The sequence below is a fragment of the Mytilus galloprovincialis genome, chromosome 13, assembly GCF_965363235.1.
Source record: "Mytilus galloprovincialis chromosome 13, xbMytGall1.hap1.1, whole genome shotgun sequence".
NCBI classification, from domain to species: Eukaryota; Metazoa; Mollusca; class Bivalvia; order Mytilida; family Mytilidae; genus Mytilus; species Mytilus galloprovincialis.
In genome coordinates, this window is record NC_134850.1 from 30,186,254 (window position 1) to 30,258,342 (window position 72,089).

At 31.7% G+C, this 72,089-nt stretch overlaps 3 protein-coding genes and 1 long non-coding RNA gene across 4 annotated transcripts in view; 2 read left to right on the forward strand and 2 right to left on the reverse strand.

Annotated features, from left to right (window-relative positions):
* LOC143056814 (uncharacterized) overlaps positions 1–1,235 on the forward strand; it is a 9,858-nt gene extending 8,623 nt beyond the window's left edge. Inside the window, exon 3 of the long non-coding RNA XR_012972525.1 lies at positions 843–1,235. This is a non-coding gene — a long non-coding RNA (uncharacterized LOC143056814). The remainder of the gene's footprint in view (positions 1–842) is intronic.
* An 8,905-nt stretch (positions 1,236–10,140) lies between these two features.
* On the reverse strand, positions 10,141–22,302 carry LOC143057817 (uncharacterized). The gene is made up of 15 exons (XM_076231238.1): positions 22,151–22,302; positions 19,309–19,510; positions 18,719–18,861; positions 18,108–18,270; positions 17,151–17,290; positions 16,528–16,714; positions 16,017–16,153; positions 15,429–15,579; positions 14,715–14,851; positions 14,097–14,244; positions 13,607–13,761; positions 12,669–12,825; positions 12,176–12,312; positions 11,633–11,768; positions 10,141–11,340 (listed from the first exon to the last, which is right to left on the reverse strand). Exons 1-15 carry the CDS (start codon positions 22,179–22,181, stop codon positions 11,025–11,027), a joined length of 2,340 nt encoding a protein of 779 aa, XP_076087353.1. The 5' UTR covers positions 22,182–22,302; the 3' UTR covers positions 10,141–11,024.
* Positions 22,303–29,200: 6,898 nt separating this feature from the next.
* On the reverse strand, positions 29,201–33,029 carry LOC143056105 (uncharacterized). The gene is made up of 3 exons (XM_076229191.1): positions 32,540–33,029; positions 31,644–31,721; positions 29,201–29,688 (listed from the first exon to the last, which is right to left on the reverse strand). Exons 1-3 carry the CDS (start codon positions 32,985–32,987, stop codon positions 29,219–29,221), a joined length of 996 nt encoding a protein of 331 aa, XP_076085306.1. The 5' UTR covers positions 32,988–33,029; the 3' UTR covers positions 29,201–29,218.
* A 27,257-nt stretch (positions 33,030–60,286) lies between these two features.
* LOC143056951 (uncharacterized) lies at positions 60,287–66,859 on the forward strand. The gene is made up of 2 exons (XM_076230163.1): positions 60,287–60,624; positions 64,762–66,859. Exons 1-2 carry the CDS (start codon positions 60,288–60,290, stop codon positions 66,735–66,737), a joined length of 2,313 nt encoding a protein of 770 aa, XP_076086278.1. The 5' UTR covers position 60,287; the 3' UTR covers positions 66,738–66,859.
* The last annotated feature ends 5,230 nt before the right edge of the window (positions 66,860–72,089 follow it).

Here is a 72,089-nt window from a genome sequence, read left to right on the forward strand (position 1 = left end):
GCATTCCTGATGAAGGTAAATCCAAATAAACGCTTCGGACGTACGAAATTTTAAAGTGTTACTTTCATTAATGGGGCATAAGCTTTCAAATTCATGTTCACCGATTTGACTCAAATTCTCATATTTGATATATAACATACTAAAATATATATCCAACTTACAATAAGTCTTAAATAAACAGTACCTGTACATGTAATCGATAATAAATATCAGAATTTTGTTTGCGTATAGTCGAGACTCCATCTAATCAACTAACAAGACGACCTCCAAAAACTGCCGACGATCACATAACCCGATATAAACATAAACATAGATATAAATAGGTAGGTAGCGACCTCGTGAAATTGGGTGTGTCTATGTCCTTTGATTTCATAATACAGGTTAATAAGATAAGTTAATTAACGTTTTTATCTGTATAAGAATGATTTTTTAATCAAATCCGTCAACGAAATGGTCTACCTTTGTTTCACTTTCATACATTGTTGACATTATTTTCTTTTAATGACCGAACACAACTTATACATGCGTTATCAATCTCTAGCTAATGATTAAATTGAAGGTCACATGAATACAGTTTCAATTTTTTTCATATCTCATAGCTATTGCCCCTTTAATATGGGTGAAGTTTACGTCACATATCAAAATTCAATATTATTATATAAAAGATAAAGATAAAATGGGGAAAAGACATATATGGGTTAAACACTAAGGAGAAAAGAAATCAAAACGAACAAATATAACGAAATACAGCGTATCTAAAGGTTGCTAAAACGTCCAGTGTCAAATATTTCATGCATTATTGACGACAATCACTTTTTAACTATTATCATACTTTGTTTCAGGTGTAATAGATGTCCAGAAAATTATGAATGCCAAAACACCAATGACAAAGAAGTTGAAGCCAGTTTTGTGACGTATGCTTACAGATGTCTGCCTTTGTAAGCATACACAATTGCTTATTCCAGCATTCAGACAACTTTTGGTATCACTAATGACCACAAAGATGTTTATTTCAATGACTTTACTAAATGAACTGAAATATTTTTGATAATATGATAAAATTATGTATGATTTACTACATATCGATATGAATTTTGTCCTGCATTCCTTTAGGCATTTCCCTATATTATTATGTATCAATTCAGGAAGGATGTTTGTCATTTTGAAAGTTTGTAAGAAAGCGATAAATTTGATTGTATGCTTTTATTGGAATAAAATTATACTAAAATAAACTTCTATTTGTAAATATAAAAGTAGTAATCAGTGATTATGAATTTTCCATTTTATCGATGTTTTCTTTGGACAATCTGACGAACATTGTAATATTTTTCTCTTCCTGCATTTTCATCTTTTTTTTCTGTCTATGTATATTTACATATGCAGACTTTCTACACCAAACCTAGAGGGCCCTCATGGGGTTTTTGATTATGTGATTACTTGGCCGTTTTTTTAATGATTATTTGATTTTTAAGCCACATATTTCATGATTATTTGATTACCTAGGACTGTATTTTTAGTTTATGATTATTTGATTACTAAAGATAAGCAAATATTTAATGATTATGTGATTATATTTGCAAAAAAATGGTGATTATGTGATTACTAGGACACCCCCCCCCATGAGGGGCCTCAACCTACAAGAAACTTAGGATATATGCAGGTAATGAAGTGTGGCATGATTGCCAATGAAACAACCATCCACCAGATTTAAAATGACTTAGATATAAGCAATTACAGGTCACCGTACGGTTTTCTAGTGTGATCGGATAATCCGCTATAAAAGGCTCCTAAACGAAAAATGTGGAAGAATTCAAAACCAGAAAACATATGAAAACAGGCAAGAACCAACGGTAAATGATTATACATAGTTAATAAATACTGTCCGAAAAGGGATGAATGGAGATTCGTTCATTTTTACTTAATTCTGCCTGAACGAAACTACGTAACAAAATACATTAAACAGAGTAGAGTAACAGATTTCACCTGAATAATTGAACTGTACAACATACACCTCCTATCACCAACATTTGACGCCCCCCCCCCCCTCCGAAAAATAAGACAAACAGGAACTACAAACACATGCTTCAGTGCCAATGAGACTACTCTCCATCCAAGTGACAAAAGCTTGTTATTTAACTAAATCAAAAGACAAATTAACAAAATTAAGTGAACATACAATGAACGACTAAATTTGATCTATGACACAATGTAAATACAAAATTAACAAAACAAGAGGGTTAGATGTAAAACAATATCAAAAAGACAAACATAATCTTGGACAAAATGCCGCCAAAGAAAATAACATGCTTTTGTCAATGTATTCTAATAATCTTTAAATGAATATTATAATGCACTGCAAATGAAGAGCACTTTCACTATACTCTCTTTTGTAGTACGAATTTAGGAATATATTCAAAGATGCAGACACACCAAGTCACAAATACATTGAATGCATATATCAAATACTCTCCGAGATAATGATTTCCTATATTAGGGACCGTTCAATATTTATCAGATGGATGGGCCGGTGCAAAATGGGGCGGGGCAAGCACTTTTTTTGTGGAAATATTTGGATGGGCGAGAACTTTTTTTAATATATATAGTGGATGGGCTAGAACTTATTTTATTTGAAAAAAATTTGCTTTCAATTTTATCGGTGTGGAAGAAATTCCTTTTGCAGGCACAAAAAACATAAGGGACATGGTCTCGACAATAATTTTCAGTTTAGGCCAAATCCAGATAGTCATCTTTAAATTTTTTTATAACTTTTTCAAATCAACATGGATTTTCATAAAACTCTACAATTATTTCATTTATATATTGATCTTACAGAATACCAGGTTGTTTGGTAGTTTGGTGAACTGATGTCATTCTATGGATTTAATAAATAGGTTAAAAAAAAAGCGAAAATTTTCAGTTTTGGCTAAATCCAGATAGTCATCTTTAAATTTTTTTATAACTTTTTCAAATCAACATGGATTTTCATAAAACTCTACAATTATTTCATTTATATATTGATCTTACAGAATACCAGGTTGTTTGGTAGTTTGGTGAATTGCTGTCATTCTATGGATTTAATAAATAGGTTAAAAAAAAGCTAAAATTTTCAGTTTTGGCTAAATCCAGATAGTCATCTTTAATTTTTTTCATAACTATTTCAGATCAACTGGCATTTTGATAAAACTCGACAATTATTTCATTTATATATTGATCTTATAGAATACCAGTTTGTTTAGTAGTTTGGTGTATTGCTGTCATTCTATGGATTTAATAAATAGGTTAAAAAAAAAAGGTAAAATTTTCAGTTTGGCTAAATCCAGATAGTCATCTTTAATTTTTTTCATAACTTTTTCAAATCAACTGGCATTTTGATAAAACTCTACAATTATTTCATTTATATATTGATCTTACAGAATACCAGGTTGTTTGGTAGTTTGGTGAACTGCTGTCATTCTATGGATTTAATAAATAGGTTAAAAAAGCTAAAATGTTTAGTCTACGCTAAATCCAGAAAGTCATCTTTAATTTTTTTTTAAACTTTTTCAAATTAACATGGATTTCCATAAAACTCTATAGTTATTTCATTTATATATTGATCTTACAGAATACCAGGTTGTTTGGTAGTTTGGTGAATTCCATTGGATTAAATAAAAAGGTTAAAAAAAGCTTAAATTTTCAGTTTAGGCCAAATCATTGGATAGTCATCTTTAAACTTTTTTATAACTTTTTCAAATCAATTTAGATCTTCATATAACTCTACAGCTATCTCATTTATATATTAATCTTACAGAATGCCAGGTTGTTTGGTGTTTTACTGTCAAATGTACGGAATTAATTAATAGGTGAAAAAGGGTGCATCAAAGCCAAAAATATGTCTGCCTAAATTGCTTAAAAAGACCATAATTTCTTTTTTGAAAGATTAGATAAAGGGACATTGGTATTTGAACTATATTTAACATGCTGTGTTATTAAGACAATAATTAGTAATTCAGCATATGATAATATTTTTACTAGTCCAAGAGTTATTGTCCCTTAGTTTAAATTATTTCCTTTATTTTAAATCAATATTGTATCTGAGGCTGCAAATATAACATCAAATATATACATGTATATTCATGCTGGTTTTAAAAACAATAAAATGTATGGTTCTGATACACACTTAAATATTTATATATAAATGGAATTAACTAGCACATCTTAAATTTTGTATTTACACCAAAGTCTATTCTTTGATTTCAGACATAAACCTGCAAACTTTCAAATAGAAAAAGAACTTTAATATTTTTTTTTATTGTTTTAAGCTTTAGAGGGGCAAGGACTTTTTTTATAGATTTTTTTAGATGGGCGAGGACTTTTTTTCAGAATTTAAAAGGATGGGCATTAACTTTTTTAATGAATCAATATTAAGAATGCACCGGCCCATCCATCTGATAAATATTGAACGGTCCCTTATTAATAAAATAGAATATTATATCATCACAATCATGTAAAATCGAGCTATTAATCCTTTTCCTATCATTTCCGCTAGCCAAGTGGCGGACATCAGTTGATAATAAAACTAAAACCTCTGTAACGAACAATTAATTATCTAATTTATATTTTTATTCATAATCTCGAAAGGTCAATTGTGAGATGGTACCGTTGCGATTTTCATCTGTTGTATCTATAATATGCGTTCATATAACAGCCAAAGGAAAGAGATCGACTCTTAAATCTGATTAATGATCTGTTGATCTTTTTTCTATTTTTGTAGTCTGTCAAATATGTTCCTGAACTATCTAAAATTTAGGTAGAAACATTCTGGAAGTTATCTTCATCCCAGGGTGCTATTCAAAAAAGGGATTATTTCCCGAATGAGGATTAAAAAAAACCCATTTACTTCTCACTCAGTCGAATTAGGGTCCTAAATGGTTAAAAAAAACCATACAGTTTTCATAATGAAATGCTGTTTTTTCAGCAATTGTAATTGAATGAACATATAAATGGGAAACACAATTATAATTATATAACCGCCATGTTGTTTTTGTAATCGAGCAGAAAACGTGCAGATACCAAATAAAGGATACAACTCCGTTCTCTTTCTTTTATTAGAGCTTTCTAACATTTTGACAGTATAAACACTGTATGAACTGACGCAAAGTGAGCATGTATTACATATCCTCGGTAACACTTAAGCGAAGAATATTTTTTTATCCAGTATAACAGCATCCTTTTTAAAAAAAAACGTATCTTTAAAAATGTAAGCATACTAGTATATTACTGCAAATAACGTTACTTATGTCAACCACGATCACATGTATACATTTGCGCGGGAATTGTATAAGCTAGCATGCTTTTAACCATTTACATTTTAATGAAATTAATGAAGCATGGTACTCTAAATTTAACACAAAAATTCACATTTTTTGTGAGCTATCATCAAAATGTCAACGTGGATCATCGTAATTTGCAAAACAAGGATGCTGCAATGTTTTGACTTTTTTTCGTTCGCAAAAATCTATCGATCATTATATTGCCTTTTTAGTTTTGTATGTGCACATTTTCATTTGACGTCTAATGGATGATATTAGTGTGAATATTTTACTGGCATACCCTACTTTCCATACATGTACATTAACATGCACATGAACTTTAATGCATATATCTAGATCTGACTTCTTTATTATTTTATGGAGATGAAATGCAGATGAAACAGGAAATTCTTTCCTATTATATCAATTAAGAGTCCGGTTTATCGTATACTAGTCTATGTAGATAATATCCTTTCAAACCCATTAACCTAGTTTAGTATAGGTCAAATGTACGCTAAGAACGATACGGCCAAAAACTCAGACTTCCTGGTTTAGTGTTGAACACTCTTTTTTTCATCACAGTATTTGGTAACTTTTTGGAATTTTTGGCTCTTGCAGCTTTTTAAAAAGTAAAATACCAGAAATATCAAAAATACAGTACCAAACTCCAAGAATAACTAAAAACAAAAATTGGTGCTTACACAATGAAAAATGCATCAAGCTTACTTTTTCATCTAAAACCAAAAAGACATTCACTTTCTCAACGATTTGTGGTATATCCTGTCAAACTTTTTTCCCTGACCACTATAAATATGAAACAAAGCAGTTTATTTCAAAAGGGCATATTGACCTGTGGAGAGATTGTGTGTTAGAGGAAATTATCAACTTAGACTCTGATTGGATAATTTTAAACACATGATACCGATTTCAGTGTGAACCGCAAATACGAACAAGTGCAACATATCAGCAAAGATACTGCAAGATATAGTATAGATAAAAAAAAATCGTTTTTACAAAATGTAAATTTATGCATCTATTAAATGAGGTTGTTTTTGGGGAAGATGTTAGACCACCAATACAAATAAAAATGAGCATTGAAAAACATACGCTGAAGCAAGAAGCATAAATGCCTATGGCCAATTAATTCGGAAGAGCTGTGTTAAGGTAGCACAATACAAAGATTTTTTCACTCCCAATCAGACAACTTTAAACTGATGTAATTCATTTCATCCTTCTTTATATTTTATAAATGAGGTACCAAAAGAAAGAAGAAAGATTAATCTTTCAAATTGTGATAATTGCATTATGACATAATTATTATGTAATTAGTCGCTATATTGTGATGTCCACACTTGAATGAATTTAGCGTTTTTGTTCTTCATAGCATCCCAAAATATTTTATAGATTCTTGTAAAACACAGCATGACCTCCAAAACCGTGTCTCAGATTTCCAAAAATATCAATAGAACAAATTTTATACCCAATTGAATTTAGTGGTCTCTAATGAATTAATGTTGCAAACCTCATTGAAGATTTATGAGAGAATGAAATACAATAGGAAAAATCTGAGACACAGTTTTGGAGGTCAAACTGTGTTGTGCAAGAATCTATAAAATTTTTCAGGATGCTATGAAGAACAAAGAAGCTAAATTCATTCAAGATGGACATCACAGAATGGCAACTAATTACATAACAATTAATTATGTAATTATAATTATGTCATAATGAAATTATCACAATTTGAACGATTAATCCTTCTTCTTTCTTTTGGTACCTCATTTATTAAATTTAAAGAAAGATGAGTGGAATTACATCTGTTTAAAGATGTCTAATTGGGGATGAAAAATCTTTGTATTGTGCTACCTTAAATCAATTTTAGTAGCAGGCCTCTACATTAACATTTTTTCTAACTTGTCCCTTCGGACAAGTGGCAAGAAAAACAGCTTGTCCGAACTCTTAACTCACTTGTCCGAATTCATAATTGAAAATCTAACATATTGATGATTTATGCAATAATAACACTTGGGCTTTGATTGTACTTAATAAAAGGAGCATTTTGTAATGTTATATGAATACCGCTTCCACTATGGACCTATTCATTCTTTAGTAGTGGTATGGGTTAAACCAAGGATGTAAATACACCTGGCCACCTTCAACATGTATATGAGTAAACCTTTTTAATTTATTGATGATGTCAAAACAAGCTTTTACAATTTATTTTGATTTGTATATACATAAAAAGTAACATTGATATATGATCATGAAGTACATACACATTTCACTAAAAAATCTGCCTTTTTAGATTTTTTTTTTTTTTTTTTTTCATCTTAAATTTTTATATCACATGTCATAGATCTTATCAAATAAAACCTCTTTTAATGTATTGTTATGCATAAAAGCAAAATCAAATGAAACATACTTTAATTTAATATTTTAAAGATTAGGTAAAACTCCATATGGAGGTGCTCCTAATTCAAGGAAGCTTATACTAAGAAGATACATTAACAGTGGTTTCTTTCCCCTTACTTATATCCCCCTGGTCAATGGCTGCCAGCATGTTCAATACTCCAAATCAGAGACATATTATACAAGTTTTATATGTCTCTGGTTCAATCAATGAATAATTATTACATTAAGTATGATGAATAAAACAAGCATTCATATTTTTGGGAATGTATAAGTCTTGAATTTGATCTATTTTTATCTGACCTTGATTTTTCACTTGTCCCATCGGACAAGTAGTATGGTGAATCTACTTGCCCGACACCTGTGTGCACTTGTCCCGGACAATCGGACAAGCGTTAATGTCGAGCCCTGAGTAGTAATTGTTTTCAATCCTAATATTCATTTGTTTGTGTGTAAAATTTCAATGAAGACATTTTCAATCTAAACTCGTGAAGTATTAGGATTTTTGATTTCCTAAATAGAAGTGAACAGGGGAATTCTAATTTTGGAAATATCACAAATTATAGAAAATTAAACACGATTGTAAGGTGTTGTCTGATAGAAATCGATTAACCAACAGAAAATATTACCGGAATATAAAATAAAAGAACACAGAGATAGGTAGTCAACGGAAGCCCTAGTAATTGATTGTTGTAGGCTTGTCACAGAGACATGGTATTCTGGTTTCATACTCTGATAACTATTTTAAGTATGAGAGTCGTGTAGCTCATTCTTTAGTTTTCTCTGTTTTGTTTCTCTGAACAATAGTTTAATTGCCTCTGTGTTTTTGCAGTCTTATATCTTTAGAAACAAGTATGACCGTCCCATAATAGTGTGGCAGTTAGGATTATTATGTTATTATTATTTCCCTTGTTTAAAACTATAAATTTCATATTTCTTATATTTTATGATTTAGATGAAGCTTATTAGGTATATATTTGTTAAATTGCTTAGCTTTTGCTATTTGAATTCATTGGTTAAAGATATTTATTCATATTGTAAAGTTTAAAATTTGCATCGTCGCAAAATCTTTGGTTACCTTCTATGAGCAACTTATATATTTTAGAGAAGTAATTTGAAATTTTACGATGATGAGAAAATATTAGAGTAGAGCATCTGCTTAAGGTGGTACCTACACTACAGGGAGGTAACTCTGTAAAATCAGCAGAATGTTTTAATGACTTTGTGTTTATAAGGGAGTATCAAGCTTCTCAATGATCAAAATAAGTGTTTGTCAAACTGCTATATATCCAGTGTAATTTTTCTTACTAAGCGGTTGGTTCAAATTTTTTGAAATTTTTATATTTTTGTCAAAGGGTCAAAGTAAATGATTTGTCAAAATATTAAGAAAATTAAACGAGTCAAATTAAATTTAGGTAAAGTGTTAGGTACCACCTTAATGCTTTCTTAATACGCCTGAATTGAAGTCATTGAATGCTTCATTTCTACTAATATTTGGCATATCATGATAAAAGCTGTATTTTGTTCATTAAATCATTTATTGTTTTCAGTTTTTGGTTTTCATTTAAATAGATATATTATATTGCTTTCACATTTGGCATCCATCGTCTCCATATAAATCAGTTCACAAACCAGAACAAGCTGTGATCCGCATCCCCGAATCTCCAGCAGAATTGTTCCTGCTACAATAGTATATAATTTTACTGATTGTCACATTTGTCACAACATGGTTGGTGGACACGTGGTGTAGGGCCTGCTTGTCTTTTCTGGAGCACCTTAGATCACCACCAATTTTGGGGTGACAGTCGTTTTGCTCATTCCTTAGTCTTCTCTGTTTTGTTGGGTGAACAATTGTTAAATTGTCTGGGTGTTTTGTATACAATTGGTCTTTTTTTTTTTAGCAATGGCGTTGTAAGTTTATTTCGACTTATAAGTTTGAATGTTTCTTTGGTATCTTTCGCCTATTTTTTAAAATGATTGTGCTTTCGCATTGCATATATGATGTATTGCATTAATTGCAGGACGAGACATTTCCAGTTTATAGTTTCAATTGGAGTTTATTCGATTCCCTCTGTGTGTTTCCTGAATTGTTTCATATTTTGTCATCTCTGGGACTTTGAAAGCTTACCCATTGTTGAAGGCCGTACGGTGGCGTGTATATGGACTTGTTCGTGTGAATAGTTGTCTCAATGGCTTACATACCACATCAGTTTCGTTTAATTTAATGACGACAAAAAGCAAATATTTCTATATATACATAACACCGAAAACAAAGTAAATTAATGATACATGTAGTTCTAGTACCACGCACTTTTACTTAGCCGATAGGTTTGGAACTATTTTATTTCAGGAATATTGCATAATATTCGTCAATATCAAAATGCAACTTATAAATAATGACTAAAATTAAAAAAAGTAAACACGTCAAAGAAAAAAAACCAAATGTATTCTATTTTTGTTTTATTGAGCTCAACAAGACATATTTTGTGTAAAACAAGTGCGATATCAAACAATAATAAATAAATAAATAAAGTTCAGTTAAATTAAATAAATTATACATTTTCAAAATCGATCTACGAGTATGTCATTCAGACTATATTTCAATCATATAAGTCTTCATTCGACCACTGCAAATGAGATCTTTGTTCAGTAAGAAATAGGCAGGGTGTGGCTTTCAAAAATCTTTTATCTACCGGATTTTTCTTATGCATTTCCCAAAGCAAAAACATAATACACACACAGTTACATACACACACATACACTCACACTCTCGTTCAATTCTCGTTTACTTAGTTTTTTCATAGATTTCACGCACTCTAACAAACAAATCACACACATACTCTTTGTAGAAATCCATAACAATATCAGCAGAAACAGAGGGAATATTAGCACTGCCCTGTTTTACTTTTGTAGACAAGTTAGTGTTTCAAAAAGACAAAGATCACATGGGTTCTTCGAATTTCTAGCGCAGAGTTCATATCCATGCTCTGCAATACTCCATATGCAGTATGGAGCCTCGTCATGGGTTTTGATTAAGTGATTACTTGGCAGTTTCCATAGCGACTATTTGACTACCAGACCAAATATTTCGTGATTATTTGATAATCTATAAATGTATTTTTTATTATTTGATTATCTTGTATAAAAAAGTAATGATTATGTGATTAAAAATATTGGCAATAATTTTGTGACTATGTGAATATATATTGGCAAAATATTTGTGATTATGTGATTACGTGGATACCCAAATGAGGGGCCTCAGTATTACGTAGTATGGAGTGAGCGGATATGAACTCTGTATTATTTGAGGCTTTTTGCTCTTTCTTTTTACAATAATAAAAATACTGTTGCAAATAAAGATGTTCCTACTGCACTTATTGTGGATGTGATGGACATTGATGCTGCACCGTTATCTGCAACATTTCCGCCTGCTTGTCCGATATTATTAGTTGATGCAGATTGTCTGCTGGCTCGGTTGTAGCTATTTTCATTACATATATTATTGATTGCTTTTCTCTTTAAACCAATACATCTATCTTGAATCAGTTTGCATTCAAATTCTGTTTTCAAACCAATTGTTGCATCACTGCACTTTTGTTTTCGCATGGCGTCGATATCGCACTGCATATGGTCAAGTTTTACTCTGCAAATAGAAATAATGATTTTAGAAATGTGTCTATTGAAGGCAAAACAATATACGAAACAAGCCTTTCCCAATGTTTGCTCATATTTTACGAGTTATAAAGATAATATTTTGGTTAATTTAATCAACATCTAAGTATCTAAATCTTCATAATAGACTGATTGAAGCTCAATATTTGTCACAGATATTTCTTTTACTTTGAAAAAAAACCCACTTATTATAATCTATGCTCAAAAAGTTCTTTGAAATGCATTGACCTCCATTTTAAACGTCGTTGAATTAAGCTACTTACTCGCAAAAGTTTCTGAAATATTCTCCATTTGACATTTTGTCGGCTTGATTGAAGAATGTTCCTAATCGGTTTTCGGACTGTTTTACGCATGTCTGAATGGCACTGTCAGGCATACAAGTAACTCCCTGGGCATACACTGAAAACCAATAAGATATTCCACGTGACATTTAGTACAAATAACAAGCACAAAACAACCAAACTGTATTGAAGATTTCCAATTCGTTATTGTCTCTTCGTTAGGAAGCCGAAAATAAATTTATAAAATCTGAAAAAGTGCATGTTTTCTCTTTTGTATGACGAAAGTTAACTCTGTATCAAATACTTAATAGCCATATCGTGTTTTCAAAAATATCTTATACAAATGTCGTTTCCTAAAGGAAAACTTGACCTCACTTTCCAAGGAACATGATCTGCCAATTATATCAATTTTTCATTAAAAAAGTGCCAAAATAATTTTAAAAAAAATCTTGAAAATTCATGAGACTCATAAAAAGTATCAAAATCGCCACTGCTGTATATTTTTTTAACGTTTAATGTATTTACCATTAAGATCAGAACACACGATGTTTAGAGCATCTTCGAGAAGATTCTGTTGATGGCCCCATCTGCTAAGTTTCTCTTTTGCACCGGGACAGTTGGTGATAGTGTCTCTGATACATTTGTACACCTGCTTTCTGTTTCTAATAAAAGCAATTCAAGAGAATGGTAAATGTTTATCTATCTTATTGAAAAAGAAACTCATCATAGATGAGAATACAATTTTGTCCCCCAAATGCGCGTTTCGTTTACAAAAGACTCCCCAGTGACGCTCAAATAAAAAACAGATATAAATATGATGGAGCCTTTAAAGTATTTCGAAAGATATATTGTTTTGAAAGCATTTCAAAAGATATGTTTTAAACGCATTTCGCAAGGTATACAGTTTTGGAAGCAATAACATTTTTTCACAAATATATAAACATCCTAAACTTAATTATTACGTAAACTAATAAATATATAAATAATTGGATAATAAACGAAAAGATGGAACACTTACTGGCAGAATTTCTGAGCTATGTTTCTGGTTCCAAGGATTTTAGTTCTGTCATGAGTTATATTAACAAGGAAGATATCAGGATCAATGTTATAGTCGTCCAAACACATCTTAATGTTCTGTTTAACGTCGGCTACACACTTGTCGGCTTGCAAAATGGCTGCAATAAATATAAAGGTGTAAATATATTTGGAAATACAATGTATGTAATAGGATTTTTTTTTAATGGCATCTTTAGGAAAAAATAAATATATTACCATGAGAAAACTAAAACTATCTGCATACCAATAAAACTGAAGTATCAACCAATGAAATGCTTGGAAAAGTTAGAATGTATGGTTGATCTATTGTTCTATTTTTAGAAATATACTTCAAATACTTGAAAGAAGCAAAAATAAGATGATGTGTTATGCTTGCCAATGAGTTAACTCTCCACAAAAGACCATGTGACTCATAAATTAACAACTATAGGTCACAATACGGCCTTCAATAATAAGTAAAACCGATTCCCATGTGTGTTTGCTAGTTTAGTTGCATTAAATCGTAAAGTGACTGTCAATAAATGTTTTAATATTTTCTCCCATTATTTTCATATTTCTAAAACAAGAATGTGTCCCCAGTACACGGATGCCCCATCCACACTATCATTTTCTATGTTCAGTGGACCGTGAAAATGGGGTTAAATCTCTAATTTGGAATTAAAATTAGAAAGATCATATCATACAGAACATATGTACTAAGTTTCAAGTTGATTAGACTTCAACTTCATCAAAAACTACCTCGACCAAAAACTTTAACCTGAAGCGGGACAGACGGACGAACGAACGAACGGACGGACGAACGAACGAACGGACGGACGAACGGACGGACGGACGGACGGACGCACAGACCAGAAAACATAATGCCCATAAATGGGGCATAAAAAAGTGATTGAAATTTACCTTCCTCTGGGCAGATTTGGCGGATTTCGTTTTCATTGACCTCGTGACATCTGGTTGGAAGCATGTGACACTCGAATTTTCTTTTTAATAAAACAGCTTTAGGATCACATGTTGGCCATGCACTAGCATCACACTGTACTTGCTTAACACGGACACTGGAATAATGATAATGATAATGATAATGATAATGATAATGATAATGATAATGATAACGATAATGATATTGATATTGATACTAATAATGTTAATGATAATAAAAATGATAATGATAATAATGATATTGCAATTATAATATTCAAAAATTAACAGTTTGAAATATAATTTTTAAAAAGTGAACAGTAAATCTTTAGATTGTTAAAAAAACCAACATTAATGATATAAAATGTAAACTTCATCTTAAAGAAACTAAATCTTTACATTACTATTATTCACACCTGCAAAATGGAGAATTTGTATCAATTCTAATAAAACAAACATATGGAAAACTTACTCGCAAAAATCATTAAAGAATCCTTCCATGGATAGACCGTTCTTCATTTGTTTGGCTGATATGCTGGTAATACCTTTAGCCATGTCGGATGTACATGTACTGGCCTTGGCTGTTGGTTTTTCGAAACACTTCAGACCTAACAGGTATTCTAATGAAGAAAACAAAATGGTAAATTATTCATAACTATTTTTATACATAAAATTAATTGTATGCACAAATAATATAAGGCCATATTCTAAATTAATTAGAGTAAAAGATTATCGATTGCTGAAAATCAAGTCTCTGAAAATTGGAAAAAAAAAGCACCAAACTAGAACTGAAATATTTGAACATACCAATTGACCTTCACCACCTCTGACGATACGAATGTCTAATAAAATGTCACTTTATACAATGAAGTAAGTTGTATCTATTAAATTGTTCCACTTACATTCAGTTTGTGGAATGCGCGTATAAAGTAAAAAACATGTAACAACAATAAAAGGGTATACAGCATAATGCTCAATTGAATCGTTTCATATTTGAACTTCATTTACAGTGCAATTTAACGATTAAAACACTAGTCAACCAGTTTATCAATTCACACGTTGCCTACAGTGATTTTTCTGTAATAACTACCTGGTATATCTGCACACAACATTCCTACAGAACGTTCCATGGCGGCTAGATCAAATCCTGTCATAGACATAGTCTGTTCAGCTCCTGGGCATTGGTGTATAACTTTTGTCATGCAAATGTACAGTGCGTGGCGTTTGCTGTTAAAATATAAATGCGTAAATTAGGTAAATTAAGAAAACTACGACATTTCAGTAGCAAAGAACATTTTGAGGATAAAATTAGCAAATTTATAAAAATTAAAATACTTCTTTTCAACTTTGATATCAATAATATATTGGATGGATGACTTAAAGAAGATTTCGGTTAAAACATACTAGTAATCATATCTAGCTTGAAGTATATGAAAATATATTACTAGTAAAAACTTTCAAACGTTATTACATTTTCACCATATGAAAGAGGGTTTGGATGGGGTTAAATGATTAAAGAATAATGCCCTTAAAAATGAAGATTAGAGAATAACGGGCAAAAAAATGAAGATAAGAGAAAAAAAAGGGTTAATTTTTTGAAGATTAGAGAAAAAAGGGTGGAAAATTAAATGTTTACAGAATAACAGATCCCCCATGCAGACCCTCATGAAAAGCTCATTGATACTTGAAGTTTTCTTGATGATAACGAACCGTTTTTAATTTATCAAATATTGCAGGTGATTGGAAATTATAATGAGATATATCGACTGATAAAAAACCAATGTAGAACTGATTTAAATGTTACCTGCAGTATTCCTCTGCTTCAGCCTTTGATGTTCCAAGAAGAGCACCTTTGTGTTGGGATACGCTCTGGAAGTACTTCTTGGCATCGACACCATTCTCTGCAAAACACTTCTTGAATTGCTGCTGAAGTGTGAGCATACATGCTCCTGGTACTGTAAACAAAACAGAAACATTTGTGTCAAAGAGTGAGGTGTCTATAATGGTTCCTTAAAAAAAATGACTGAACTACAATTCAAATATATTGGTTTAATTTTCTGCTTAATAGGATAAGGACGTTATTCTTTTTTAAATTCATTTTACACACATTATCATAATACTTGCTGTCGATTGTTAAAGCACACATGTGATGGCCATAGATTTAGCATACGTTGAAGATCGCCGTTTTATAACATAGTTATTAATTCATTTATTTGTCTTCTGATTATTTCGAGAATTATCTTGTAAAACATTTTTTTCTTATTCTAACACATTTGTAAAATTGCCTTTCAAATGATTTTATTTGTCTCTTGCTGTTGTTTTACTTCTTGATTTGTCACGTGCAACTTTCTCGTCTTGGTTCGAGACTTACCAGAGGTATTACGAGACTTACCACTAGTGTCATGACAGTATGAGCCGACAGTTATGACCATGTTAGCAAAAGTTCCTTCAGTTATAAGTAAATCTCTTTGTGTACACCCACTGTTGGCTACAGCACTTTTACCGCATAATTCAAACTTTTGGAAATTTCTGAAATAGATAAAATTCAAGAGTTTAGTTTTTATAGAATTTAATTTACAATTTTATGTGGTATGCCTCAGATTTTTATATGTTCTTTCTTTTTCTTCATCTATTGACGACAATGAAGGCCTTTAGCAAAAGAATTTATAAAATTTGCGTAAATTTACAAATATATAACCAATTAATTTAAATGGTATTGTTCTATTTGGTAACAGAAATACTTCAAGCAAAGATTGTACTCTAACGAGATACATTGATAAATATGAAAATTGATATTGAATATTAAAACTTTTCCTTACGGCGTGACAGATCTAAAAATCAGCCTAATTATGTACCTTTGTTGAGAGAGAAATAAACAGGCTATTCACAGCAATTACACTTACTTGCAAATGGTTTGATTAAGTTGTGACATATCTTGTCCTTGTGGAACCTGTCCTTTTGTCAACAGCATCATTAAATCTGGAACTGGAATCTTCATTTCATCCATAGAACATTGGTTTAAATCTGTTTCAAATTTAATGATACATTCGGATGGTGCCCCTCCTGGCCCAATAATAGGTTTTCCTGTGCCTACATATAAGAGGGAAATAGTGAGTGATGCACACAATAACAAACCCTATTCGTTTTAATTGCAGGTTAAACTTGAAGAATTCATCCATGAACAGATCAATGGTTCAGAAATATATATTTATAAAGATATAAAAATAAAGAGATGTGGTATGATATCTATGATTTCAATTAGACAACTTTACATCCGAGTTCAAATGACGCTAATGTAAGCAATTATAGGTCAACGCCTGGCTTTCAGCAAAAAGCAAAACCCATGCGTATTGATAGTACTGATAAAAACATATACAAGTTTTCACTATGGTGTTAAATTGATAACATTTAAGAGCTTTATTCAACAATGTATATCTCAGATTAAACACTTCCTTAAAAAGCTTTACAAGTTATGATATTTTAGGAAAATAGATTTCTGGTAACCATGGTAACTACTCAAACTTACAAATGCTCTGATAAGTTGCCATCATGTTTTGAAGCGTCTGGCCGACCATAAAGGATTCTTGTTGTGTACACTCTTTGTTTGAGGTAAGTGACTGGAGAGTTCCAGAGGCACACTGTACGATCACCTGTTGCATACCTGAACTATAAGAGTAAGCAAAAGGAAAGTAAGAACAAATGTTAGATATGAAAATATATGTATGTAAGTATGTAATGAAAACTTCTAAAGAATGGGAATGGACGACGGAGTAAATACTTCCATTTGATTTATAATAAAACATCATATATCATTATGTATTTTTGAAATGAAATACGTTTTCCACCAAGCATGCTACAAATAGGGGAGATAATTCATAAGACAGTGCAATATAGTGCATGCACAATTACATAATTTTAAAAATAAATTGAACTGATAATAAACCAGTGAAAAATTTGATATGAGAAAATTATTGAAAGTAAATCCTGATGAAAATAAAAAATTTCAACAGGAAATAATTGAAAATATTTCAGAAATAAATTCAAGACTAACTGACTTTTCAAGTAATCACATTTAACTGTTACTGTTAGCGGAAGCAGTTTACATTTAATCAAGGGATGTCTATATAATTGATGTAAGTTGATTTCAAGGAAGTAAATACATTCAATCTGAAGTACTAAAAAGTTAAATCAAATTAAACAGTATATGGATGTTCAGTACACAGATCGCATAAGGGAGACCATTTAACTTTTAAAAAAAAGGGGGTGGGTGTATGATTTTTTTTTCTTCCAAATATTGTCGACCAGCAGATGACCAACATGATATTGGGAATCCAGATTTTCTCCATATACCATTTAAAAAAAAATAATTTGATTGATAGCGTCGAAAAACTAAAAAAAAATAAATTTTTAAATGTTCTCGCGGCCACTAGGAAATCCTCGCGAGATCTCTAAACATACAATGCCTATATTTTGTTTTGCTAACCTGCATGTGGTGTTATTAAGTTGTTGCATTGTCATTCCAGTGCCGTCTGATGTATTGGACAACAACTTGAAAAAGTTTTCAGCAATTATTTTCTTCTCTGTCATACAGGCCCGGAACTTCTTATCAAATTTAGCTAAACATGGAGGCATTTGACCTTCAACAGCTGTAAAATAGATATACATGGTAAATACATTTAAATTTAAGCTGAGTTCAAGTTTATCTGGCTAGATAAATAATACATCAAAATATTAAGAGCTTGTCATACGTTGTTATGGCCTTTCCGTTGATGAATGTTTAATGGTACTTTTAGTTTTCTTATTTTCGTTAAATCAACACTTTGGGGTTGCCGCCTCATTCCAACATGTTATTCATTATAACATCGGGTTTAAGAAAGTTTTTGAAAACAATGATACAGTTTTGATAGGAATTTCGTAGTTTGCGAGATAATGAGAAACTGTACATGCCAAGGGAGCTACCATTTGATTTTTAGGGGGGGGGGGGCAAAATAAAAAAAAAGGCAGGTGGACAATTTATGTAAAAAGTTAGGATAAACTAATTAAAAAAAGGAAGACCGAATAGAGTGAAAGATAAAACAGTAGTACAATTCTTACCATCGCCATCGCATAGTCCACCTAGAGCTCGACCAGTACTCTGTAGTGTATTCTGCATCATCTGATTCTCTTGGTCAGTACATTTCAGACTGGTCAAGGATCCTGGAATCGGTCCAACACATTTCCCGATAGATTCACGAGAACTGTAAAAGGAAGAAGATGAAATAAGATATTTGTCCATTTGAAAAAAACTAAATTATAAACTAAATTTTATCGAGTGGCGGATCCAGAATCCAGGTGGGGTTCCGGAGGTTTGAATCCCCAAATATTTGGAACATCAATGCGTTTGAATGGGGACATATGGTCGTCCCCCCTTTTTGAAAGGCTGGATCCGCCCCTTTTATCAATATTTACCATATCTTAAATTAAAATGATATTAACTTAACTAAAAAGTTGCGAAACCCCTCAAGTCGGTCTTAGATATATAAATCCCAAAAACTATAGGTTTAATTGAAGCATATAATCACTTTAATCATTTTCAAAATTACTTGCGTCTTTTCGATGGAGAATTCATATTATCAATTGGAAAATCAAATGTTTTTTTCCTTTACTTGTCCCTCTTCACCTTATTTATATAACTTTATTCGTACCTGCAAACTTTTGTTATGAGTTGATCCTTATTGGTATTCTGTGGTAAAGGGCCACTTGTTCCATTCGTGATTATAGAGAAAACAAGATCCAAGGTGAAGCCTCCATTTGTTTCGAAGCACTTCCGAAATGCTTTGTCGAAACCAGCTAAGCATGCGGAATTAAATTGTTGCTGTTGTGCGGAGGCAAAAACGAAAAAAAATCCTGCAAAATACAAATATATATCATGCTTTGTTATATTTTTTTTAAACCGAATCATTTGTTAAAAAGAATTAAAAGCGTTATTTTATTAGCTGGAGTACACGCAGAGAGTGATTAAAAAAACATTGTTAATAAGCAATACATCGTATTCGGAAATTCATTATATTTCTTAATGTATTTTGAAAAATACTAAAAAATATACAGTTTTGCTCAGTGAATATAATACACATATCATTGTTTTAGAATTTCACTGAAAGTTATAATAGGAAAATGTATTGTTTTTCATTTATTCAAGGCCAAATGAGAAAGAGAGAATTGATTTAGAATCATATCTGTCGCCTTGGTACTTAATTTGACAATTTTATTGAATTATAAGTGAATATCATGAACAATAATGATGTATCGATTTTCAGGTAAAATTATACAAGTATAGTGACAACTTGATGTCTCTATTCTATGACAACCCGGAAGTCACTGGTTTAGGAAGTGGCGAGCACGCGCCTCGTGATGTCGCGACTGGTTTTACGTAAACTTGTACCTATTGTAAAACTTTACCTGGCGTTTTAATTCAGATTGATCAAGCTTGTACAAAATTTGAAAAAAGATTTATATCGAAAATGTGAACATTAATATAATTTTCCATTATTTTTTATTTCAAATATAATTTTGCCGGCCGGCAAAACATTCTTTTTACTAGATTAAAAACAAAATATGTAGGGGAGTGGTATTTCTGACTTTTCTCTTTTGTGATACTGGAACATTAAATACACTGATTCTTTAAGAGATAGATATATGTGTATTTGTTCTTCAGCTATATGCTGCTTTTAAATTGGCATTGTCAATAAATGCTTCACAACAAACACTCATTTTACCAATGTACACTTATTACATATTGTTGCTTCTTTATTAAAAAATGAAAATGTTAACAGAAATACAAGTATATTAAGTCTTCCTATAAAAAGCAACTGGAACGTTATGATCAGTATAATCAGAAATGGTACATAATGAAAGAAATTCTAGAAAATCTGAAAATGTTCGTCTCCTTTTTGCTATGGAGTGAAAGCTAAATAAAATGACTTGTCAACACGGCAACACAAAGCCTACATGTTTAGTTAGAATCAATATGTTGTGTTATACAATTATCCGGATATTTTTATGGCAGATTCGAAAAAAATGTTATATTATATATTTTAACAAAAACAATTCATTGAATTATGATGTTTCTAAAAAAAAACGAGGTCAAGCAATTGTTTTCCCTCATAGTGAAACATCTTATATTTAAATAGTTCACATAAAAGTAAGTTACAGAAATTTGTTAATATCAGCAGTGGCATTTTTTCCAGAAACTGTTAGTTATATATAGTATAGATAATTGAAGACACGATTTGGTCAAAATGGCCCAACATTAGATGAAATTCCTAACGTTGTAAGACAGCAGAATAGAAAGATGTGTTGTTAAATATTTATCAACTCCAGACATTAAAGGAAAGGTGTTATTGCATGTTTGATAGGAAATCAACATATACTATATCGGAAACTCTTTTGTGTTTGCTAACAATTCCGTCTTAATTTCAAATTTAAAAAATCCTCTTAATTTTATTTGTACAACACAGTTTTAAAGCATGTATCTTTTGATTAGGAACATACATGTATTTGTCAGTCTTTTATAATGTATGTAGAATTTCAGACGTCTAAAGCAATGTCGAATTTAACTACATACACATGTCTGCATTCCTCGTATCTTTTATTACGTTAAGAATTTGAATGATATACTTAATAAACAAAATCTGTATTTCTCATATCTTTCATTTTGTTTATAATTTTAATTACTTTCTTAGTGAACAAAGTCACATAAAAGACGCAAAGTATACTTTATGGCCGGTAAATGTTGAATACTAAATGGACAGTACTTTATATGCAGCATAGAAAAACAAGGATGCTTTGAAGAAACTATTGTTAGAACATATACTGAGTGGAACAAGTTAACCAACATTCAAATAAAAAATATCCAAAGTTATATATTAATTATTTTTTTTCAAATTGCCGAGTAAAAATTATACCTTTTGCTGTTATGGTTTATTTTGTGTTACAATAAATATATATATTGCTATGATTAGCAGTATTTACTTTTGATATACATGTATATACAAAATATTTGCTTAACTCTCCTTATTCAGTATAGTTTTATGTTGACTTTTGGCCTCAGCCTACCCGGATGCAGTCAGTTTATCTCAGAACCACGTGACAAACAACATCAATATTATACTTTTAATTGAGCTATAAGAAGAGAAAAAACTGTAGCAAATAAACGACTTCGCTAAAAATCCCCTAAAATATCTAAAATTTATTTTGAGCCAAAATTACATTTTAGTATTCTCGATATGTGGAAATAAGAGAACACATTTTTTTTCATAACGTATGAACAATATAAACAAATAAAATTACTGGCTAACTTTTAAGAAAAAAATACAAAAGGTATTTGATTGAGCTGGAATCTCTAAGAATAACTTTACTTGTTTCTTTTTATTAAAATTCATTACGAGTCTAAACACAGTTTAAGTTATCTAGAAACGTGAAAGAACACACCGGTACAGTATAATACTATTAACTATATAGATAAAATAAAACTACTATATAACTTACCAAGAACGGTTACTATAGACGCTTTCCACATTTTTTATGTTATTTCATGCACTTGTATATATAAATAGTCCTATCTGATTGTTCTTTTAAAAAGTTCTTGTTCGAAAATTGTGTGTTGTTACTTGTTGCGATGTTCTTCAGAGTGACTGAGACTTGAATTTGTACTAGTCTTATTAGGGGAATTTACGGAAGTGACAATTTTTGCCCACGGAACTTACTAATAGTTAGTGCCCTTGGCAAGTTCTCGTCAACAAACCGAAATTGGTCGTCAGAACAATCCATCAAACATATACGTATGTATATCTATGTATATACACCGTTTGTTGTGTAATCTTGTACAACTTAGTTTTCTACTCTATAATATAGAGCGGTCCGTTATAAAACATATATACAAAAGTACCGTTGGTATTCTGTTACGAAATTTGTTTAAAAAAAAATTCTTTCAAGATACCGTTTACTGTATAATCTTATAACTTAGTTTTCTACTAAGAATATAGCGGTTCGTTATAAAACATATATATATTAAAGTACCGTTGGAATTATGTTACGAAATTTGTTTAAAAAAAATTCTTTCAAGATATCGTTTACTGTATAATCTTATAACTAAATAAATAATAATACACAGTTTTGAATGGGTGCTTTACTCACATAATTCTTTTTTTTTTTTAAATATGCATTTTATGAGAAAAAAGATACAAGAAATGTTTCTTATATTAAAACCGGGAATAGTATCAATATATTATGTCCCACATTAAAATTCACTGTGGTAAATGAACTCGCGTATGCTTCTTTATTGGGACAGTTTGTCTTTTATTCTTGGTTGCAAAGCATCAACTTGGTCTCTTCTAAGGTAGCAAAAAACTAACTTCAAAGGAAAGAAGGAGGGAATGTTTTATTTTGTCTGAGTTAGAAGTTTTTTTAACAACGCAATCAATCATTTTCTTTTTAAATATTTTTGAAACACTATAAGGTATGGATGAATTCTGGATTCAGATTTTTTTGTCATCTGCTTAACCATCAAACTGGGATTCAGATATTTTTTTTCTAGAAAAAAAAACCATAACCCCCACCCCCTTCGCAGTTAAATGGTCGTTCCCCTACTTGAAGAAAACGAGTTCACAATTTAAAATCTTTTAGTACAGTTTTCATAAGATTGTCATATAACATTTCACATCTGCTTGAAGGCATAAATAAAGAAGTGTGAATGTTGTAGATTTTCAGATTATTATAAGTGATAAATTATGATAGTGTCATGTTTAACATTGTTTTAATGTTTTCAGATTATAGTTATTTGATTGACACTTTTTACTTCCCTTCATCTTGATGGAATATCAACATAAACAATATGGATAACCATTCGAGGACTTATAGGTACTATCTTTAATAAAACACGTTAAAAGACCGTGCGCTTTTCGGATAGAAATCATTGTCAATAAACTTTTTATTATCTTAACATCACTGAAGAGACTGATGTAGAGTATAGTAAGTTTCAGGTTAGGGTGAAGGTTGGCGCCTATTGAACCATCTAAACCCGCTGCATTTGTACGCACTCGTTCTAAGTGAAGAGCCTGTTGTTCAGCGTTTGCAGTTTGTTTGTGTGTTTCATATATATATGGGTTTCTCGTTTCTCGGTTTTTTTTATATTGATTTTCCTGTTTGAATTGCTTTACACTCGTTGTTGTTTGGCCCTTTGTAGCTTGCTTTTTAGTTGCTCAATGTCTGGTGGCAAATATTTCATGTAGGTTCAGGACGACCTTAAAGATTCAATACCATAAGAGTTTTTACCGAAAAGTTACTCTCATTATGTTAAGAAGCTCATTCAAAGTGTTGTGGTTTATCGTTTTAACATAAACAAATTTTCTTTAAAATTATTTTCTTTATAAGTTTATTTCGGTTTCAATTTTGTACCCACCAATCAGGGAAAACAAAGAAATAAAAAAGTTCCCGAATTAACAAAACGAATACAGACAAAGCTTTCTAATTTTGTTTCCGAATATTATGCGCCATATATTAGATATATCTGATAATTACACATTTTATTTAATTTTTTCTTTCTTCCATTTTGTTTCTTTGCTCGTTTATTGATTTAGATTTTATGCGTTCCTAGCGATCTGTACCCTGGTGGTATTGTGGAAGCGACGCTTGTAAGCAATATTTCTATTCTCGATACTTCTTAAACTTTATGCATGGAATGTGGACTGTTTATCAAAACAGTCTTCGGACTAGGACATTTTCTAAGACCATCTTTTTGTGTATGTATGAGCATCTCCCACGCTATCCCAAGTCAGGATCCTGTAATTCAGTGGTTGTCGTTTGTTTCTGTGTTGCATATTTGTGTTTTGTTCATTTTTTTGTATTTAGATAGTTGACATAACTTTTGTCGTTTGAATTGCTTTATATTTGTGATTTCGGAGCCTTTTAGGGCTGACTACGCGGTATTGGCTTTGCTCATTGTTGAAAACCGTACGGCGACCTATAGCTCTAAATTTCTGCGTCAGTCATATGGGATATAATTCATTGGCAATCATACCACATCTTCTTTTTTATTTCTAGTATGTATACATTTTTGTTTTAAGTGGGTTTATCAAACAAGTTTCAATTTATGATATATCCTTAGATTTTGTTCTCAGTTTAGTACACACTTTCATGTGTCTTATAATTTTTCTTAAGACGATCCTTACTTTATGATATATTTTTATTCTTAATTTGTATCACGAGTCCCCTTTTAATTACTGTTTGTTGCAACATTGGAAATGAAACTGAAGAAAAATTGCTTTATCCAGGAGAATTTTTGCATGTTTTGGGACTTGCAGCAAGTGCTTAGGAGGAGAGTCAGACATATCTTCTGATCTTAGTGAGGTCATAATAAGTTGGATCGTTCATAGACCATTTTGTGCTACTTAATGAATGTAAAGGCCACCCATTGGTCCTCAATATAGCGAGAGACTCCCGCACACGGTATACGTGTTAAGTGTTCATTGTTATTTTTTATTCATGACAAATAGATAAGAAAGATGTAGTATGAGTGCCAATGAGACAACTCTCTATTCAAGTCACAATTTATAAAAGTCAACCATTATATGTCAAAGTACGGTCTTTAACCCGGAGCATTGGCTCACACCAAACAGCCAGATATAAACGGCCCCAAAAAATGACATGTGTAAAATCATTTAAACGGGAAAAGCAAAGGTCTAATCTACATTAAAAAAAAAACGAGAAACGAGAAACACTTATGTACCACATCAACATACGACAACTACTAAACACTAGATGTACATGTACTATTCTGAGAAAAAACATACAGAAAACACACTTTAGATAAAATCAGACTTATGCAGTTTTTTTAAAAAAAATAAGAAGAAATGTAGTGTTATTGTCAATGATACAACAATGGCGTTTAAAAAAGTATAACAAAAATACAGAACTAAAAGGAAGGTAATAAAATTGGAGAGTCCACAAAATCAAACGCTCTCACCAAACAGAACAAGTGACAAATAGCTGTCATATTCCTGACTTGAAATAGACATTTTCCGAAGAAAATGGTGGATTAAACCTGATTTTATAGCTAGCGTAAACCTCACACTTGTATGACAACTATTTTTAGTTCCGTTGTATTGACAAAAATGAGTAAGCAACCAAAACAGAGTTAAAAGATTATATATATAAGTCTGAAAATTACTCCAAACAGTGTTAGAGTTCGATTTTCTACTGACAATTTTTTGTTCGTCCCTCAGCGGGATTCGAACTCACGCCTTTTGATACACCACAGCACCAATCGCTTAGCCTCATGTCCAGCGCTCTAGACCACTCGACCACATCCGCTATATAAAAATATAACTTCAATAGTCGTAGTGTTACCTTGTCACGGAAGGATAATCTAGAGATGGACATGAGACACGTGTTTTTAAAGCGTGTGTAGATGTTATATTATTATTTTTATACACAATGTATTTTTCATTTGTCAGTAATCTAACTCGACATTTTTTATATATAATATGGGATCATGATGCATTTCATTATATAGTCACTAGAAATAAGTATATCATACAAACAAGTCTAAACAAGGTACAAACCATACAATATATATGCCCACTGGATCTCAGAGTGATAGAGATACATGGTTAATACAAATATTTATATAAGTCTGAAAATTACTCCAAACAGTGTTAGAGTTCGATTTTCTAATGACAATTTTTTGTTCGTCCCTCAGCGGGATTCGAACTCACGCCTTTTGATACACCACAGCACCAATTGCTTAGCCTCATGTCCAGCGCTCTAGACCACTCGACCACATCCGCTATATAAAAATTTAACTTCAATAGTTGTAGTGTTACCTTGTCACGGAAGGATAATCTAGAGATGGACATGAGACACGTGTTTTTAAAGCGTGTGTAGATGTTATATTATTATTTTTATACACAATGTATTTTTCATTTGTCAGTAATCTAACTCAACATTTTTTATATATAACATGGGATCATGACGCATTTCATTATACAGTCACTAGAAATAAGTATATCATACAAACAAGTCTAAACAAGTGACAAACCATACAATATATATGCCCACTGGATCTCAGAGTGATAGAGATACATGGTTAATACAAATATTTATATAAGTCTGAAAATTACTCCAAACAATGTTAGAGTTCGATTTTCTACTGACAATTTTTTGTTCGTCGTGTGTGTTTTTCATTTTTGTAATCTCAGTGCGTCGTTATGAAATCTCAGTGTGTAATTTTTAATTCTCAGTGTGTAATTTTTAATTCTCAGTGTGTGTTTTGAAGTTTTTAAATCTCAGTGTGTTTTTTTTTATGATTCTCAGTGTGTAAATTTCTCGAAAAATGGTTTAAACATAGTTTTAACGAGAACGGCTTGCCATAGCATTGTCAATATTTACAGAAATGCAACCTTAAACAAGTTTAATACATTTATTTTGTTGTTGTTTACTATCGTATATTCATTTGCCTCAAAGCAGCATGTGAAAAGTGTGAAAGTTGTAGATTTTCAGATAATTGGATGATAAATTAGGAACCCCTTCATGTGTCATGTTCAACACTAATTTTGATTGTTGTTTAATGATTGATATTTGATTGACACTTTTAACTTCCCTTCCTAATAACGGATAGTCTATCGGACATTTTTGCAATGCAGGCACAAGTTAGAATATTACCACAATCGAAAATTCTCGTGTCACTCCGCTAATCTCCTTCTATCGAGATGAAGGTACGGAATCGGCCGAATTGTGACGAATGGATATTACCACAGGGACAATCGGCAATCATCGGGTGAATCCGCTATTCTCCTTAAAATGAAGTTGTGGAATCGGCCGAGTTGTGACGAAATACCACAAGAATTGACTGTGGTAAAAACATATGATAACCCCGACAGTAATACTGTTGACAAATTAGGTAGTCTGTCTGTGTGGGAAGTCTAAATTCACAACCACGTTATGTCCTTTAAGTTAAATTCAATTCCTCTTGTATCAGTGAAATCCAAGTTTGCCTCTTTAACATATTTTGATTCGAGCGTCATTGATGAGTCTTTTGTAGACGAAACGTGCGTCTGGCGTAAATATAAATTTTAATCCTGGTATATATGATGAGTTTATTAATCTGCACGTTAAGAACCCTTGAATTAAATCTCTGATAGGTCCGTATGTGGTATGTTCGAAAGTTACATTCCTCGCTCTATCCCATGAACCTTCATTTTCCAGTGGCATTCCAAGTTTTCAACCAATCATCTCGATCGACAACCTATTACAGGACATGCTTATTTTTACATGATTACTTTTATGTGCCTGTCCAAGTCAGGAGCCTGAAGATCAGGTGGTTGTTGTTGTTTCAGGTCTGTCATATTTGTTATACCCCCGCTTTAAAAAGAAAAGTTTTCAGATTCAAAACTCAACAACTTCTTTTGCCGAACACTTACACATTATTTACACTATTGAAATAATCGAGTTGCTGCATCAGTGAGCAATAGCTTGCAGTTTCACTTTTTTCCCATATTGTTTTGTAATGAATGCTGCTATTATTTTTTTCTCGCTTGAATTACTTTATATTTTTCATTTCAGGGGTAAACTACAAGTATGGGTTTTCTCATTGTTGAGGACCGTACGGTTAATTGCCTATAATTGCTTGAGTCCGCTTCATTTGAATCCTGGTAGATAATGAATCCTGGTAGATAGTGAATCCTGGTAGATAGTGGTCTCATTGGTATTCACAACACAACTCCTTTTAACCATGTCATGTGTTAATATTTATTATTGCATAGCTTACAGTTGAAACGGGTTTACGTATTTCTTTCTTGTTTGTATAGTTAGATATAACGTAAAATAGATTTCTATGATGATTCTTTTGTTAAAAGTTATCTTATGTGTCCTATTTTCAGTAAACAATTAAAGTACATGTATATGACTATATAAATTTCTATCTTCAATAAAAACTAGTAAAACAGCCGGCAAAACTACTCTCAAAATATCTATTTATATTCGTTTATGATACAATCTTATTCAAACTTGGCCATAGGACTCAGAACTTAATTAACGGATGGAGGAATGAGTTTTTAGTTTGAATTAATCACTATATTGCAACACAAATTATGACATAATTGGGAAAGCGTTGGAATCAATTGGCCCCTATAGTAAAGTTTACAGAATGTTCACGCATACTATCAATTTTACTGGGCATCTATTAGGAATAAGCATACTTAGAGGCATAATCTATATATAAAGGACCCCATTGTTATATAATTCTCTTATTTTTAACTTTAATACCAGACGTAATATTGACATGTTGGCTCAAAGCAATCTTAATTCGTTGTGAGTGAAGAAAATGTATGTTTAAGTCGAAACAAGATATACCAAATTGTTTGGAAACCTCTAAGCACAGCATGAACACATTTAAATCAGGAATATGACAGTTGTTTCCATTCGTTCTCCGTCGGTTGATAAAGTCTAATGTTTGATTTTATCAGTTTTTATTGTTTTAATTGTTTGGGGTTTTTGTTAACCTTTTTTCAAACAATCACTGACACAAAATACAGAAATTTTTTTAAAATCAGTTTTTTTTTAACAAACCACGCATAATACTGCAAAGTTATCATCATATGGTGGACACGGTAGAGAACCACATTTTGTACCAGTACCGTACAAAAGATTCCCATTTCTATTCGCTTTGCCCCCTTGTACAAATTCTGGGCTCGCATCTACGCAGATAAAAGATGATGCTTTGTCAGAATACGAATCAGAAGCTAGATATCCATAATATTCTATTTTCCATCCGAGATAGCACGTCTTCCGACCAGGGATCATGACAGACGAGTATGTATGTTTACTCCTGCAAAGAGCACAAGGAACATCTTCATCAACAGCTCTAGACCCAAAGAACGTTTGTTCATATTCGGTACCATACAAATAGCTCCCTCCGGGTGCAGATCTGTTACTCATTTCTGGATTATTTGGAAGGCACAGCAAATTTGACGCACCACCAAAGCGAGTGTTGTAATCCCCATCGTAATAATTCTGTCCTGCAGTAAACCCTGAAATATGCAACATAGTTTTTTGCCCAGCCTACAATCGGAAGCGGTTCATTTATCGGGTAGGTTAAAGTATAGACTTAAGGTAGTTAAGTATACAATTAAAAACTTATGGACATACTCAGAGCTTCTTAAAATGTATGAAAAATCAGGAGCAAATGCAATTGTGAGAGTTGGCATGATGTCTTATAAACACGTACATGGCCTTGTTTTCAGGTTAATACACACATTTATTTAGAGCGTACATGTTTAATGTTTTATTTGCAGGAAGATATGTTATGCGCACGCACAATTGATATCATATGTCTATGTTTTTGTAACTGATATTTTTTTATGCCATGGGTCTTCTGATAGACATTGAATGCACAACAGTTGAGAATATCAGTCAGTACGCTATAAGGTGTACTTTTAGCTTTGGATTTCAAATATTTTGGCCACGAGCATCACTGAAGAGACATGCATTGTCGAAATGCGCATCTGGTGTAAGAAAATTGGTATCGTTAATTTTATTACTACCACTGGGTCGATGCCTCTGCTGGTGGACAATTAATCCCCAAGGGTATCACCAGCCCAGTAGCATCGAAGTACTGGTATGAAAATACGGATTTTTTGTGTTATTAAAATTTTCTGTTACAAAATGATAGGAATTATTATAAAAAGGAATTTATCTCCCTCATGCAAAGCTCTGATTCCTTTCACGGATTTGGCTATACTTTTTGGAACTTTTGGATTATAGCTCTTCATCTTTTATATAAGCTTTGGATTTCAAATATTTTGGCCACGAGCATCACTGAAGAGACATGTATTGTCGAAATGCGCATCTGGTGCAAGAAAATTGATACCGTTTATTTTATTTAAGTAATCAAACATTGATAAAATTGAGAATGGAAATGAGGAATGTGTCAAAGAGACAAAAACCTGGCCAAACAGCAGACAACGGCCGAAGGCCACCAATGGGTCGTCAACGCAGCAAGAAAATCCGGAACTGTAAGTATTAAATATTAAACAACATTATTACCAGGCTTATAAACGTAGATTCATACAAGATAAAGAATAAAAGTATCATTTTGTTTCAGGTCACAAGTGGTTTATATAGCTTGTTTGTTGCTGTAACAGTTGTGAGTATCGGATCATATTATAAATGTACCAAAAATACAAAATAAAAAGACCTCCGTAAGATACACGTTTTGTTCACCAAAACATTCTTAAGGATGTACTCAGTGAGGAGCCAAAAATTTCTAGAATTAAACTTTTTTTCTTAACCTGATTTTATTTGCTATGGCCCTTTGAAAATACCCAATGTTGATGATTTTCCCATTTTTCTTCAATTTTTACCTATTTTTGGGCTATTAACGTGAAAAAAAATCACAGTTTCACAATTTAACTTTTTTTTTCATATTTTCAATAAAGATGACGTGGACAAATTTGAATAAATTTAACTTAAAAAACTATAAGCAGGTGTTCATATAAGAAAGTTTTATCCTATTTTGATGCTTTTTTGTGTCAAATTTACCATGCTACCATTTTTGTAAATTTGTGATTTTTCGCAGTTTTAAGAACAAAATGCATATCATTTCAACTGTTTTGTTATAAATGATTGAAAAAATACATATATTAGAAATTTGAAAAGACAAAAATGATATGGGATGTACATGATTCTTGTAAAATCATTTTTTGTACCCCTCACCGATTTTCTTAAAATTTGGCTAAAAAGACTTACTTGTCGTAAAATTTGAAAATTAGATTGCTCAAATGCTGTTCATTGTAAATATACATTTTTTTTTCACAGAGTTATGTTTGATTATAATATTTTTAAAATTCATTGATATTTTCCCCTTGTATCACATGTTTTGGAAATAATTCTAGAACAAGATTTCAACGAGACTAAAACGTCAGAAGAATACATTCTTAACATACTTTTAAGATATATTGTTTGTAAATCTATATGTACACTATACCAGTATATATAATTTCAGTATCGTTTCCAGAACACTGTTTTCGTCCCCAACGAGTGTATGTAGAACCATAATCTGAAACTAGAATCGGAACAATAGAAAAATTCAATATACCTACTGATCGACAATGATGTAAACTAAAATGGCCAGATAAATGTAGGGTGCGGACTGCTGTTGTAACTTGTTACTTACCAAGTTACTTACAAATCTGGTTCAGCTTGTGTAATGTAAATCAGGGTACATGTTCATATGAAATTAACTTGTTCTTGTGCAGCTTTAATTGTTATATTTGCCACTGTACATAAAACACTAATATACAATAATTGTATCTCGTTGATTCGCATTTGGCATTTGGCATGCCACAAAACCAGGTTCAACCCACCATTTTTTCCTTTAAAAATGCCCTGTACCAAGTCAGGAATATGGCCATTGTTATATTATAGTTCGTGTCTGTGTGTATTACATTATAACGTTGTGTCGTTTGTTTTCTCTTATTTTTGAGTGTAAATTCACATTGCGATAAGACGTGTCACGGTACTTGTCTATCCCAAATTCATGTATTTGGTTTTGATGTTATATATATATGTTATATTTGTTATTCTCGTTGGATTTTGTCTATGTGTGTTACATTTTAGTGTTATGTCGTTGTTCTCCTCTTATATTTAATGCGTTTCCCTCGGTTTTAGTTTGTTACCCCGATTTTGTTTTTTGTCCATGGATTTATGAGTTTTGAACAGCGGTACACTACTGTTGCCTTTATTTATCAGTAAAAGGAAATTTCAATAAGTTGAGCTGTAAAGATTACTTCTAAAGAAAGTGATGTTGAAATTTTCTTGGAAATATATATTTTGGTAATAAATCTCGTGTAATTAGTACATTTAAGTCGCTACGATGGTTACCTCTTTGTATAGATGCTGACATCTGGGAGGTTACAGCTTCTAAATTGACAGTTTTTGCCTTTTCTCGATCAAAAGAGGATTGCAATATGGTAACTGTAGACATCAGGTTGTCGTTCCTTGTCTTCTCCATTGACAACTGCGACTGTACTTGGGCCATCTTTTTCTTCATTTCCTGGCTTGCTCGGTCCAGTTGAGTGACAGTAGACATCAGGTTATTGTTCCTTGTCTTCTCTTCTGACAACTGCGACTGAACTTGGGCCATCTGTTTCTTCATTTCCTGAATTGCTCGGTCCAGTTCAGCTAATCGTGCTCCTACAACATCCGGGTCATTCAGCAGCAAACGTTTCACCTCTCTAACATCCAGTGAAGATCCATCCGATATTTCTGTAGAAATAATTCCATGAAGGTTACAGCTCCAAACCACAATCAAAATTAACAACATTTTCATCTGAAGTGTCTCTTACAACTTATTTAACGTACGACTTAGTTAACTAACACATAGTGTATAACGAGATAAGATAAACTTTTATGTATTGCTTATGGTTTACCTACATTTATATTGTAGAATTGTAGAATCATTTGAGGTGTAAATGATACTTATAGATATATAACCTTTGCAGATCTAACATTGTTGTGGTGAATTTAAAACTTGAGTTTTGGTGCTAGTAATTGTATTATATTGGGTTACCACTATATGAAGAACGCCTTTCGTAAAGACGTATATGATAAATAATAATGATGTGACTGCGTGTTAAATATTATAATCTTTTACCACGAACCATGAAAGTATTATATTCTAAGTTCATGAACACAGGTCAAAAAAAAATTTCTAATAAAACTAAAGATCGGTTTCTAAAGATACCTTATTGAAACGAAACAATTTGAACTCGCAATAAAGATGTAATATAATTATTACCGAAATTACGTACATTACGCCTAATATACCAGTATTTTAGTTTTGGCATGTATTAGCCTCGGACGAATGCAATTTATAACGTGTTGTTGTAGTTTTTCAGGTGAAAAAAAACCTTTGTGAATGTAGATTATTAGAACATAAAATACATGTACGTCATTGTACTAAAACTTCAGCAAAGTTGATCTTTTGCTGTTTTGGTTGTTTTCTTAAAAGTGGAAAAGGTGACACGTGGGTAACCAACTCATAATACTAAAATGCATTAACAAACTGGGGAAAATCTTAGGCAGAAATGTGCTTTTATTGAGTTGGTTTAAAACTGAAAGTAATGACATTCATTCATGAAATTATGTACCACTTCAAATTTAAAACGTCCCCTTGCACCGGCTTGTTACAGTTTAAACAAGTTTTCACCTCATTTAAAATCTATCAGGAACTGTTCGGATAATTTTGTAGACCAGTTTATACAAATAGTTTTCCTGGCTCCTTTAGATTTTTTTTTTACAGCAGCGGTCTAGCCTAGACTTTTTTGGACTGTTCTTAAACAGGTCTATCTCTGATCATCTCTACAGTTTTTGACAGTTATACCTTAGAATTTGTTATGGCCGTTCTACATTGAACAGATCGTTACAGATTTATCACTACATTTTTCGACAGTGCTATCCTAGAATTGATTCTCGTAGGTTTGCCAGAGAACAGATCCTTCAAGTGCTAAATATCTACATTGTATCAACGGTTATATACTACAGCTAGTTCGGCAGTTATACCTTAGAAACCGATCCCGACAGATTTATCTCTACAAATTTTAATAGTTCTATCTTCAAACTGATTCTGGCAGTTATACCCTAGGACAAATCTTTACAGACTTTTTTTTTTTTTTTTACAGTTTTCGACAGTTCTATCCAGGAATTTATTCTCGCAATTATACCCTAAAAAAGATACTAACAGATCTATCTCTGTAGTATTCAACGGTTCTATACTAGAGCCAGTCTCGCAGTTCTACCCTAGAACAAACCCTTCGACAGCCATCGCTGCAGTTTTCAACGTTTCTATTATAATGCTGGTTCTCGTAGATCTACAGTAGAACAGATCCTTCAATAAACTCATCATAGATACCAGGACTAAAAGGATAAGGTTCACTTATGGCACAATATGGCCTAAAATATCAACTATATCATAAAACCCCAAAAAGGTCACAATTTGATTCGTAAATGGGTCTATTTCAAAAGACCAAATGCTAAATAAATCAGTTCTTTTAATAAAAGTACATAATATTCTCCAAAGTAGGCCAATTTTTGGACATTTTGTCAAAATATGATAAAGGAGTAGGTCCGGTAAGACCCCTTTTTGGCCCAAAAATATAGCAGTTTTACAAAATTGTTTAAATGTAAACTTTTAAATATATATTTGACAGTAGGATGCTTCTGCTACATAAATATTGATTGTTTTTGGCAATACAATGCACATATATCGAGTACTAGCACCATTAAGTCACGCTAAATTACTGAAATCTTCACATTTCTATCATTTTAGCTAAATTTTAGACGGTTTTCGTTTAAAACGAAAGTGGCCGCATTCGTGTTCATCCTTAATATTGAAATGTAAGTTGTATTTTATGATAATACATAACATATATAAAGATTTTGGATGAAGACGGATGCGGCCACATTCATTTTTGACAAAAACTATCTAAAAAGTGACATTTTTCGACATATTTGGTAGATTTTTCATATTTGAGCTTGAATCGGATCGTTTTCAATGACTAAATCAGTTAAAATCTTTCACATAAACTAATTGATTCAAATGAAATAGACACTTAAGTGTTTAAAAAGAGGTCAAATTCATTCGTCAGATGAACTTGAAATTTGAGGCCAAAATTGATCCTTACCGGACCTACTCCTTTGTTCAATTTTTAGACCTAAAAGCTTTAGGAAAACATTGGCCGCTACCTACGATCCAAAATGTTTTGAAGCCAAAAGATTCGAATTTTGATATATAATTCATCAATATAAAGACTTTTTGGATCGTGGATGGAGGCCAAGGTTAATTATTCCAAAAACAATTAATATTGTGGATAAATTTGACCAAAAATGACCAAAAATACAAATAATGTATATTTCAGGGGTCATAGCTTCATAAATTTAAAAGGAAGGTGCCAATAAAATATATTTTTATATTGATAGTATTGTCACAAGTATTTCTATGCTAAATTTGTAATTTATTGGCCCGATTTTAAAAACGTCAAAAATTTAGGGCTAATTTTAACCCTTTGTGAACCTTCTCCTTTTACACTTACGCCAGACGCGCTTTTTGTCTACAAAAGACTCCTCAGTGACGCTCGAATGATAAAAATAATGTTTAAAAGGCCAAATATAGTACGAAGTTGAAGAGCATTGAGGACCAAAATTCCTAAAGGTTTTGCCAAATACAGCGAATGTAATATATTACTAAGTTAGAAAATGCAAGCGCTCCCTCTACATGATCGACGGTTCTATTTAAGAACCGGTAACCTAGAACAGATCCTCACAGATCTATCCCAAAAAGTTTGGACAGCTCTATTGATTTATTTCATTATCTATTCTTTTAATTTTTATGATTTTATGTATTTTATTAAACTTTTTAATTTAATTAATTCACTTGCTTATTTATTTATATTTTTCTTATCTATTCATTAATTAATCAATTCTTTTTTTTATTTTTCAAAACCTTTTTTCTATATTATTTCACAAAAAATATAATGGGATATCGTTTCGTTATTGTTATTTTTATTTTATCATTACATTTATTGAATTAACGTGATTAACAGTTGTTTATACTAAAGTTTGCGACAACATTCACATATCTATACTAAACCAATTTATGTATCATCATATACGATTGTACCTGTCAGGTAAAATCGGAAATGGAAAACACTCCCCCATAAAGTAATCAATAAAACTGCGTGACCCATATATTTTACCTGTAAAATCCCCACTTTGAAAGCGATCATGGACCTGAGAATATGTTTCTGGTATTTTTTAACAAATATTTATGAAAGTGTTAGAAACATATTTCCTCATTGCTCAACAATTATATATACACACAATGTGGTATGATTGCCATTGAGAAAACTCTCCACAAAAGATAAAATAACGCTGAAATTAACAACTTTATCATGTATATGTCGTGTACAAGTTGCGATTTTGTACAGATTATAACGTGTACAAAAATATTGTACATGTTATAACTTGTATAATGCAAAAATACAAGTTATAACATGTACAAAAGTACCTCGTACATGTTATAACCTGTACAAAATATTGCTTAAAAATGGTTTTAACTTGTACAAAATCGAAAAATAAGGATATGTTTCTATTATCGTAACAGACGTTATTAACCTCAATAGTATTTTCACTTCTTTTTTATTATTCCTTCATGTTAGTGTGTTTTGTCCTTTTTTGGTATAGTTAATGGCCAGGGGTCGGTATTACGAAGCATTCCTAAGACCTGTCATAAAATATATCTTAGGACATATCTTATGATATATCTTAGAACATGTCTTATGATCACTGTTATGTCTTTCTATGGTCATATCTTTATTTGATGAATTATAATTATGAGTGTCCACTTTGAGGGTAATAGTAAAATAGTTTCATTCTAGTTAACACTAAAAGACATAAGAGGATAGCCAGGACAGATGTGTCTACAAATAAAATTGGGAATGCAAATGGGGTATGTGTCTAAAAAATAACAACACACCTATGGAGCAGACAACATCCAAAGGCCACAAAAACATGTTTTCAAAGTAGAGGATATATATTTAAAACATCAAAATGACATTCGCCTCATGCAATGATCTTATAGTTTATAAACAAAAATTAGTTATAAATTTACATAAGTGACATGCCGAAGGCCAAAAATGTTGAAGAGTAGATCCAAAGACATTGATTATGAAGCGTGGTCCAATGAAAACTATTTCAGCTCTCTCTTGCTTTTACAGAGTAAGCATATAAGACATTGTTTAAGTCTTTGCATGCTATACAAAGAGAGGGAGGAATATTTCCCAAAATTATTAGGCATTGTTCTTAAATTTTTTGGAAGAATTTAGTTACTAGAACTAGTATTTAATGTAATTGTCATTTAGAAAATGCACCCCAAGGGTGACTGGGGTATAGAAATATGGTCACTTGGTCTTCTCCCGACCGGCAGTAAAACGCTTGCCGAAGTGGGGCGTCCGTTTAGCTGTGCGGGATGTATCAAGTTCGCAGTCACGTCCAGTCAGAAGGGGGGCGTTAAATCCGATGCCTCGAGTAAAGAGAGTGCCACGCTCTTTGCACGTTAAGAACCCTTGCAACAACTCTTTGAGGGGTCCACACTTATTTAAGCCATGATGGACTGCATAAAACATACAATTACATGAAAACACATTTTGCCAATATAAGTCATGAAACAAATATTCCTGAAACTTTGTGATCATTCTCCTCTCCCATTTACTGTACCTTGACCTTAAATGTACATTTTATTTCATTAAGATTAATCTTAAATTTTGTACAAGTTAAAACCATTTTTAAGCAATATTTTGTACAGGTTATAACATGTATGAGGTACTTTTGTACATGTTATAACTTGTATTTTTGCATTATACAAGTTATAACATGTACAACATTTTTGTACATGTTATAACCTGTACAAAATTGCAACTTGTACACGACATATATATCACCGTACGGCCTTCAACCAAGAGTAAAGCCCATACACATAGTCAGCTTAAAAAATACATCGCCATATATTGCCGTTTTTGACTTTTTGAAAATTACAACACCTTTAATTATTGAAATAGTACTAATACTTTTGAAATGTCAATTTTAAGTGGGTAATCAAAGAAATCAAATTACACCCAAGCGATTTGTTGGCAAAATTTGACATTTCACTGTCATATATATAAACGGTTCTAATTGGTCGTAGTTTTCATATTTTCAGCAGTATATCTTGATAATATCTAACCTGCTCTTTTCCCAATAGTACCACATGTCATCTGTTGTTACTTAGGAATTGATTCTTTCAAGGTCTACACAGAAAATGATGATTACAATTGACAATATTCCTAGAGGTTACGATTTTTATTATTAAATGACTTGGTGTTTATGTGCTCGAAGCATTTTCTAAATTTCAACTGATAAAGTTAAATAATATCGTACAGTATTCCCCGTAAGTCATAAATGGTCTCATTAGTAATAATCCGCCCATCCCTTCTATAACCTTGTATTGTCAAAGATTTTAATTTCTGCATAGAATTTAAATCTTTGTAATTCATCAAATTACAAACAGATAAATAAAGGCAACAGTAGTATACTTTTAAAGTTCGAAAGTAATAAATCGATTGAGAGAAAACAAATCCGGGTTGTAAACTATAACAGAGGGAAACACATCAAATATAAGAAGAAAACAGCGAAACAACAGAAATACGAAAGTGCAACAAAAAACCAAACAACAATGTTACACACACAAAAACGAATTTTGTAGATAACAATTTCCATTTTCCTGAAATGGTACAGGACATTTTAAGAAAAAAATGGAAGTTTGAACCTAGTTGTTTTGTGGCTAGCCCAACTTCCCGCTCTCGTGGCAATGTTAAATGTAACACTAAAATGACAACATTGCATGACAGGACTACAATACAAATAATGAATACAAGATATATTATTTCAGGAAAAGTTTTTCGAATGGTTTAGTTTTTCAGATTTTTTTTTATGGTCGATCTATTGATTGATTGCTGTTTGCTTATCTTATCTTTAGCAGATATTACAAACATATTCAAGACGTACACATTGCCAATAAAACATGTGACCTGAAGTTCTGCAAAGACCTGGACGAAAGATAACATTTCGACTGCTACTAGAAAGAAAAGGGTATGTTGATGATGGCAATGGAAATAAAATATTGCCTTTGGTAGGGCTGTTGTCTCCTTGACACTTTTCCAATTCCATTCTCAATTTTAGGGCAACATGGTACTCTTCAAAACTTGTAGCAAAGGTTCTTTAACTTAGAAAGATCATGACACTACTCCAACAACTATATCAGCATGTAGATGATCTTATAATATTCTAGATTTTGGAGTGTGTGTTCGAGCAAGATCCCAAGTCAGGAGCCTCTGGCCTTTGTTAGTCTTGTATTATTTTTAATTTTAGTATCTTGTGTATAATTTGTTTAATATGGCGTTCATTACTATTCATTACTCATGACTGAACTAGTATATATATTTGTTTAGGGGTTAGCTAAAGGACGCCTCTTGTTGCGAGAATTTCTCGCTGAAATGAAGACCTACATGTATTGGTGACCTTCTGCTGTTGTCTGTTCTATGGTCGGGTTGTTGTCTCTTTGACACATTTCCCATTCCCATTCTCAATTTTAGCTTATCTTATATTGGAGAAATACTTTTGAAATTAGAATAACTTAAATCTATGAATGTCAATGAATGATTGTACTAACATGATAAACAATCAATATTACTACACCCCCTCCTTTCATGTTCAGCTATGTTTGTTAGTGTTGTAATTAAAGCTAATGGATTCTTTAACAATAAGGATAATTTTATAAATCATACCTACTGATTTAGTTTCTTTTTGTCGAATTACTGATTAAAAGGATGATGATTCCAACATAATCATCCATGCTTACCTGTGACAAAAACATGGTTAGATCTTTATAATACAAATGTTGTTTTTTTTTTAACAATAAGGATTATTTTCTATATTTTCTCTATATAATCAGTTACCTTGTTAATCTCTGTTCTATTCTTGTTTGTCAAGATAATTAACAGATGTAGATTTATCATGTATACTTTCTTTCGACGAAGACACGTTAAGATATTAAGAGAACAAATATATTCTCTAACAATAAGTATAATTATATATACAGTTATAGTTAAATAACAGAAACAATGTTCGATTTATAATGTGATTTTCTTGTGTTCTTGATTTTTATAATCATTTAAATATGTACATATTGTTCAACTCTTTTTGTCAAGATGAATGAAAAGATGAGGTCAGATCTTTAAACACAAATTGTTTACACTAAAATCAGCACCACACTTCAATTTAAGGTCGTAGTATACACTAATAAAACGTATTTACAAAAATACTGAACTCCAAGGTTAATTGAAAAAAGGAAAAATTACAAAATCAAACACTCAGTTATATCAACAAATAGAACTTATAGCAAATAAATGTTAAATTCTCGCTTTTGGAAAGACAGGATTTGCTTACCCTTCCGGAGCACATGAGATCACCCCTAGTTTTTGTTGGGGTTCGTGTTGCTAATTCTTTAGTTTTCTATGCTGTGTCATGTGTGCTATTGTTTGTCTGTTTGTCCTTTTCATTTTTAACCATGGCGTTGTCAGTTTATTTTCGATTTATGAGTTTGGCTGTCCCTCTAGTATTATTCGTCCCTCTTTCAAACGAAAATGATAAGTTAAAGCTGGTTTTATAGATAGCTCTATCTCCCTTTTCTACATCCCCTGTCTACATTTCCGTTATATTGATAAAATTAGGTGAGCAACTCAAAATGACATAATTAGTAAGTGATCATTATAGGGAGCCAGCAGCCTAAACTGTATAATTTGTCATACAAAATACAAGGAAATACAAAGATAGTAAGTCAGTCCACAGCACAAAATATGTTTTTAGCACAAATGTCATCATTATAACGGATACTTTACAGTATATTCAAGAATACATTAGTTGTCTTAATATGAAGTAAATTAACCAAATAACTGAACTCCAAGGTAAATTTAAAACGAATAGTCTCTGGAACAATTGGAAAAATCAAAAGCTCACACATCAAAAGACTGGATAACAATTGTCATAAACATGGCTTGGTACTTGCATTTCCATATGTAGAAAATGGAGGGCTTAAACCTGGTTTTAAAGCTAGCTAAACCCCTCTCACTTGTATGAACAAAATAGACATACTAGGTAAAATGTCAAAAATAGGGGAACAGCAGTCAACATTGTGTTGTAATCTTTATCACTATGAAAACAAACCAATATTTCAGCAAACATGGCAAAGAAAAACACAATGACATATAGACAAATCACAAACGCAAAAGGAGTAGGTTCAGTAAGACCCCTTTTTGGCCACAAAATATAGCAGTTTTAGAAAATTGTGAAAATGTAATCTTTAAGCTATATTTTGGAAAGTAAAATGCTTCTGCTACATAAATGTGTGCTGTTTTTGACAATACAATGCACAAATATCGCGTTCTAGCATCATTAAGTCATGCTAAATTACTGAAATTTTTTTTTTTTTTAGCATTTTGGTTAATTTTTAGACGGTTTCCGTCTAAAATGAAAGTGGCCGCATTCGTGTTCATTCATAATATTGAAATGTAAGTTGTATTTGATGATAATACAACACAAATATAAAGGTTGAGGATGAACACGGATGCGGCTACTTTCATTTTTGACAAAAACCATCTGAAAAGTGACGTTTTTTGGCATATTTGATAGATTTTTCATAATTAAGCTTGAATTAGAGCTTTTTTAATGACTAAATCAGTTAAAACCTTTCACATTAACTAATCGAATCAATTAACACTTAAGTGTTTAAAAAGTGTCCAAAAACTTTCGTTAGATGAATCTGAAATTTGAGGCCAAATTCGGCCCTTACCGGACCTACTCCTTTAAAGACAAGAACACAAAACATGACCATAGCACAATAACACAATGACGAGATGTATAAGTACCAAACAATGACAAGAGGATATTACAAAAAAATGGACTATACATACAAAATGTTTTTTAACACCGAAACATATCAAACAAAAATGTCTGAATTTTCAGATTTAAAATCTTGATAACTTGAATTGACAACGAAATAGAAAAATAGAAAAAAATGTCTGAGTTTTTAGATTTAAACACTTGATAACTTTACAACAAATTATGACATACAAAAAGGTTTCTGTTTTCAGATTTTAACACTTTTTGTTCTATTTTATTCCCTAAACCACAATTTTTCTGAATTTTTTGGTGTTAAAACTTTTCAACTTGATAGTTTGATTAGGGTTTCGTTCAAGTGTCATTGATGAGTCTTTTGAAGAATAATACCAAACAAAAATGTCTGAGTTTTCAGATTTAAACATTTGATAACAAAATATAACCAACAAAAGGTTTCTGTGGTAAGATTTTACCACTTGTTATTCTCTTCTATTCCATCAAGCCAATTTTTGTTCTGAATTTTTGGTGTTAAAACTCTTTAACTTTATTATTTGGGTAGGACTTCATTTGAGTGTCATTAATGGGTCTTTTGTAGAATTATCCCAAACACTTGATAATTTGACAATGAAATATAACCAACAAAAAGGTCTGTGGTTTCAGATTTTAACACGTGTTATTCTCTTCTGTTTTATAAAACACAAATTGTTCGGATTTTTAAATTTTTATACTCTTTAACCTGATTATTTGATTAGGGCTTCGAACTGTTGCATTCGAGTGTCAATGGTGAGTCTTGTGAAGACGAATCACGCGTCTGGACTATCAAAATATAAGCATGGTATTGTTGGTGAATCTTTAACGTTTCCTAAATATATAATTGTGGTTTTTTTTCCTTTAGTGTGAACCCTTCACAAAACCATGATGGATGGTTTAATTATAATTAAACTTAGGTACATATTATTTTTCAGAAACACTAATCTATATAAAAACAAATATCAGAAATCTATAATGGGAGGTTGAAGGAAAAGTTCAACTTTATAAATTTAAAAGAATTTCATTGAGAAAGTAAATACTTTCGTCTTAGATTTTTCTTTATTAAGTGTTTTTACGCTTTAAGCTATTTTTCTGTATCTGCATTTACTCTCATAACTGAAATTTTTGTCTTTAATTCTTATGTAAGTTGTTTTGTGTTTTGAATTTTTTTTTTTGCCATTTGCCTACGGACTTTCCGTTTAGAATTTTTCTCGAAGTTCGGTATTTTTGTTATTTTACATTTGAATAGAACAATAAGTTCCTTGATCTTTTCAGTCATTTAAGAAGCATGTTATTCTATTTGCTTCGTTCCACTAATAAAAGTTTTGTTATGCAAGGAAAATTGATATATCGCTACTGAGGTGGGAAACACTTATAATTTCAAAATTAAAAATCGCTCGTTTGTCATAGATTGTTGTACTGAGATAACCATTATTCTTCTCTTCTTCTTTTTTTTAAATTTTTGTCAGATATATATTCGGAATCCTCTAGTTTTATTCATGAAGGTCTGATAAAAGTTTTGACTTCTTTTTTTCTTAACTTAATATCACACTAGTAAAAAGACATTTCTGAAAATCAAATAAAATGCTTATGATTATTAAAAAAAATTGAAAGAAAAGAGTGGCCATGTTAAGATATATATTTATTTATATTTCTTTCAAATGGGTACAAACCAAATTTTATAAATATTGTACTTAATGGCACATTTTAAAGGTAAAACATAATACATATAATCTATTTAAGTTATAAAAAAAACAACTAAATATTAATACCTTTTTCTGTAAACTGTTGATGTTATACATATGATTAATCAATTGTGTGATTCTCTTAAAACATTAGCAAGTTCTGGTAAAATAAAAGAAAAGAGAACAAATAAAATTAACGGTACCAATTTTCTTGCACCAGATGCGCATTTCGACAATACATGTCTCTTCAGTGATGCTCGTGACCAAAATATTTGAAATCCAAAGCTTATATAAAAGATGAAGAGCTATAATCCAAAAGGTCCAAAAAGTATAGCCAAATTCGTGAAAGGAATCAGAGCTTTGCATGAGGGAGATACATTCCTTAATTTATAATAATTTCTAATATTTTGTAACAGCAAATTTTAATAACACAAAAATTCCGTATTTTCATGCCAGTACCGAAGTACTGGCTACTGGGCTGGTGATACCCTCGGGGACTAATAGTCCACCAGCAGAGGCATCGACCCAGTGGTAGTAATAAAATTAACGGTACCAATTTTCTTGCACCAGATGCGCAAAAGCAACATAAAAATTACAAACATACGAAGCTGGTAGCATAGTTTACATCTCACAATAACATGAATCTTGTTGATCATACTATGTAAAGTGGATATAAGAGAGGTAACTCATTTTCTAAAATAACTCCAAGTTATTCAAATACATGCGATTAAACTCTTGTGTTAGACTTTTTGTCGTATATTCTGAATCCCCTAGTTTTATACACGAAGTACTAATAGAAATTTTACCAGACAACTCCTTCTTTTCTTTTCAGATCTTTTAAAGATGTGCATGTATAGTAATAAAGCCGTTTGAAAATCTTATAAAATCCTTGCGTTTTTCAAAGATTTTGAAAGAAAAAAGATGCCAATATCTAATTTCTAAAAAAATGTAGAGACACATTTTACCACATAATTTCGATACAATTTGTTTTTTGACAGTTACGGTGGCGTGGTGTCTTGAATTACCAGATGACAATTGGTCTAGATCTGTAATGAAATGTGCAAATTTTTAGAGTAGCATGTTATTCATGTGTAATACTTTACATGTTATTATAGAAAACTATGTGCGTTATCATTTTTACAGCTATATGTTAACACTAATATTATAAATTAACTAGTTAACCAACCTAAAAATGGTAGTATACGCTATTAATTTATTAAGTTGGGATACTATACGGCATATTTTGTTAATAGTGAAAAAAAACAACATTCAACACAAAGGAACAAGCGATCAGTATGCAGGCTTTTCTAGTCGAGAACATATTTGTTGAGTATTCAGATTGACTTTTTTTTAACAAATTATCGGCATTCCTATGGGAATTGTGCGCCTCTCCTTTAGACCTTTACCAATTTCAATATGAGTCGAAGCTCCCTCAGAAAATTGTCAAGAACAAGAAGTTCAAAGAACTGGGTCATTTAATTTCACATTCAGATATATTGAAGATGTTCTTTCCATTTTCAATCTAAATATTTCTGACTGAGTTTCATTAATATATCCTTCATAGATACAATTTAATCAACAGCAGACACGGCTATCTCTGTCTAATTTTTAGACTTATACCTCGTACTTGACACAAACGGTTATCTCAGTACCAGAATCTATTACAAACGAGATGATAGTGATTTTGAAATTATTACTTTCACCCATTTTAGTAGAAATATACCAACTTCACCTGCAAATTGGATGTAGATTTCCAATCTCAATAGGTATTCAAGAGCGCGCAAGGTTGACCTTATCTGAATATTGTTGGCCCTATAGTCAATCATGTATGACAAAGCATTCATTATGAACGTAACTCAGAAAACCGTTTTGGGCGGACAAAGTTTAAAAACGGATAGTTTGGGGACATGTGGACTGCCAACGAACATAAAGTATAATAAATAAGCATGTGTTGCAAGGGTTGTCAACGTTAATAGAGTATGAAACTCTCTCTGCACAAGGCATAGGATTGAAGTCGCCATTTTGGTACTTATACATTCCGCACAGCCAAATAATCAAGGAGTTTACTACCGGTAGGATGAAAACTAATTATAAAATTTTCATATATTGATTCCCAAGTCACTATCAGTAAACAATACCTTTTTGTTATGTTTTTCGTTTATTTTTTTACATAAATAAGGCCGTTAGTTTTCTCGTTTGAATTGTTTTACATTGTCATTTCGGGGCCTTTTATAGCTGACTATGCGGTATGGGCTTTGCTCATTGTTGAAGGCCGTACGGTGACCTATAGTTATTAATTTCTGTGTCATTTTGGTCTCTTGTGGACGGTTGTCTCATTGGCAATCATACCACATCCTCTTTTTTATATTTGTAGAAAAAATGTGTTTAATCCAAATTCATTTTATCTACTTTTCCATTTTTTCTACACTGAGTGCTGTATTATTACACAATTATTTTGATGTTATATGTATTAGTAATAAAACAGTTTATATACTTACTTCTCCGGAAAATGAATTATGAGGAAATTCATGAGAAGTAGCAAAACAGAAAAATGATCAATTTATCCTTCAAGTACAAGAAAAGATGGATTACATCCATCGATTTTAATTTTAATTTTTTACTTCATTTTTTGTTATATCACCGTACATTTAAAAAGTTTTAAATATATATGATAAGTATATGTCCATCTTTTTGTTAAAATTATGAGCTAATGAAAATTATTCCAGGAAAAGTATTGTAAATTTCCTGCAGGAAGTTTTTCATAATAAATTTTTCTTCATTAAAACCTGCAGTGTTAAATAATAGACGTGGTAAAGTGAGTAGAAGTAACGACCTTACATGTATCTTATTAAAGTAAAGGTAAGGTTATCTTATTGCAATAAATTTTTTTATTAGAAATCGAATATATATTTTATATAACCATGTACAACTTAATGTAATATTTCAATAGGTCAAAGTACAGTAAAACCTGTTTAAACCGAACCTCTTCGGGACTTAAGATTTTGTTCAGTTTTGGCCGATGTTTGGTTTTATCAGGTTCACAACGCACATAATTTGATATGACGGTCCTTACGAACATGTTTGGTTTATACAGGTTTTCGGTTTATCAAGATTCAGTTTACACAGTTTTCACTGTTCTTATACGGAAATACGACTATTGATTTCGCATTAGCGAAAAATGGACTATATAGTGTAACTCAATGCGTATATTACAATTTACAGATCATTATTAAGATAATGTTAGTGCATAATAGTGAAACATAATTTTTATGATGGGGTAAAGGGAAAAAAGGGGGGGGGGTAATTGTTTATATTATAAGGGACTGTAAAATGATGTAGTCACTATTAAATGTGTAATACATATTGTACTAAAAGTCAAATAGATGAGGGTTTACATAAAGTTAGTTAAATTCCACCATATTTTGCAATTGACCTACATGTAGTCCGGATATTAGAATTAAGGGTGTTTGCAAAAAAACAGTCCCAGGTTGTAATGGTGGTCAATTGTCCTTTAAGTATTTTTGATAGTTCTTATTGGCCTTTTGAATTAGCACGACCTATAACATTCGCTATTTGTTGTACTATTAGCTATACATAATTTGTAAAAATCGTCCATTTAAAAAAGTAGATGAGGTATGATTGCAATCTATCCATAAAGGTTCAAATAAAGTGGCTTTTCAGTCAATTTCCTTTAGTATGATGTTTACAATGCATCTTTTTACTGTGTGTCTGTTTTTCTCAGAGGACCAATATGTGGGTAGTAAGTATCGTCTACTGTTCAATTTTAAATTCTATCATATATCAATCTTATTGCTCCCCTTGTCCGTGGATATTTTATTTTGTGGTTGTTGACAAAACCTACATACAAGCCTACATACAATTTCTTTCTTCAGAAGCACCAGGCTAATATTGTGGTAGATTAGACTGATGTTTCACAGTACTCATCAGTGGCATGAGTATCAAAAAGTTTCAAGACCACATATGAAGTACGAGTATAAAGATCTAAATAAAACTTGTACCTTATCACCACAATCCTGACAAAGAAAGATTTTATGTTAAACATGTTTTATATTATATCTCAATTACGCAATCCAATTGCAATTACTTCGACGCTGTAATTAGATGGAGACTGACTGCCAATTATGAACCAGGGCAGATAATGTTTAGCTACAAATAATAGAATTATTCCTTATTTGATGTGATACATTTACACCGGTGATGGTTGTAACAGACGAATACAAGAGTTTGATTTCTAACTAACATCACTAAGATTAAGGTGGTACCCAACACCTTAACTAAATCTAATTTGGCTCGTTTAATTTTCTTAAAATTTTGACAAAGTATTTACTTTGACCCTTTGACAAAAAATTAAAAATTTCAAAAATTTTGAACCAACCGTTTAATTAGAAATTTACACTGGTTATATAGCAGTTTGACAAACATTTATTTTGATCATTGAGAAGCTTAATATTCCCTTAAAAACACAATGTCATTAAAACGTTCCGCTGATTTTACAGAGTTATCTCCCTGTAGTGTTACCACCTTAAGTTTCGTTTTCCTTTTTAGTACAGTTATTCAAGTGTTTTACACTTATGATGGGTAATGTTCGATCGTTTTGTTGAAATACCCACGAACTGATTTTTTCTCAGGAAAACAAGTTTACGATCTTTGTATGAGGACGTATTTCTGTTGTTTTTTTTCAATTTTCTATGAATTTCACTATCATTAATTAATAATAAAGTTACTGAAATCTACGAATGTATCTATCATGCTTAACGATTTACTAGTAAATAAGTATGACCAATGTTTCAGATATTATACAAATTAACTGGCATCATTGTAATTGTGAAATTAAGTACATGTTCTGTTTATTAGAACTCTAGAAAAGTGTTACTAATAAATTGTGAACTAGTTTTAGCTTACCTTAAATAAATGAGTGAATCCTACACAAATTTTACTCATTCACAATTATCTATTAGACAAAGTAGTAAAAACTTAAAATTAAGATGACAACTAGTGTAATATCCTCTATCGACTTGTGTTTGGCGAACGCAAGCAAGCATTTTAAATTCTGCAATATATTGAAATGTTATTTCTTTAAAAAAAATTGTTAAAAAAACTCACATTTTTCGACAAAAACTTTATAAAAACGTAAATACATTCTGAGGCATACACGAAGCTTAGTTTTACCGTCGTAAATATCCGTTTGCAAGGTCTACTACGGGCCTTAAATTTTGATAGTAAAACCTATGTTATACGTAAGACAAGCTTCAAATACATCAAAATTATCTCTTGATTATCCAAAAATTAATTGGTTGAGAGATATTTCTTTTTCAACTCAATAGCGACATGTTTTCAAGATCTTCAAACAAACGAATATGAGTAAATCTGAAATGTTTCAATATTATCCTATTCACGATTGTTTACCTTTGACTGAGTTAAGAATCGCATTGGTGATGAATGCATAATACACTTGTAGAAAGCAACATTTGATGTATTTTGTAACACAAATCAAACCATTTGTTTTCTCTTTTGAAACGATTTAGATTTTGCAACACTGATGTCCTTTAAAGCCTACTGTAGCAAGTATAGAAAATAGTTTTTTCTTTGCTAAAGTCAGTACCGTAACATATAATACTGCTTCAAATTGTTCTCTCTTCTATGAGTTTCAAACAGCGGTATACTACTGTTGACTTTATCTATGAATAGTCGTCACATTGAAAGTAATACAACACATCCGTATTGTTTTATATGTTCTATGATGATTGTATTTACAACTCCTGAGCAGATGCTACTGCTGGTGGAGTTTTTTATTCCAAGAGGGTTTCACAAGTCCGGTAGTCAGCACTTCTCTGTTGACATGAATCATTGATATGGTCATAACTTTGAATTTTTAAAATACTAAGACTTTTCTACCTCAGGAATAGATTACCTAAGCTGTGTTTGACATTTTAGTCCTAAATGCTTTTCAGCTTCGTACTTTATTTTTCCTTAAACAGTTTGTTTTCATTTGAGCGTCACTGATGAGTTTTGTGTAGACAAAACGTGCGTCTGGCGAAAATACAAAATTTCAATCCTGGTATCTATAGATTACCTTAGCTGTATTTGGCAACACTTTTAGGAATTTTGGATCTCAATGCTCTTCAACTTTGTACTTTATTTGGCTTTTTTTTTTTTATAACTTTCTTGGATTCGAGCGTCACTGATGAGTCTTTTGTAGACGAAACGCGCGTCTGGCGTATATACAAAATTTAGTCCTGGTATCTATGATGAGTTTATTTATTCGGCCTTTGGTTATTTTACCTTTAAGGTGAAAAACCACTATTGTATAGCATGTCGGACATACAACAATGTTATTTCCAAATAACTTCTTAGAAACAGAACTTATAGTATAACAATTTTAAAATGTATGTACACAAGGAAATGTTACTCACACTAATTTCACGTGACTTTTCTAATTTGATTAAAATCATGAAAATACCATTTTTTGTTGGTAAATTTTACGTGATCTTCATGTGTATCTTAATACACAGGAAATTCACCTGCAAATTTGTACGAGCGTTTCTTGAATAATCTCGTGTGAAATGAACCCACGTTATCAAATTTTACATGTGTAATACAAAATTAAAATAAATTGATATAGGTAAATACCTGATGATGGCGGGCCTTAAATGCTTAAACTCTTTCATAAATGTTATACATTTATCATTAGCATATAATACAAAAACCGCCGAAACGTTAAATTAATGTCGGATTGATTTAAAGCAATTGCAAGTCTACATGTAGTAATACTATCATCATGTGATCAATATTTTGAATAAAATACTTATAGTATGTATACGGAGTCTTCCGAATAAGATTGTTTGTTATCGTAATTCGGATTGATGTTGGAATACTTGGATGTTAGGTGTCACTTTTATACTAAATACAAGTTAAGACTATATAATATTTCAAATGATGATTCACTATCATTGTGTTTCGATTTCCTTGAAATTATATTTTATATAAGTGTTTAACAATTTGTTAAGTGACCACCAATCTTTGTTTTGATACGAACAAGCCGATCGTAGACATCAGTACTATTATTAACAAGCAGTTTTCTCTCTTTGTTTTTGCTTATGTAAACGCCTCCTTTAAATCAGGCAAGAACTATTGTGGAGCAACCCGTGTTTATTCAGCGGACCAATGAAAAAGGGTAAGACATATTTGAATATTTTTAGTAAACCTATCCTGGCGTACACCCAGTCTCGATCCTTCAAATGATAACCTCATCGTTCTTTTTTATATCTTACTACTGATGGGATATCATGATGTCGCATTGCTTTTGATCTTATTGCTGATATTATGTCGTGAAGTCATCAACTTCTCCCTGGATTCGTACTGAATAGAACTAATCGAGTTGAAAATCGCTAACAAGCTTCACTCTGCAAACCGTAATGACGTCATTTGAGTAAAATTTGAATATAGTTTACCTCTAGCAAGTTTTAGTTAAAGTTTTGATTTTTCCATTTGATTATGAACTTTCCATTTTGAATTTTTCTCAGAGTTCGCTATTTTAGTTATTTTTTTTTTTTTGGGTACTTAGCAGACACTACGACGTTGATGGTAAAACCCACACTATGAAGTGGTTAAAATATCGTAAATTAGTTTAAACACAGAAACATCGTATAGATTTACCAATTTGTGATGTGATTTAGTTACTTGAGTAGTTTCTGCGTCATGAGAACACTACTGTATATGAAGTCCGTATAGCTGGAACATGCACGAGCATAACGTATTAACTAAGATATGTTCCGTATAGAATGAACATGCACGAGTATAACGTATTAACTGATATATGTTCCGTATATCATGAACATGCACAAGTATAACGTATTAACTGAGATATGTTCCGTATAGCATGAACATTCACGAGTATAACGTTTTAACTGAGATATGTTCCGTAAAGAATGAACATGCACGAGTATAACGTATTAACTGATATATGTTCCGTATAGCATGAACATGCACGAGTATAACGTATTAACTGAGATATGTTCCGTATAGCATGAACATGCACGAATATAACGTTTTAACTGAGATATGTTCCGTATAACATGAACATGCACGAGTATAACGTATTAACTGAGATATGTTCCGTATGGCATGAACATGCACAAACATAGCGTATTAACTGAGATACGTAAATGTAATATCATCCGGCAGATGATATGTTACTGGTGACCGTTATGGAATAACCGTTTCACAAATGATATCGGATACGTCGTAACTACAATCCCCTTCCCTTTCATGCATGTGACCTACCGAATTAGACTATTTACTTGATTTGTTATAACATAAGCAACACGACAGCGCCACATGTGGATCAGGATCTGTTTACCCTTCCGGAGCACCTGAGATCACCCCTAGTTTTTTGGTGGGGTTCGTGTTGCTTATTCTTTAGTTTTCTATGTTGTGTCCTGTGTTCTATTCTTTGTCTGTTTGTCTTCTTTCATTTTTAGCCAGGCGTTGTCAGTTTATTTTCGATTTATGAGTTTGACTGTCCCTCTGGTATCTTTTGTCCCTGTTTTACTGGTGAGAAATGAAAAATTGATAATTCGAAAGTTGAAATCATCCCGTGTGTCATCGATTTTAGTGTGAAGACGTCTTTCTGTGTCAATATTGTACAAAGTATCAAGGTATAAAGCAGTTCTTGTAGTATGAGTAGTATTCTTAATGTCAAGGTCACTGGAATATATGAGATGTAAGTACTGACTCAAAAATTGGCTATTCAGTGATAGGACATCATCAATATATATGAAAGTAAAATTAAGGAATTTCTCAAATAACTTTGAATCAATTGCTTACAACTATCAAATCATCTATTGTATTTATGTAATTGTATCTTTCTAACAGGCAACATGGACAGAAACTCTATAAACAAAAACGACTCTAGTGATGAAAACATATGTGACATGAAGAAAACTACGTACTGGGAAATATACGGTGTAAAACGTTTTCCATACCGTGGAAAGCGTAAGTTTACACCTTTACTTTCCCAATCTTTAGATGGAGGAATGGTGATCTCAAATGACGTGTTTGGATTAACTATTAGTCAGTTTGAACGAATGTATAAAGCTTGTTTAGAAAGAAGGAAATCAAAAGAACAGTGGATACTTAACCTTAGATATCCTGACAAATCTTCAAAAGAATATCTGGAATACTTAGAGAACTGTACAGACTGTAATAAAGGTAATACATTTGTATAATCATTTCTTATACACAAGAGCTTTAATATACTCCATATACCAAAACATCTTTAATTATATTAGAATTAATATTTCTTAATACCAGGCCGTTAACACCCCTATCGCGAAGACGAACTAGCCAACATATGAAGAAGAAGATGTGGTATTATTGCCAATGAGACAACTCTCCACAAGAGACTAAATGACACAGACATTAACAACTATAAGTCACCGTACGCCATTCAACAATAAGCAAAGCCCATACCGCATAGTCAGATATAAAAGGCCCCGAAATGTCAAATGTAAAACAATTCAAACGAGAAAACAAACGGCCTTATTTACATAAAAACATGAACGAAAAACAAATACGTAACACATAAACAAACAACACCCACTGAATTACATGCTCCTGAGTATACATATTTGTTTAGGGGCCAGCCGAAGTACGCATCCGGGTGTGGGAGTTTCTCGCTTCATTGAAGACCCATTGGTGGCATTTGGCTGTTGTCTGCTCTTTTGTCGGGTTGTTGTCTCTTCATTCCCAATTTTCATTCTCAATTTTATCACAAATCATTCGAATTCGAACTCATGAAAGGTAAACAATCGTCAGTAGGGAAATGAAATAAAATCAGACTCGTAATTGTGTATCTAAAGAAGTCAATGAACACATTTCGATATTGAATTAAATTAGGAAAACAGCATACCCCTCTTAAGGTCAATTTGGATCATTGATCAATATTATGTGTCACTGCATACACCAAAAATCAGTAATACGTGATCGGTCAATAAAATTACTTTTCTGTGAATATTTATTTTTCAAATTTAATGTTAATCAGTTAGATTGTAATGTTTAAGTTAAGTTTTCATCAGATATAAAACAGTGATTGATTTGATGTATACCAAAAAAAAAATATGCCGGTCCTTTTGCTTAATTTCTTAAACAGCATTCCATTACAGCAAAAATGATGGCTATTTTAAAGATGTTGACTGATATAAAGGAATTCATGGAATGAAATATATCTAATTGTTGTATAAATAGTTGCATATGTTTAAAGTTTTTGTTTTTTATTTAAATATAGATAGTTCATGTAGCACAGTTAATACACAGATGATTGCAATCATAATCTGTACAGCAAGTTAACTTGCTCACATATCATTTTAATCGGTCAAATTTTACCTGCTACAAGATTGAGAACTTCTCTGATTGGTCAGAAGATAATAATCAAGTTAACTTAAAAGAAAGACTTGGTTCTAGAAACTGTTTTATGACTGCAGAAAAGCTTAGCTTTGAAACAGGTCTTTTTTTAGTTACTTTCAAAACCAGTCCTGCAATAAAACAAAACCTTCAAATTTGACAACTCCGATCGAAACAGACCTGACCTCAGGTTAACTTTGGGCTGGTGTGTTCATCACTAAGTTAACTTGTAACAAGGACCGCTGAACATCTATTCTGGTAACAATTAATAAAATATATTTAAATGTCTTTAACAATACAGGTTGGACACATTTTTAGATAAAGTATGCACTATGCTCGTTTTACAAATTTCTCCATGATCTGCCTTTTGTTTTATTGAAAACAATGCTACAACACTTAAGCTAATGTGACTTAATATATATTTCGATAAATGTCCACTTATCTAAGTCGTATATATATGTATTTTGTATAAATGTTTTCAATGAAGCATTGTATACAAATGTTCTCCGCATCTATTCGAAGTTCCAACATGTTCTCTGTTTATTCAAAATATTTACTCTTAAACGAAGTGTTACACACTTGAGATTTGTATCTTTCCATCTTTTTGTTTTAAAACAGGAAATAAAAGATGTGATCTAGAAAATACTAGATAAGTATTCTTTATTTTTTTTACAAAGAAATTCTATTTCTCTTTCTGTTTCAGCTCGCTTAAAGTACGGTTTTAAATAATTCAAGTGATATTGAGGTTTTCAACTATGAATGTTTAGCCTGGAACCCACATGACTGGTCGGTCTACCTCTTTAAAACAACTCTTCGGACAAGTTTTATATCATCCAATAAAACAAGATAATCTTTGAGAAGATATTAACAAAACAAAACGCCTGCTAATTTTAAAGTAAAGGTGTTTGATTAAACAATTCATTATATAACCAGCACGCTTTATATTAAAAAGAAACTTCATTGAATTAATAAATATTGCTTACGGTTGTCAAGAGTCAAGTCATCACTTTTTTCAAGAATTGAACTGTTATTAGGAGTATATGTGTTGTAGTCAATAATGTTAGTTAAAAACCAACACTACAGTGCGTGCTTTTATCTCAAACATCGCTGTGAACATGAAATTAAAGATACTACTGACAGTTGAAGGCCTTGTTCATATCTCAATAGTTTCCTCGATATTCCTGTACCAAGTCAGGAATTTGACAGTTCTTGTCCATTTGTTTTTGATAGGTTTTGTTATTTGATTTTGCCATGTGATTATGGACTTTCCGAATTGATTTTCCTCTAAGTTCAGTATTTTTGTGATTTTACTTTTTTTTTAACAAAGATAGACGACATCAAATCACAATCTATAAAATTGGTGATGGTTTCAACTTTTAAATATGCAATTTCTAATTCTTCAAACCATATCATCTGTATATCGTATTGCATCCACATATCTCAATTGAAATTTCACACTCATATAATTGTGTTCTCTTAATAATGTGACTACTGCAGCTAAGTTATTATGAAAAACGGCTGAAATCAGATGTTTAAATACCAGAACAAATTGGGGACATGTGGACTACAAACGAACATGAGGTATATCAAGTAAGCCACACATGTTGTTGTGTAACATGCCATCAACGGACCATTAAAAAAGTGCCACTTTCTCTGCACAGGGCTTGGGATTTAACGTCAACATTCTAGTACTTATATATCCCGCACGGACAGATAATCAAGGATTTTACTACCGGTCATATTTCGATTCCTAAGTCACTTTTAGGAAACAATATTTAAAGGGAAAATGTGTTTACTTCAAAATCATTTTCAACTACTTTTTCTCCTTGAGTGCTTTAATTTTATTATGACACAATGGGTTTGTTGTTATACGAATCTGCCATAAAACTGTTTATATACATTTACAAACATATCCGGAAAATGATTGGTGACAAAAAGCATGAGAAAAAGCAAAACAGAAAAAAAATATCAATTTATCCTACAAGCACACCCGACTTATTTTACTTCATTTTTGTTTTGTTACCGTACATTAAAAAAAATTACACAGTTATGATAAGTATATGTCCATCATGTTGTTATAACTATGAGCTAATGAAAAATTTTCGAGGACAATTATTGTAAACTTCCTGCAGGAAGTTTTTCATATTTCGTTTGCTTCATTTTAACATTCATTTCCTGACAAAAACCCTGCAGTGTCAAATAATAAACGTGGTATATTGAGTAGATATGACGAAGGCTATAGCTAGTTATACAATCATCATATTTTGTTTCCAAAGTCACTATCAGGAAACAATATTTAAAGGGAAAATAGATTTACTTTATATATTTTCAACTACTTTTTTCCCTTGAGTGCTTTAATTTCATTATGACACAATGGTTTTGTTGTTATACGCATCTGCAATAAAAACTGTTTATATACATTTACTTACATTTCCGGTAAATGATTTGGGACGAAAAGGCACGAGAAAAAGCAAAACAGAAAAAAAATATCAATTTATTCTAAAAGCACACTCGACTTATTTTACTTCATTTTTGTTTTTATCGTCGTACATTTAAAAAAAGTTTTAAAAATATATGATAAGTATATGTCCATCATTTTGTTATAACTATAAGCTAATGAAAATTATTATAAACTTCCTGCAGGAAGCTTTTCATATATCGTTTTCTTCATTAAAAACCTACAGTGTCAAATAATAGACATGGTATAGTGAGTAGAAGTAGCGACTGTACATGTATCTTCTTTGAAGTAAAAGTAAGGTTTATCTCATTGTATTAAAAAAATATCAGGAATAAATTATATTCATGTACAACTTAATATAATGTTTCATCAGTTCACGAGATATATACGGAAATACGACTGTTGATTTCACATTTAAATTTGATGAAATATGGATAATATTGTGTGGCTCAATGTGTTTATCACAATATACATGTCATCATTAAGATCATCTTAGTGCATATCTAGTGAAACATCATTTTTATGGGAGAAAAGAGGGGGTATTTATAGTCTAAGGGACTGTAAAAAGTTTTCTTCAGTTAAAGTGTATTATTAAAGGCAAATAGATCAGGGTTTATTTACATAGTTATTTATTTTACCTTATTTTGGAGTTGGCCCTATTTCGGATATTGGAATTATGTGCGTTTGCAAAGGAACCGTACCCATGTTGTAATGGTGGTCGGTTGTTCTTTCAAGTATTTTTGATAATTCTTATTTGCTTTTTAAATTAGAATAAACTATACCATGCACTATTTGTTGTACTTTTAGCTAAAGATAATTTGTATAAATCGTTTAATTTAAAAAAGGAGATAATGTATGATTGCCAAATATCCACAAAAGTTCAAATAAAGTGGCTGTCCAGTCAATTACCGTTTGTATGAAGTTGACAATACGTTATTTACTGTGTGTCTGTATTTCTTAGAGGACTAATATATGAGTATCGTCCACTGTTCAGTTTTTAATTCTATCATGTATCAATCTTAATTGCTTCCCTTGTAAATATAATGACGAAGTATACTATGTGCTTTTCATTGTTTAATCTTACCACAAAGAAGTCGGATGCATCATTCAGCAATCCTCGGTAGAATCCGCTACTCTCCTTCTTAGATGAGGGTACGGAATCGGCCGAGTTGAGACGAATGTCGGATGCATGTGATGAAAGTAATTTATTGAACTGTTAAATAATACTGGTATTGATAACTCCTCTAGCTCATTTCCATTAGTATGAACTATACCGAAGGCTTGATATTTCCTATCTTCTCACTAAGGAGGAAAGTAAAGATGGTAAGTGTCGTCATGTCAACTATCAAATATGTTTATTATTTACCATGATGCTTTGAAATCTCTTTAAGCAGTGTTAAGCATACGATGTTATTTATTATTTGTCCTTTTTATGATAAGTCGAACGTTGGGCGTTTATTGGTATGCCAATTATTGTCAATGACGTGTACTGCAATTTCAACTATCACAAAGTGTACCATAATAGTAAATGTTTTCATTGTTTAAATATTTCTCTTCTAACAAAAATGATAAAATGAAAGCTGGTGAAAATGAGGGGCGGAAGTTACCAAAGTGACAGTCAACCGCAAAGATAGACAATAAATTTAAAACCCCATGGATAAAAGGAAATAGACAAACAGACAAGTAATAGTACACACGACACAATAGGGAAAACTTAAGACTAAGCAACACGAACCCCGCCAAAAATGGGGGTTATCTCAGTAACTTATCTTTCAGTAGTCTTTTTTAGTATTGACATTACTCGATTTGTACCGAAGAAACCTTTTTGAAAATAGATTTATAATTTTCAAATTATTTTATTTGAATGTCTATCGTATCAGAACAACTGCATGTGGAATTTTTGTGTATCTTGTTGTTTAGTCAACATTTTATGATGTTTGATATAGTTTTTGTGTATATTTTAGTGTATGTGTATCTTGATAGAGCTGTAGAAATGGTATAACACTCTGACTTTAAAGAATACTTTTGTTAAGATTTAGATAAAAAATGTTATTGTATAACTGAGTTGCTGTACCATGCTATCATTGTCTATTAATTATTTGTTCAATCATGATATCTATTAACTTCGGGGTAGACGGTCCTAGAATGATAAGTGATACGGAATTAGAGAGCAGGTGCAAGGGCAAACATGTTTAGCTTTTAAAGTTAAATACATTTACATGCAATTGAAATGTTATCTGATTAATGCAAAACTATCAAATGCAACAAACTAATCATGTGATAAATTAGATACATGTTTCACATTACTCATCAGTGTCGTGAGTATCAAAAGGTTGCAAGACCACATATGAAGTACGAATATAAAGATTTACAAAAAATTTGTACCTTACCAGTACAATCCTGACAAAAACAGATTTTGTGTTAGACATGTCTTATATTTTATCTAAATTACACAATTCAATTGTAAGTTCGTCGACGCTGTAATACGATAGAGTATACCTGCCAATAATGAATCTGGGCAGATTATTTTTAGTTACTAAAAATAGAATAATTCCTTATTTGATTTGAGAAATTTACACCGGTAATGGTTGTTTACAGATTAGAATAGAGTTTAATTTCTAACTAACATCACTAAGATTAAGTTTCGTTTTCCTTTTAAGTACAGCTATCCAAGTGCTTTACACTTATGATGGGTATTGTTCGATCGTTTTGTTTTAAAACCCATGAACTGATTTTGTTCGCAGGAAAATAAGTTTAAGATCTTGTGCGAGTGCGTATTTCTGTTTTTTTTTCAATTTTCTATAAATTTTACTATCAATAATCATTAGTAAAGTTACTGAAATCTACGAATATATTTATCTTGATAAATGAATTATATAAATATGGCCAATATTTTTGCTGACGCCAATGTTTCAGATATTTCATCATTGTAATTGTGAAAATATGTACATGTTCTGTGAACTAGTTTTTAACATACCTCCAATGAATGAGTGAATGCATAATCCTACACAAATTTTACTTATTCTCAATTTTATATAAGACAAAGTAATAAAAACTTTAATTAAGATGACGCGACCACACCGAAAGCATGCATCAGACGTCCCCTTGTTAAGTTTTGAAAGACAATATCATCATTCAGTGGGATTTTTCGTTTATGAAGTTCAGGACTGAAATTGAACTTAACTGAGATATGTAAATGCAATACCATCCGGCAGATGATATGTTACTGGTGAGAAATGAACAATTGATAATTGGGGAGTTGAAATCATCCCGTTCGTCAACGATTTTAGTGTGAAGTCGTCTTTCTGTGTCAATATTGTACAAGGTAACAAGGTATCGAGCAGTCCTTGTAGTATTAGTAGTATTTATGATTTCAAGGTCACTGGAATAAATGAGATGTAAGTACTGACTGAAAAATTAGCTATTCAGGGATAGGACATCATCAATATATATGAAAGTAAAATTAAGGAATTTCGCAAGTAACTTTGAATCAATTGCTTACAACTATCTATTGTATTTATGTAATCGTATCTTTCTAACAGGCAACATGGACAGAAACTCTAGATCTATTAACAAAAGCAACTTTAGTGATGAAAACCTATTTGAGATGAAGAAAACTACGTACTGGGAAATATACGGTGTAAAACGTTTTTCATACCGTGGAAAACGTAAGTTTACACCATTACTTTCACAATCTATAGATGGAGGAATGGTGATCTCAAATGACGTGTTTGGATTAACTATTAGTCAGTTTGAACGAATGTATAAAGCTTGTTTAGAAAGAAGGAAAACAAAAGAACAATGGATAATAAATCTCAGATATCCCGACAAATCTTCAAAAGAATATCTGGAATACTTAGAGAACTGTACAGACTGTAATAAAGGTAATACATTTGTAGTACCATTTCTTAAACACAAAAACCATATTGATGTTAAACCTGTTGCTGATGTAAAGCAAATCCAAGAACAGTAGTATATAGCTTTGAATTGATAAATAGAAATCCATCAGTCAATAACAATAAGCCACGACAAACACCATATACAATGTATAATAAAGGGACATGAACGATAAACAACACCATGGCCAAAACGCTAAAACACAACGATAATGAGAAACAAATTTGTCATAAGTCGCTTTTCATTATTTACAATTGTAGACCAGTGCACGGGGGAAAACAAAATTGACAAAATGAATATAAATTTGTTTAAAATTTGGGGGTTTTCTTAAACGCCACGGAATTTATATAAAAAATTAAACAACAAAAATACCAAACTCCGAGGAAAAATTCAAACAGAAAGTTCTTAATCAAAAGGCAAAATCAAAAGCTCAAACAAATCAAACGAATGAATAACAAATATCATATTCATGACTTGGTAGAGGCAAGTTCTTATGTAGAAATATGTAGATTAAACCTCGTTTAATAGCTTGTTAAACCTTTCAAGTGTAAGACATTTGCATAAATCGCACTGAAAAAGTACCGAGCTATTTTAACGTCAAAGAGATATTAACAAAACTAGAATCAACAGGAAAAGGAATAATTTACAGACAAATTTAAAAAACCTTTAATACGTAATTGCAATAAAAACAACGTGAGTTCCTACAATGTAAACTTTAAGGCGATCGTGTATTATAGCGAAGTTGATACGGAATATTTATCATATTAATACTTAAACATCATCTTTTTTGCGTTTTAAACGTTTAGATCGTTAAGAACGTTTTATAAACAATGACTCTTATAGTTATTTGTCTACAGTCTGGTGAAAATAACCCCGACCAAATCAATAACTGGCAATTAAACATGGTTAAAGTTCAGGTACAGTCTATAAACTTGTATAATATTTGTTAATAGTTCAATACCTTATTCTGAAAATTTTAGTGTATATGATATTAAAAAAGGAATAGATAAAAAAAAAAGCAGATGTGTTATAGGTGTCAATGAGACAACTCTTAACAGCAGACCAACTGACACAGATAGTAAGAAATATAGGTCACCGAACCGCCTTCAACAATGATCAAAGCCCATGTCGTATAGTATGGAAATCAGCCATAAAAGGAAATCACAATTCTAACAAGAAAACTAACGGTCGATATCGGTCGATTTGCAACTATTCCATGAAATTTTAACTCACTCACAAATTATGATTGCAATTAAATCTTTATAAGTCATGAAATAACACCATTATCAATTAGGTGTGTCTAAACCACTATTCTCAATTTACCCCAATGACGGTAGGTATAGTGTCCGGATAGGATCGAGGTTTTTCAAGTGAATCGGTAACCTTTTTTCTCGATTGTAGATCGGGATTTTTCGAGTGATAAAACATGCGATAAGGTCAGTTAACTGCTATTTCGTAGTTACGATAGTTTTGTACATGACTATCCATCTTATTTTGAATATTATGAATGTTTTGAGAAAGAAAGAAGCACAATTTCCTTGTATTAAACCAAAAAAATAATACTGTCCGGGTTTCGAGAGTAACAATGAAACTATCTAGGTTTTTAAACAAAAATTCCGGTTTTTTTCAAAGAAAATTTGAAAAAAAAGTATTCTTAACCTTAAAAAATGACGTTTTCTAGTTAATACATATACCTGTAATTAAGTGAAGGACATTATCATATTTTCCCAATAAATCACAAAAAAACATTTTACTACGTATATCAAAATTAATCTTTTTCAATTGGATGCAAATTGTCGGTTCGGAAAATGTTCTACCACAACTTTCCAGTGTTAAATTATAAATTATTGGAACCTTTATCAAACGGTATTTAGAACATAGTACAGGGGACTTAGAATCTTTTCAACTTTTATGCTACTTTTGTTTTTAAAAGTTGATATTATTTCTTATGATTGAATTGTGAGTGACTTTTAACAAAAAGGAGTAAGAATAGTTAACCATTTTAACACACTATATGTATGTAAGTCTCTGTCCAAATTGTCTATGTTTACATAAGATTGTTGACATCACAAATATTCAATATATATTGAACATGTGATAATACATGTAATAGTTACATAGTGTGCTAGTGACTTAATATGGTATATATGGGGTCAGTAAATTCCATATGGGGTGAGAGCGAATGTAACAAATTAATCTTACCGACAATCTTAACGTGCGATATTAGACTAGTGATCTGTCACAATGAGAAAGTTTTCAATACCGTTTTGCATCATAGTAAGACACTACTTCAGATGATCCTACAAATAGTTATCAAAAAAGTACCAGTATGATAGTTTAGTACGCCAGACGCGCATCTCGTCTATATAAGACTCATCAGTGACGCTCATATCAAGATATTTATAAACCCAAACAAGTACAAAGTTGAAGAGCATTGTGGATCCAAAATTCCAAAAACAGATGTCAACAATAACAACTTGTTAGCTTTAAATTTTTTTATGAATTTATTTCAATCTTCATCATCAATTTCCTCGTCTCTTGCAATCTTTAAGATTTTTCATCAGTACCGTTTTGATTGTATTGGTAAGCCCCACCTCCCTACTAATCTGATATTGAATATACATGGTCTCCACGTGGATGCTCTTAACCAATCATATTCCTAGAAATGTATAGGAGGTAAGATAATTTATAAGATATGACAAGCACTGATATATACCAATGCACGATACTTGTTTATAACATGTCAGTGTTAGTACACCGTTATCAAACTGATGAAATTATTAGGTTTCTCGTTTTATAACAACTTAAATTGAACCTGGTTTGTTGATTATAAACGTAAATACACTAACACATAATATTTGAACCTATAGGAAATATGGGTTGTCTATGTGTTATCACTCGATAAATCCCGGACGCATTCGAAAAACCCGGACTGCTATCGAAAAACCCGGACATGTGTATATATAAGGTTATATAGATTCCATGTATGCATTTCGTTCGATATTTGCATTTGTATGCGCATTAAAATGGCTTTATCTGTATTTTGGAATAAATCATTAAAGGATAAATTGAACTTTTTCAAACGAAAAGTAATGTAAGATTGATAATATCTCTTAACTCAAATACTAACATACATTGTATAACCTTGTATGTGTAACTCAAGCTTCTATTTCACGTCTTGTCAGAAAGGAATTATGTTTGTTTAGATTTTTCATATTAACTCGACAAAAATCGGTAAAACTCGAAAAAAAAAGGATCAACTACTCGAAACCCAACGATTCTAGCCGAACACTATACCTATCGTGTTAATTAGGAGTTCTTTAAACCAAAAACACAGCTAATATCTTGAAAACCATAGTGGTTCGATAATTCAGCAGTTGATAAATAAAATGCATGCATTAACAATGAAATAAGATAACTCCATATAACAAAACATCTTCAATTACAGTAAAATTAATCGTTCTAAATACCAGGCCGTTACACCCCTACTGCGAAGACGAACTAGCCAATATATTAAAAAGAAGATGTGGTATAATTGCCAATGAGACAACTCTTCAAAGGAGACCAAATTACACCGAAATTAACAAATATACGTAACTGTATGTCATTCAACAATGAACAAAGCTCATATTGCGTAGTCAGATATAAAACAAAAAGACAAATGTAAAACAATTTAAATGAGAAAACTAACGGCCTAATTTATGTACAAAAATGAACGAGAAACCAAGATGTAACATATCAACACACATGGGACAGGCACATACATAAACCGAATGCGGCTGGGTTAAACATGTCAGCAGGATCCAAACCCACGCCCTAATCTGGGACAGTGGTGTAATAGTACAACATAAGAACGAACTATAAAATTCAGCTGAAAAAGGCTAAACTCATCAGATGGATACAAAAAGAAATACATCTAACAAAAACACAGCGTAATGCTTAGTATTGTTCTATTGGTTTTAACTTGAAATATAACAACCCTAGTTGTCAAGTGCGTCTACATAACACTCACCATCAACGATATGATAAAAAAAACCTTGAAAAATATCAAGGGGTGATTAGTGTTGCGTTTGAAATAATTTATGGTTTAATTTTACATTAATAAATACGTATATTTCTTACAGATAACTTGCCGTGGATTGACCCGATGGAGCATCACTTATATGAACACCTTGTAAATATAGTTGGTAGTGAAATAGATATACGAAAAAGACAACGACTTTTTATAATACAAGATATGATCTTCAATTCGTCAGATTTAACTAATCATATACAAATATTTAGTGGAAGTTTGGCTGAAGGACTTGATTTACCAGGCAGCGACATAGATGTTATGTACGTATCTAAAATTGAAAAAATAATTCATAATGAAAAGAACATTAACCCTATTAATTGTGAAGCATTGTATGTTATGGAAATAGATGTTGATTATCCTGGATTTGCAAGACTAAGATTGGTAGCAACACAAAATGGAAAATCCCATCGTGAACAATGTGGACGCTGTCCCACAGGTACATGTACTGGTACACAACTTTATCGACCTAACAACGAGTTCCTTAATTATTATAGAAGAAATAATAGTGAGATATTTATACACGGTCCATGTCTAACAGACAAAGACCAGGCAATTGATCAGGCATTCTGCCTACGATGTAAATATCTACCTTACAATGCAATGCCATGGGCATCTCGTCATGGACGGCAAGGGCCACCTAGTTTTGTTATTGACAGGGTCGTCAAATATGGATGTTTGTTAGTACCTATAGGACCTAAGATTTCGTCAGATAATGACTTGTTATGGAGAATATCTTTCTCTGTGGCAGAAAGGTTATTGGTACATTCGTTTAATTTTACTCAATTCTTATGTTACGGTCTACTCAAATTAACACTGAAGCGTATAATTAACACAAACGATAGAGTAAACGATTTATTGTGTTCTTACTTTTTAAAGACGGCTCTTTTTTGGGTGTCGGAGGAAATAGATATTAACAGTTTTCAATTATCTAAAATTTATCATTGTTTTTTTCTTTGTCTTGATAAATTAATATCATGGGTTAGCACATGTTACTGTCCGAACTACTTTATACCCGAACAAAATATGTTCCTAGGAAAGATCGATCAGAGTAACAATAAGAATCTACTGTGTGTTCTTCAGAGTATACAATGTGGAGGGATCGATGGATTGATACATAATTTATTTCCGCTTGAGAATGAACATCATCGTTTAATAAGTACAAAGAGGGAATTTTCGTTCATTCCGCTGGACTTTCTTCTTTACAGGACTACTACTCGTCTCATGATGAACACGATACCTAAAGACATTTTAATTTATTATAAAACACTGTCATGTATATATTCTTTACTAAAATCCGAGTCGTCTACGTTTATTATTGATTCATGTAAATTATATAAGTACTATATAAGTCAATTTATAGTACAACTACTACCTTCACCAATCACAATAGGTAACACGATCTACATACGCAAATGTTATCATAGACATTTACAAAACGGCACAAAGACTGATACCGTATCGGGTTGGTTGTTATATGCGTCGTTTTATTATGTAATTGGACAGTTCAATGATACACTCAAAATAACGGATTATGTTCTTGGTAGATGGTCATCTTATATGCTGCTTATAGACTTTGACAGAAATGACACATGTACAATAAATTACAAAAATAATGGTCATTCTTTCATGACAGTTAATGAGAGGATGTCATTAGCTACTGCTCAACATGTCCATTACGTGCAACACTCACAATTAATACCAGAAGAACTTCAGTTGGAGGTAGAACACAGTGCGATGAACATACTACCAAATGTAATGTCTTATTGTCTTAGATTTCTATGTTATCATCATCTTGGTGATATACCAAACAAACGACAGGCATTACGCGATTTAGATATAACTGTGAAAGATAATGTAATAATATCGAACGATGCGGTTTCTCATGCATTAACATTACTTGGAGTATGTTTTGAAATATCCGGAGATAAAGACATGGCCTACCAATGCTACGAGGAAGCTTTACAGTGTGATGCGTTTGTATGTCCTTCAGCAGAAGCAAGGAAATTAAAACTTTTAAAGATTTAGCATAAATTATAACAGTAAATGGAGAGTACAATGTTGCTGATATAAATAGTTTCAGAAACAGCCTGTGTGACCTCATGTGTTATCTTTATTATATCATTTAAATAAAAGAGTTGTTGATAAAAGTTTTGAAAGAGGCTTAATCAAGTGCGGAGTTTACTTTAAATATACATGTAACTTATAACAAACTAATTGATAAATTAATAAATCATCGAGACACGACGAATCGACCTCGTTGTTGCAAAGTTGGCCTGAGATGATTTGTTAAGACCATTTTGTGTTATACCAACACGAATTATATCTGTTCAAAATATAGGTTTAGACACCACTTAACAAATTTATAAACACGTCACCATTACATATAACTAATTATGGTTGAAGACAGAAAAAGTATGAGTTTGAGTTGAGGACAAACATGTTTGTATTCGGTACGAATGAAAGAAACAATAACTGTCGGTGTGATGGACAGACACAATTGTAATCGGGTTAAAGGACAAAACCATTATGAATAAGGATCGAAGAAAGACACATTTGTATTTAGGGTTTGGAACAGAATTCTGAGTGCATTAGAGACATTAGTGTAAGCAATCTTATAACTATTATTACATTTGATTGAAAACGGAAACATCAGATATTATGATGGAAGAGACACATTATTTGATGGGGTTGAAGATCAAAAATCCATGTATTGGGGTCGGGGAAATAGACATTATAAATTCGTATTTATAACAGAAATACTAGGAATATGGATCGTAGATAGAAACATTCGTTTTAAGGATTGAGGAAAGAAAACTTAGTAATTGGGATCAATGAAAGAAACATTAATGTCTGGGATCGATTACAAAAATAATAGTATTTCGGGTCAAGGCCATATGATTTTAAGGTAGGGATGAAGACTTAAACAGTAGAAATTGGCTTCAATAACATACATATTATACATAGGGGTTGCTAAAAATATATTGGTAATAAATATCGAAAAAGAAAAATGTCTAGTTGGGATCAAGAACGGACATATATAAGTAATTGGAGATCGACGATATGAGTATTAGTAGTTGATATGGAGGACATAATCATCACTAATTAGGATCGATTCATTAACATTCATAACTCGGGTCTAGGTCAAAATCAGCACTAATTAGGATCGATTCAGTAACATTCATAACTCGAGTCTAGGTCAAAATTATCACTTATTAGGATCGATTCATTAACATTGATAACTCTGGTCTGGGGCAAAATCATTAATGATAAGGGTCGATCCAGTGCCATTTCTAATTGGGGTAGAAAACAGAATGATAACGTATAAGGGTCGATACAGTTAAATTTGTAAGTGAGGTTGAGGGCATAGTACTGTTTAATTTGGATCCAGGACAAAAACACCTTAGACGTAATTGGGTTTGAGGATATAAATGTAAAGGGGATCGAGACAGAAACATTTTTAATTGGGCTGTACGGTAGAAAAAATCATAATTTTTGATCGGGGACAGAACGATAAGTACTTTGGGTCCAGGACAGATACATATAATTCGAAAGTTGAGGGGGAACATTAACATGTAATGTTGAGGATAGAACTATTTGTAATTTGGTTCGAGGATAGAAGTTTGAGTAATTGAGGTCAATGACAGAAACCCTCATGATTTGGGTCCAGTACAGAGGCATTCTCAATTGGGGTCGAGGACAGAATATTTTTTTTTGTGGTCTTGGACGGTGAAATTACCAATGGGATCCAGAATAGAAACATCAGTATATAGGGTTGAGGACAGAGACATTAGAAATCAGGTTAGAGGACAGAATTATTTGTGATTTGGATCGAAGAAACATGTTTAAGAAAACACATTTTAATTGTGGTCGAATCAGTCAGGAATCTGATGTTCAGTAGTTGTCGTTTGTCGATGTGGTTCATAAGTGTTTTTATATACATTAGACCATTGGTTTCCCGTTTGAATGTTTTCACATTAGTATTCTTAGGTGTGAGCCATGAGTCCGTGTTGAAGACCAATGTTTGTAAAACAATTTCAACTTTCTGCTTTTTTGTATTTTCATTTAAGTTAAATGGAGGATACATTCTACAGCCCTTAAAATATATAGTTATTAACACCATTAAAAAAAAGGATATAACTCTTGAGATGCATTAGTGTTATATATTTACACCACTGGGTCGATGCCACTGCTGGTGGACGTTTCGTCCCTGAGGTTATCACCAGCCCAGTTGTCAGGACTTCGGTGTTGACATGAATATCAATTATATGGTCATTTTAATAAATTTCCTGTTGACAAAACTTTAAATTTTTCAAAATACTAAGGATTTTCTTATCCCAGGAATACATTACCTTAGCCGTATTTGGCACAACTTTTTGGAATTTCAGATCCTCAATGCTCTTCAACTCTGTACTTGTTTGGCTTTATAACTATTTTGATATGAGCGTCAGTGATGATTCTTATGTAGACGAAACGCGCGTCTGGCGTATTAAATTTTAATCCTGGTACATTGGATTACTATTGATTACTGTTTTCTTTTTTTTTCTTTTTGTCTGTTATTTTTCGCACCTCAAATTTCTTGATTGTTTAATATATAATAGTTATCAGTGTACCAGATCAAAATAGTTAGATAGCCAAACAAGTACTATATAGTTTAAGAGTATTGTGGAACAAAATTTCTAATATGGCTAAGGTAATGTATGCCTGGGATACGAAAATCTTTCGTATATAAACCGTTTTATCACAAATACGTATAACAGAAACATATTTGTCATAAGTCAGATATAGCCTAGTCAATTAAGCTCTAAAATCACTCAACCTCCAACTAATTGCAACACAAACTTCTTTTTAGTGCAAATTATAATATAGACTTGTACTAAAAACATACTAAAACTATACTTTAATATAATTTGCGGAAAAGATTATTTTGGGTGAAATATGTGGTTTTTAGAGAAAAAATGCTGAAAACTGGAAAAGAAGAAAAATTATTATTTATTGTTGCATTTTTAGACCTAAAGCTTGTGGAAGACAGGAAATCTTATCTCAATAGACTTTTATGTAGTCCTTTAGCTATTATTATTCATATTGAAGTAATTTTGAGGTGAAATGAGTGATTTTTAGTGAAAAAACGTCGAAAACTGAAAACGCAGAAAATCTCCGTTGTTAATGTTTAATATTTTTGAAGTTTGATCTATATAGAAAAAAGAACATACTATTTTATGTTTATTTTGTGAAGTCCTTTAGTTATCAGTATTAATATTTGGGTAATTTAGTTGAATATATGTTTTGAGACAGAAAACCCAATAACTGGAAATGAAAAAAACTTGGTTATTGGTGGTTAGAACTTTCGAAAAGGGATAAAAATATAAAATCTTATCTGATGTTTCTCTTAAGAAGTCCTATAGGTTGCATTTCTGTAAATATTGACAATGCAATGTCCCATAGGAACTCCTTTTACGGCTAAAACTGTACCACTTTTACAATGAAGTTTTGAAAAAAAATCTTATCCTAGAAATGAAAGTTCATATGCACCACAATTTTTTTCAAAGGTCAAAATATAGGGCTGTGCGGCATATTTTCAACGTTTATATGCCCTGAACTTCTCAGAGTTTAAACTTACACTAATTTTCTTAACTACCCCTACCTCGAATGAAAAGTTACCACAGATTTCAATGTAAACAATATGCACGTGTTTATTTACTGGTAACATTCCCAAGTTCTGTCTCTGCGATATGGAACACAGAGAGTATAACTGGGAACCAGTATGTAAACAAAATCAATTTTCTATGAATATTCAATTACTCCCCAAAAGAGGCGTGTTTTGAGAAACAGCTGTATTTACAAAGTGCAACCTATACAGACATTTATTCAAATAGAAAACTCTCTAAAATCAGTTTTTCTCACATTAATACTCATTTATCAGAATTAAAGTCTTAAAGAAATCACTGTGTATACTCTAAGTTTTTCTTTACTATACATTTTATACCCCCTCCCCTGTTTCAATTTTTTAAAGAATTTGAAAACAAGACCTTAATTATTGCCAGCTTACCCTATTTGCATATTTTCTGATAAAAAATGCCTAGAACCTGTTAACAACTGTTTTTATAACATATTGAAAGCATATCAGAATATCATAAATGTAATGTTTAGCAGTCAATCATTACAACATTCAAGATTATATAAAGTATCCAATCCAGCCTCTATCTCCAGTCCACATCTTACTGTATGCCTATTTGTCAATTAAAGAACACATTTTCTGCCTCAAATGGTCAATTTAGAATTCTTGTCACAACAGTATCATCTGTAACCATATATCTGACACAATTTAGCTACTATATATACTAGAAGTGTTCAAACAAAACCATATTTGCAATAGTTGTATGCATGCAGATACCAGTCTAAAATATAAATTCACTTAAAATGTTGTAGAGATGACTCCTAACATCTGATTTTTGCATAACTTCCAAGCATAGTTATTGTTTTCTATATCAAGAACTTTAAAATCATAAAATCCTAGCATTTACAAGTTGAATTATTTGTTTTATGACCTAGGGGGTAGACAATTTTCTATGTTTTTTGCCCCTGGGGCCTCAAATTTCCTAAATCATTCTGCTGTTTCTAGCAATTTGGAATATTTAGTACATATTCAGGATAGAACACACTATTGTAAGTTTTCTTGAGATATTTTTGTTTTTCTAGCTTGTATTTATTATGCCGTGATGACAAAAAAAGCAGACTTAGGTGTTGCGGCTTACTTTTGGGTTATCGAAAGGACACAAAATACCCCATAAATAATATTCAGGAAGGATCTATGAGTTTCAATGACTGCGAAGAGTAAATATAAGCACTCCTTAACAATTTAACTTACAAATATGCAAATATTATGATTTAATTTTGTATCCAGGACTTTAAGTAAACTATGCATACTGTAAACTGTGAATTTATGCTGAGTCATCATATTTAAGGCCCAGGATTCTATCAATCTTCATTAAATATTTATAAAACTTCTTATTTCAGTTAATTTCTTTAAAATCTGTGAAATAAAGCAAATTTGGTTAAATTCTGAATGTTCCCCTTTTTCACCCTATATAGGTTGCATTTCTGTAAATATTGACAATGCAATGTCCCATAGGAACTCCTTTTACGGCTAAAACTGTACCACTTTTACAATGAAGTTTTGAAAAAAATCTTATCCTAGAAATGAAAGTTCATATGCACCACAATTTTTTTCAAAGGTCAAAATATAGGGCTGTGCGGCATATTTTCAACGTTTATATGCCCTGAACTTCTCAGAGTTTAAACTTACACTAATTTTCTTAACTACCCCTACCTCGAATGAAAAGTTACCACAGATTTCAATGTAAACAATATGCACGTGTT

Bases quoted from the DNA above. Each gene is read 5' to 3' on its own strand.
- LOC143057817 (XM_076231238.1), bottom strand. From the start codon at position 22,181: ATGTGGAAAGCGTCTATAGTAACCGTTCTTG. The intron at 18,862-19,308 runs GTACGAATAAAG...TTCCTTTTACAG, and splicing joins CTCATAACAAAAGTTTGCAG to TTCTCGTGAATCTATCGGGA. The intron at 11,769-12,175 runs GTAAATACATTA...ATTGGTTTTCAG, and splicing joins CGTGTGTTCTGATCTTAATG to TGTATGCCCAGGGAGTTACT.
- LOC143056105 (XM_076229191.1), bottom strand. From the start codon at position 32,987: ATGAAAATGTTGTTAATTTTGATTGTGGTTTGGAGCTGTAACCTTCAT. The intron at 31,722-32,539 runs GTAACCATCGTA...TTCCGATTCTAG, and splicing joins GTCAGCATCTATACAAAGAG to TTTCAGATTATGGTTCTACA. The intron at 29,689-31,643 runs GTATAGTGTACA...TGCATATTTCAG, and splicing joins TACTGAAATTATATATACTG to GGTTTACTGCAGGACAGAAT.
- LOC143056951 (XM_076230163.1), top strand. From the start codon at position 60,288: ATGGACAGAAACTCTAGATCTATTAACAAAAGCAACTTTAGTGATGAA. The intron at 60,625-64,761 runs GTAATACATTTG...TATTTCTTACAG, and splicing joins CTGTACAGACTGTAATAAAG to ATAACTTGCCGTGGATTGAC.